At 43.2% G+C, this 61119-nt stretch overlaps 3 protein-coding genes across 3 annotated transcripts in view; 1 reads left to right on the top strand and 2 right to left on the bottom strand.

Annotated features, from left to right (window-relative positions):
• LOC311505741 (synapse differentiation-inducing gene protein 1-like) overlaps positions 1-3760 on the bottom strand; it is a 5956-nt gene extending 2196 nt beyond the window's left edge. Inside the window, exon 1 of the mRNA XM_084569470.1 lies at positions 3244-3760. Within this exon, the coding sequence (XP_084425596.1) occupies positions 3244-3741 (498 nt within the window). The 5' untranslated portion in view covers positions 3742-3760. The remainder of the gene's footprint in view (positions 1-3243) is intronic.
• Positions 3761-22258: 18498 nt separating this feature from the next.
• On the bottom strand, positions 22259-38544 carry LOC311505643 (RAS guanyl-releasing protein 1-like). The gene is made up of 17 exons (XM_084569317.1): positions 38387-38544; positions 37604-37779; positions 32271-32378; positions 30669-30729; positions 30455-30586; positions 29615-29768; positions 29286-29459; positions 28339-28455; positions 27957-28232; positions 27468-27548; positions 25982-26086; positions 25674-25783; positions 25196-25340; positions 25058-25094; positions 24548-24679; positions 23540-23865; positions 22259-23455 (listed from the first exon to the last, which is right to left on the bottom strand). The coding sequence occupies exons 1-17, from the start codon at positions 38515-38517 to the stop codon at positions 23321-23323; spliced, it is 2400 nt and encodes a 799-aa protein (XP_084425443.1). The 5' UTR covers positions 38518-38544; the 3' UTR covers positions 22259-23320.
• A 2771-nt stretch (positions 38545-41315) lies between these two features.
• exd1 (exonuclease 3'-5' domain containing 1) lies at positions 41316-45282 on the top strand. Its single transcript, XM_084569439.1, has 11 exons — positions 41316-41684; positions 41813-41881; positions 41972-42005; positions 42089-42165; positions 42248-42324; positions 42849-42935; positions 43046-43150; positions 43235-43315; positions 43416-43559; positions 43636-43827; positions 44254-45282. Exons 1-11 carry the CDS (start codon positions 41555-41557, stop codon positions 44827-44829), a joined length of 1572 nt encoding a protein of 523 aa, XP_084425565.1. The 5' UTR covers positions 41316-41554; the 3' UTR covers positions 44830-45282.
• The last annotated feature ends 15837 nt before the right edge of the window (positions 45283-61119 follow it).

The raw sequence follows: 61119 nt of genomic DNA on the forward strand, positions 1-61119 counted from the left end.
GTTTGTCTAAATAAACAGCCCCCATAAGGAGCAGGTTTCATTTGTTAGTCTTGCTTCCTTCAGGGATCGATCAAAGAGGGAAGAGGAAAGCACAAAACAGAAATCAATATGTAAGGCAGGAATTGAACTAACCATTGTAGAAGGTCATTAAGGAACAGTCAGGGAGGTGAGCATACTGAACACAGGCAGACACATTTTTGCACATGTTGTACACAATGTTCTCTTCAGAGCTTCTAAACTGATCCACATTTACCTTGAGCTAAGAAACCTTATTTAGATGTTAAAGGTAAGTGAAGCATGGGAGCGCTACTATCACAGCAGTTTACATACAGCTACCTTTGCCAAGAAAAGATTATGTAGCTCCCTGTTATCTGCTTTATGAACACTGTCCACCTGGACAGCCTGGTGCGATCCATCAAAACAGCAGCTGGTCGTAACTGCGTAATCTGACATCACATGAATAAACTGGTGGGCACAAACAGCAGTAATCTCCCTTTATCTTTGTAGCAAGACCTGATAACAGATCTGAGTGACTGGGGCATTCACTCCTCCTGACAGTCTCCCTGACACTGAGTCCGGTCGGCTGGGGACGCACTCCCAGTCTGGTCAGTATAACTGATGGGGCTCCACCGGGGCACAGTGCCTGTAACAACCCTGTCACAGCTCTCTCCGAGGCCTCGTTAGCGTTCGGAGGAGACAGTCGACTCAACACCGGGCGCACACAGACCCGTTCACCTTGCTACTATGGGCATTCACAGCGGTATCATGCACAGGGTTAGTTTGATACTTGGTTTTTGTTTCTACTCTGTCACACGAATGTCAAACATATACCGAGGAAGACTAGCTGTGGAATTTCCTTTTGTTGTTTCTGCTTGTTCACTATGAATAGCGCATCATGTAACTGCGAAGGGAAAATGAGTAAACAAAAGACACAAACCAGACAGACTATTGCTGCCTTCAAATGATACCCATGTGTCTGTTGTTACGGCATGAGTGTATACAAAGCACTTGGCGATCAAGTGGTATCATTAGCTGTAATGAGGCGTACACACAGGAACAGACTAGAAAGTCAGCGAGTTGTAGCAGTGATACCCAAAACAAACACTTTGGCGACAGGAAGTGGGCACCAAGTTGAACTATTCTCAAATTTGAGGTGACACAATTTGAGACGACAGCCAGTGGGAGAGACTGATGCCTTTGATTGACGGATGACGCAAACACAGAGTTCCCCAGATATTTTCACCACAAGGAAACACTGTACACAACTTTGGTTCCTATCACCAGATTCACCATGTAGAAACCCAGACGATCTTTTACCCTTTATTGTATTTTCAAACAGAGACTGGTGAGTACTAGACAAGTACAGCCAGGCATAGTTTGTATCAGAATATGAAGCTGGTGACACACCATTTGGATTTCATGATGGGGCCGTGTTTCACCCGGTACAGAGGAAATAAATACCTCTGTACGCAGTCGGATAGTCCTACAACCAATCAGAGCCACTTTGTTGTCAACAAATCCAATCCAACTGCGCTCAGAGGATGTGTATAACTACGTCCTGGTGCTCTTCTGTCCATCACGGCATAAAGCCTTCCAAAACGATTTGACTGCCCCAGCAGATCTTTGGTAGGGCACAATAAACTCCTAGCTCCAGGCTTCCACCACAACGTTTTGTGGATGTGGAAAGCTTGGGCTTGCTTCCAGGCTAGGTGACTATAAGAAGGTCCAGCTCTGTCCATACACTTGCAATATTCTAATGTCCTGCTTGTTTGACTATCAAACATTTGGGGGTGGGAGATATACAAAAGGGTCACCTAGGTAACCGGAGCCTGGAACGTCCACTAGTTACTGACTATCAGCTACAAAGCAATGGGGATCAGCAAATAGCTTTATATGTGGACAGGGCATAAGTTAACACCTCTGCTAGGCAACTGTTGGCGTCTAGAAACACCAAGAACAAAATTTAAAAAGATATCTACCAAGTAATGTAACTGGATAATAATAGGTAGAAGCCATTGGGACCATCAACATCTGCCATTTCTGAAAAGGTAAACTCTCCACTCACAAGGTTGTGAGTATCACATATGGAGGCCATTCATTTGGACTTTTCTTGCGAACACTGTTGACACGACCCCATTTGAAGGCAGCATTTATCCTGTAGATTTAGCTCCGCTCTGGTTTTCTTATTTTTTAGTCCCCACAGCTCTGAACTCTCTCTCACTGTTGTATTTGCTGCTGTAGAAAGCTGCTTTGCATCAACCCACTAGTGGCATTTGTGAGTTCTTAACACACACACATACACAGAAGCCCACAGTAGGGGAGGGTATGAAAACGCAGGTGCTGAGCAAAAAATCTCATATTCCGGCTGGAAGCTCGACTTTTCATCTGAGCGCTGTTCATCAGTTTCATTTGCTCTTTTGAATTGACATGGAATAACTTTAGCTCCGGGCTCACCTGCTCCGACAGTCATGAATCAGCAGAGTCGCGCTTAATACCCTCAAAGCACAACGTTACTTATGGCATTAATGGCAGTCGCTGCCGTGTCTCTATCTATCTGCCAGGCCTCCGAGTGACAGGAGTTGGCGCGATCATCAGCCCAGTTAGGGTGCTATACTTCTTCCTCTGCCAGCTCAGAGCCCTGGGTATTTCTCAAGCATCTCAGGGTGAAATTAGATTTTCACCACTTCTGACTTTGCTCTTTTCTTGCCGTCGCCATTATGGGTTATAGTCATGCTCTTAGAAAAACAATAGCTTGGTTAGATAAAATCACATGTGTCATTTTCTTCGAGCGTAATTATAAAATAAAAGCTCACAATTACCCTGCGCCACGTTTGAAAGACTCTGGCAGATTGACCGCTCAGAGTGAGAAACGAGCATGAATCACACTGGCAGTCTATTGGAACAGTAAATGAAATAATAAGCATCACTACAGTATGCGCAGCATGACTCATTTGCTGCTGAAAGATGGCCCTGACGGCTACAAGTAAATGTTAAAACGCCTTTAATTTCAAGAAGCAACTCAATATTCTAATTACTTTGTCAAACACAGCCAAACGACTCTTACTTGAATCAATTTGCTCTTTAACATGTGTGGTTAGAGTAATTATTCCCAGATAACTTCTAGCAAGACAAGAATTTGCCAACAAATATACATTGCCTTAGAGCAAATAAAACTCAACTTAATCACTATGCGCTATCTCTGCAGACGACATATTTATATTTAGCTCTGGTGTGACCTCTGACCTCATATTCAGGACCTTGCTCCTCCTCCACCTCGTACGACACCGTCTGGATCTTCACGTCCTTCTCTCCTTGCGTGCTGTCCGCGATATCCGTGGACACTCCGTCCGACACAGTGTCCTTGCACTCTGTGAAAGTGGTCTCAAAGCTCTCGCTCTTCGAGTCCTTGCTGTGAAGGCTGACGTCGTCCTTGCACAGGATGAAGTTGGGCCTGTAAAAGGCCTCCACCGCTAGATGGAGAGACGTCGCGTCCAAGTACTGCTGGGTCTTGTGCTTTCCGCTGGTCCCGGTGTAGTAGTAGCCAATCAGGCTGTCCTGGTAAGGCTGGCTCGGGTAGTCGCACTGGTAGCCCTGGTAGTCGTTGGGGACCGCGTGTCTGCTGTTTTTGTCCAGCAGGGGGTTTTGGAGCTCGCTGAGGCTCTCCATGATAGTAGGGGGTCTGCAAACGTCAAGTGGATCAAAGGATGGAGTCCAAAGAAGGTCCAGTAGCTGTAAAAACATGTCAAAAAGAGATCCAATAAAATTCATGGCGGATTCTTAGAAATGTACACTTATTCAAAGTGTTGTATAGTCGGTCTAGAAATCAAGCCTTTCAGTAATAACGTGCCTTTGTGTGCAAGAACTGAGTGAAAGAAATATTTCATCTTGTTTGGCAATCAGCATTCCTCTCACAAGCTCTCTCCACTCCGAGCCGTAAAATCACCATCTGCTGTATGTTCAACTGTTGCATCTCACACCCACAGGTTCACATAAACATGTAGGGGAAAAATTATCTTCCGCATGTCATGCCAAGCTGCATGGAAGTTGCGTCACTGAATATCACAATGCATACTGATTTGAGGGGTCTGCAAAGTGGCCCCCTCAACTCTTTCTGAATGTTTTTAAATGGAGCTGAGGAGTGGGATGAATGGGGTAAAAATCTAAATGAAAAAATGAATGGATATACGTAAAATAATAATAATACTGATAATTAAAAGCCCAGACAGGAGTTACACCCCCTGTTTCAGCGCCAACAGTCGGTCTAAGTGGTCCGTCAAATTAACCTGCCAACCCATGGCCAATGATGAAATAATATAATAGCCACTAAGGCAGCTGCATTATATTGTGAAATTAGCAGAACATAGCAAATCTTTTTTAAAAATAAAAATAAATCTTGAACCAAGAAACAAGCCCCAGGGTAGAAATAGGCAAGAAAAATATTGTGAATTTCCACTGATTAGAATAAAATGTATGGCAGGGTTTGATTTATGAGGTTTGCGAGGCGCCTGAGTGGCACACAATGACATGTAGACAAAAATAGTTTGGGCAAAATATGAAGAATAAAACGTCATGTCACATTGTGCAATGGCATAACTACAGTCTTCAGAACAGTACCAATGGCTTTGACTCTGTCTCAACAAAGAACAATAAACACCCTGAGGAGGCTATGTTTTTAACAGTGCAATCGATTTGATCCATTGTTTCCTGCATATGCAGAGGTTTCCCTGCGTTCAGAGAATACATGCAGACCTCTGGAGCCTTTTGGCCCCCATGAAAGCAAAAAAGCTCATGCAGCCACAGCAGCTTTCACAGTTATTTGCGGTGGAGAAGCATGAATAATGTGGGCCAGTGGCTGAATCTGTGCCCACTCCCACACGCTCACATACGCGCAAGACTCAGCCTTGGTATCTTCTGTGTCCATTCTCACATGCTTCTGAGGCTGGGCCACTCTCCAGATAACAAGGAATTCCATTACACACTACATTAGACAACAAAAACCACGTCCACGAATAATTCATCTGACTCTGGAGGAAGTGCGCTTGTGTGTGCTCAGACTTCACGATTATTAATGAGCACGAGCACACACTGCCTCTCTACCTTCTCTTTCTTTGTCTGTTTAGTCTTGTTTATCCATATATCTTTCTTTCCCTCTGTCTTAGACACACAAACGCACCATTTTCCACATTCTGGTGACATCATACATGTTTTTACTTGACATAAAATTGCAAAACTTAATTTTCGCAATTTTATGTGGCTGCTCCTGAGGAAACGAAATCTCCTATTGAATAACATCTTAAGAATCATTTTGGACCACTGGAAGCTAAACATCTCCTACAATAACATACCTGTAGTAGAAAATCCTCCCGAAGGTTTGTTCAGCATCGTTCCTCGGCGTAACTGAGTCGATGGAGACAGACGGACTGACCCACCTTCTTACTTATCACTTTTGGGAAAGGTGCCATCGCAGCAGAACATATGGCATCCGTGTGAAAGCAGGTCATTCCGTGTCTGTGGGAATGGACTTTGCCCGCTGAGCTCTCCTTGCCATGGCACTGCCGCCGCTGCGTCTGGCAGGTAGATTTTACGCGCGGTATCTCGCTGAGGCTCTGGCTCCGAACAACTCCGACAGAGGCTGAGCTGACTCCAGCCAAATGATTGGCTGTTGTGCGAGGCGCTCTGCAAACTCTATTACCGACCACGGATTTGACATTTCCAAACTCCGTTTGCCTTGCTTGCTTGGGCGTCTTCTTCCATTCAGCGCCTCATGTGCTGGCTGGGGTTTTTCTTTTTCTTAAATCTTTTTTTTTTTTTGAACGCCCACCCAGCGGTTCTATTTTGTCTCGTTGCGTAAGCAGAGTTTTGACACCTGAGCTCGCCACTGAAATATGTTTAAGATTATCAACAGTCACCATTCGGCATTTACTCGTATGCTATCCGGAAATAATGGGACTAAAACTGACAACTAAACTGTAAGCTGTTAAAGTGTGATTCCTCCCCACTGAGAACGCCCACTGAATGTAGGAAACACTCAACAAAGACACCTCAGAGATCATTTTTCGTGCAGCTCTCCTTCTGCTGCGCGAATTTTAGGATTCCCCTTCTTCCTCCCATGAGCTTTTATTACTTGTTTCAGAAAATGTGCCCACTGAACTTAATTTCTCATGTCCTCAGTGATGTGCACGGCTCTGTAGCAGTTCAAATATAGCCCAGGAAAAAGCCACTGTTGCACATTTATATTTGATTAATATTTTAGACAAATCCCATGCATTTATTATGAGCCTGCCAATTTGGATGTGCCTTTAACCCCACTCTGCTAAGCGGCTTATGATTACATGCTGCAATTTATCATTGTAAACACAGTTTACATAACATTAATATAGATGTGTTGCCCATGCAAGCAAAATGGGTGACATAATAGATTACACACAGAAGAATTAAGCCCAATTTATTTGGATTCTGCTGGGGGGGGGGGGGAAATGATGGAAGAGGGACGGCGTTTGCAGGGACACAGCCTGTGGTTTCGACTCATGTAAAGCGCACTAAAAACAGCATTTATCAAAGGTTGTGATGTTCTGCCAAAACTAAAAGACTGATATACGGCCTCGGAACAGTGGACACATATCTTATTCAGAAGGAGCACTCTGTTCCACAGGCTCATAAAAATGTCTGGAGTTAATAATGTGCAAGCCCAGGCTCTGTCACTTTCACTGGGAGATGCATTAAGGTGCTGATGGACACTTTATGGGGGAAACATGGGGCTGCATTTATAAGACTGGGCGCCCGTGAAGCCGCGTCTCTCCCAGAGTCACCTTGTGTTCACATACACGAGGCGACGTGGCATAACGGCCCAGCCGTCTCCGTGATGGATACCACTCCCTCAGGAGACGAGTATATTAGAAGAGGGGGCGATGAGGGGGAAGCGGAACCTGTAACCGTTTATCCTTTTTTCTCTCCATCTTCCTCTTTCTCCATTTGCCTTTATAGCAGAAATTACAGAGGAATGTTTTCTAATAAAGATCTGTTTCAGAACGAGGGAAAAAACCCACGGACCGATTCAAATCCGCCAAACTGTGAGGCACAACCAGCAAAGCTCGGTGGTGCCACATTAAGGATAGTTTACGAGAGGACAGGATTTCTCCTCAGACCATGCTTTTGCCAGCCTTCTGTAGATGGACTGTGAATATTTATGTTTCTCACTGTGCTTCTTCTGCTCCATTTTCCATTCTAAATTTAGGCACTATGTCACAACATGGCAGATGCACTATTTGTCAAGCAGCTTTTCCTCCGAGTCTTCTAATTTCAAGAAACAAAGAGGCTGTCAAAGCTGTATATGCAGGTATGCATGTGCTATTAAGTGAGGGGAAAAAAGACAACGACGCTAAAGCTGATTACGTCTTTACGGTTTTGTATTGATTTTCCTCCACTTCTACTTGATATCGCAGCCAACTCCCACACCATGGACCTTCCCAAGGCCCATTAACCAGCTTTAATCATTTAAACACTTTTGGGAATTAATCAGCCTAATCCGATTGGCAGAGAAAGTATCAAACCACTTAATTTGATCTGGCCTAGACGGCTTTTGCAAAGAAAAGAGGGGGGAGGTTTAAGCAGCTTTTCCCACATGGCTGCTCCGTGTATTATTTCCTGTTTGATTAAACACTTTGGCAGCGTGTATGCCAATAGAGCACCTCCGACCCTTGAATCAGCTCACGGGACTGATATGGAGGGAAAATGCACCATTAAATTGAAATTACATATTGACACATTTGTGTATTTACAGCGCTTTTTTAGACCAAAAACAGTCGGGCGGTTATTATACGTAGTTACTTTCACCCTGTAAAGTATTTTCTGCCGCTAGTATTCATTGCAGACATCAGGTGCTCTGTGAGGAGCTCATCCATTTGGCCAAAGAGGTCAGTTTGCAGAGAACAGTGGGACTTCAGTTCCCGCAGCGCCAGGTTCAGGTGCAGGAGCAGGAGGACGCTCAGCATACTGAGAAAGGTTTTGGCAGGAATAGATGCTGGAGCTCCTTTCAAGACCTGGAGGCACACTGCAAGCCTCAGACTGAAAGCTCGCACCAGAACAGAAAGCCACGGCTGAATACCGGCTCACCTCCACCACTTGACTCAGGCTACAATGAGCTGGCCTGTTAGGAAAAGACAGTAAGCCTGCATAAATGCAAAGTAGTGATGAATAAGAGAGTGGGTGGGAGAATAAATAACAGATCCAGCTCACATTCAGACGGTGGCTATTTCTTTCAAAGGAGCGAAGCGAGCTTAAGAGAACTGTCTGTTTATCATAACGTGTTTCAATCAGACATCCACAGAATTCATTTCTCCACAGAATTAATTTCTGCGGCCTATATCACGGAACTTTGCTTCAGTTGTTTGTTAAGGTCTTAGTAAGTCCAGGCAGTGCAGAGCTTTAAGGGAAATGGATTTATTGGTATCTTACGTCTCGAGAAAATGAAAAGGAGCTTGACTCCTACAGTAGCCTGTCATAATGAAAAACATAATAGTCGGTGAATGCCAACATTATGAGAAGCAATTTCATTAAAGCGTTCGAAAGTTGCGCAGTATGTGACTTCTCAAGGTCCCTCTACAAATGTTCAATCAGAATATTAACAGTATGTGGCTGGAAGTTGGCCCACGTGTCTCTGTGCCAGTGCTGGGAGGATGGATGCGCCGGGAGTCCCCAAGGGACCAACGGAGGCTTTTGCCTTTGCAATTATCTAACGCGCAAATGCAATATGTGTCGAATTAGCTGAAAGCGCTCCATCAGGAGGGGAAAGGTCAGAGTTTGTCATCGGCAATTTCCAACAGAAAATACCACTTTCTGGCTCTGCCCTTCACCTGTAGGAGCACGTCCCTTTAGCGGTGCATGAAAAATGCAAAGCGTGCAAACTTGGGGGAGATACCGCTCTGGAGTCGCAGTTAACGTCAGTCATAGCTGGACTTCCTCCCACAGAAGGAAAGTGAACGAGGACAGTGGGGAGTTTCTCATCTTCACAGATCGCTGGCAGTGGTACTGTAGCCCACCGCTCCACTCCGTGGGGAGACTGTGTGCAGATTAATGGCATTCTCCGTGGCGAGATTTGAAAACTTCCATTAATGGAACACCAATGATAATTTATTTGGACAGCCGAGCTGCTTCTCTGTGAATAATGAAGTGGCCTCGGGATCATTAATATGATGGATTCCCTCTAATGTAGTGATGCTGTGCCAGAAGTCCTAGCGGTAAAAGAAAAGCAGAAATTACATAGCTGTTTTTGCATTATGGATTCCATGCTTTGGTACTGACACCGTCTCTCCCTTTAAAGGGATTTAAGTTTTTTTTAAGGAATAATACCTCAGAGGATTACCATTTTGAAACATTATCAGCCCTAATGAGCAACACACTGTTAATCCTGTGGAGTGGGTTTTCAGGTATGCCAGGAGATGAGTCAGCCAGGCATGACAGCGCGCTGTGTGACGTGCCAGAGATGTGGTTTTATTCACACTCTATCCCATCAGTCTTAAAAGAAGAACTACAAATTACATGTGTGCACAACCATGCGCATCCATCCCCGATGTGTCATGGGACCAGGCTGCATATGTCACCAAGAGTTTTCCACTTTAAGATTTTCCATTAAACCTATTAAAGCAGTGGATTTAACATTATGTCTTCAATATGCTTCAGAGCAAAACAGTGCTCAGATGAAGACAGATTTCCCCCGTCTGTCAGTCTTTGTGAGACCGCTGCTGCGGAAGGGTTATAAATAGGTAATCGTTTAGGAGCCGTTGCAGGTTAAGGGAAGGGAGCTCGCTGAGGGCCGGGGTGACTCATCGCCCTGTCTGCTTGCATCTTGTCAGTTACCTGGTGCTTGCACCTGTCACTGCACCCCCAGCCACCGCCTCTAAATCACCGACCCAAAAACAGGACCAGGAACCTGTTGGCGGGTTCATCACTGAAGCCTTTAAACAAACATGTATTAAAGGGGCTGTATTTTGTAATTACAGTGGATGAAATCATTCCGTGTGGTGTGAAACAACTTTATTGTTCTGGTTCACCCTCACCGCTTTTACAGAGTTGTATATGGCCACTGTAGGCAGCTATTTACAGCAGCAAAAGCTGTAAACCCCGGTTTGAACAATACCGGCACCAAACAGCACAGTTCTGGTTGGTCGATACAGTGAAGCATCTAGAGATGAAAAGACCTGAAAAGACATTTCTGCCAGGAGGTGGTGGAGACTAAAAAAGAGCAAAAAGGAGGGCGACTTAAACTCATGAGGTGAATGCAACAAATTATATGCGTTGTAAACTGTTAGGTTAGCTTCCAAGCCACATTGCAATGTCACAAAAATCCAATCCCTTAGTGAATTCACCATCTGTGCAAATAAGGAAGTCTCAGAAACACTTCATTGGTTCATTAGTTTCTGTCGTGCACAGAATCATTTGGTGCACTGCGAACAATAAAACAAAAATGCTGATGTAAAGATTGTCTTAGATTGCTTGGAAGTTTTCAGCCATCTAATGTGCCTCACAAAAACTGTAAAACTAATTGTTTCATTTCATTGAAGCCTGCATTATGCATGCACAGTAAAACTCCTCCCCTGCTCCCTCCCTTGATTTGAATCAATAGCCGAACATTCCCTAATGTTCCTCCTTAATGTTCCTCTCTCTGCGCTGTAATTTCAGGTGGGTTTATTATCTGAGCCCTGGCGGGCTGCTGTGGGTGCCCTTATTTAAAAAGCTATTTTCGGCGCATGCTGTCACACCGGCTGATGCTGTGACTAATAAACAATATAACCCTGGGATTCCTGTGGGTGTCAAAAGGTCAGGAGGAAGTGCTTGTTTGTGACTTCTGTCCTCCCTTTTATTTTCAAAAGCCTCTAATGGACCCACCGGAGATGTGTGTCTTGTTTCCCCAGTGAAGGACCGATGTGGACATAATTACAGCCTGTCACAAAATCTATGATGCTCTGCCACGCGATTGTTTTCTGTATCAGTGACATCTGAGAACTGCTCCATGGGATATTTGTTGACTCGGACAGCCTTTTAAGAGAATCGATGCTCACATGTGTAACCCAAGGGAGCGGAGAAATCATCGTGGTCCTCGGTGAAGGAAGATGAATTTCTGTAACTGCTCATCCATTGGAGCAGCCTGGTCCAAGGCTCTTTAAATGACCGGTTTCCTTCACTATATCACTTTGGTCATCAATCTCCAAACAGCCGTCTGCTGGAATAGAGTAATAGCTTGAAAAGCAAAGTAGCAGATGAGGACGTCGGTGATATTGTTAATCCCAAAATTGCGTTATGTCATGAAAGAAATATTCTCATGCTTTTTAATTAGGAGAGTAATAGTTAATCTAATGTAATGCCATGAAACAGGAAACAATATTAACATGACACTAAAGCATTTGTTGAAAAATGAGAAAATAAAATGCCTTTGTGACTGTTGAAAGCTCCTTCATGAGCTGATAGGACTATGGATGATACTCGACAACATGTCTGCGCCATAATTGACATTGCTTTCTCTTGTAAGGCTGAATAATAGATGCCTTGCGATGCATAATTCATTGAAATGCAGTATTTTTGGCTTTTCCTCCTCCTCTGTTCAAGGCCGGAGTTGTCACAGCCACTGTCTGTGTTGTTTATTCCCGTCATCGAGAGAAAGAGGTTATCCGCGGGATGCAATGAGAACATCACGACCACACTTGGAACAATCAGAACAAGCTGAACCACTGATGAAGTGTTTCTCAATTATTATTTTTTTTTCCCTCTTTGTCCAAATTCTCATCTGAACATAATAAATATAAGCTCGCACCCGCTGAACATATTTATTAAGGCTCATGGAAATCTAACTGTGATTCTAGAGATGCTGGACTCTAAAGTTAAGTCAGTTTAACACAGGGGACTGCTGGAAGTATACATATTTTATTGGCATATCCATATTTTATTGAAGCGCTCATTATGCTGAGTGATGGCTCGAGTGATGGAGATTTAATCAGGTCCTCTTTAATCTCTCATTCATTTCGTAATGACCTATTTTTCTCTTGACATTGAGCCAGAGGTGGGTGCGCCGTTCCACTGTGGCAATGCGAACTGTTCAGAGAGAAAGTCTCACGTAAATGTCCGCTTGGTCGAGCGAGCAATAAAAACATATATGGATGTGTTTATTGCTGGCTGGAAAAGCCAAAGACTTCCCTTTCGTTTCAAGGACTGCACCTAAATAGAGATGACTGGCTGCCTTGGTGCAGGAGGGCAGGCTTTCTTAGTTTTCATTTGCTCAATCAGTGACGTATTGCTGGTTAAAACTGTTCAGTAAACCATCTGTTTTGTGCTTTTTCAATTACACACCACACAGCTTGCATACTTTAGCTGCTTTAATATTCAAGCTTATGTTCCACTGGAGCGTATTTGAGCTAAGGACAGCTAATGGCGGCATGCTAACATGCCACATTTTAGCAGTTGTGATGTCTTACTATGTTCACTATCTCTGTGAGCTGTCCTGTGTGTTTAGTGCTTCTTGCTTGCATGATAGCATGCTAGCTAGCATGCAAACAAGCAGTTCTAAACGCACAGGACAGCCGAGGCTCGTGGGAATGTGTTTAAGTGCACGTCAAGCACTATGGTGAATTATTGCAATTCATCTTTGCTTGCACAAATCTTTGTGCCAGTTTATCTAGTAAAGTTTTCCCAAGAGGGGAAAACGGTGACCTCCGTTGCACCTAAGGTCACGGGATCAATGACGATATTAGGAATCATCCTCTGGGTAGACCTGGATGTTGGTATTAAATATCATGGCAATACATTTTAGGATATTTAGCCTACACCAAAGCGGTGGACTTAAAAATTAAGTAGTTGGCAAAATCAGTCAAAATGTGTAAACCTCCACTTCATCCCTTTCGCAATCCGGTAATCTTCCCGACTGACTTGTACAGCCAACATAACATGGCCTGGTGTTGTGTTTACACTGCATGTGCTGTAAAGCGATTAGCCAGAGTTAAACATTACGCAACCGAAAGCCATCAGCGTGACAAATTGAGTGGCTTCCTCCTACAAAGTGTGTGTTTCTGTGGTACTCTATATAAGGGATGATAGTTTCTTAAAATAGGTTGACAAAGTGACACCCCAGGTAACCATGGTTACCAAGTGCAGGAAAAGGAAAAGAGAGAGAGAGAGAGAGAGGGTGAACCTGTCGAGGAAACACTTGGGTTATTTGGGTTAGTTCAGCTAATTCACAGGAGACGCCTCTATTCTTATCCCTGGGTATTTTTATACATTTCCTATATTCCATCATCATGGTGTATGTGTGTGTGTGTGTGTGCTTAGATTAAAGTTGGGGCCAATAAACCGTTGCAGATTGTTATGGCAGAGAGTGTTAATATTAAAGTTAAAGCTACTAAAGATTTCTCTTACTGCAGGTTTGCTCGCCAAGTTGTGCCGGTATGCGAGAGACAGGAAGTCACAGAGGTCGACGTGCACTCGAGGCGCACACTTTCCTTGGCAGTGATTGGCTTTTTTGACCAACTGTCGTTTGCTTTGGCAAAAAAAAAAAAAAGGAGATATGATAATTCTGTCTGTGGCTTTTAACAAATAGATGGGACTAATATTATATTTTGCAGGATGTCTTGAAAATGGTGCTGTCCATGTGTGATTACACCGCCATCCAAGCAACGACTGATCTGAAAACAAGAATGTGAGATGACAAAAACATTTAGAAAAATCTACATACATTAGATATGTTTTTTTGGACATCTCCTAAAGGAATTCTGTATAAACAGCAGAATCTTGATAGATCTTGGTATTTTGTAAAGAGTAATATCAACATAGTTTTACATTTGGTATTTCGATGTACTGTATTTAATGATGTACATTGTACATTTTTAAAAGTGACAAGCCAGTGGTGTCTTCAAGGTCACCAAGCAGTGGCTGCTTGGTGACCTTGTTTTTGCTCATTATTTCTGTTGTTTCTTCTCTCCTGGTCCACCTCCCACTTCAGTTTCCAGCAGGAACTCTTTAAAGTAATTGCAACACAAGTCCACGGTATAACATCCTAAATATAGTAATATTATAATAATATGGTATATGCTAATACTGTGTAGCATGCCGGAGAAATTTCATCAAGCCACAACAAAAGTACTAAAGGTTGGTAGATACAAGTGAGGAATAACTCTACTGCTGGCCACGTGTACCTACATGCACTAACTTTAGGCATCAAAACACCCAAAACTTTGGAATATGTCCCTGAGTTTTTGCAACCGTTCACTGGTTCCCCAAGGACTTGAGAGTTTGAGGTTTTCTGACATGCCAGGAGAGACGGTTCCTGGCAATATGATGTATAAACGAAGAGCTCTGGCAGCACAGGGTCTGAGCTGTCTGCTCACATTATGAGCAGACAGCTCCTCTCATGCAGCTGACGAGGTATGGGGTAGGTCATGAGTCATATTTCTGGACCTTGCGGGTCGACCGAAAGAGTAGACCTTGGTAACCGTGCTTATTAAATTGCAGCAGAATACAAAATACGTGACAGACCACCAGTGCAGGTAGGCCTCTGTATTTTCTGCTGAACCTATTTTAATCATAAAGGAAAAGATGACTCTGAAGGATGTGACAATGCTAATGGTCACTCCCTGGGGACACCTGCAGGGAGAACTGCATCACATCGCATTAGTCCGAACAGTTGGTTGCTCCCTTGTGGGCTGGCTGCTCGCAGATGGTGGAGAGTTGTGTGTGATGTGTTTAACTTTTCTCAAGTTGACCCAAATTAACTTGTGCTCATTGCACCGCTGACTCCAGAGATCAGCTAAGCGATCCTTGAAGAAAAACAGGAGCCATGCAGTGTGGTACTGCAGATATAATCTCTCAGAGTATTACCAGTGACTGTTTTGACATGTGCACCGGTATCCCTGTTTTGATGCTCATCCCAGTTTTGGTCCTATTACACCGATCAGGCATAACATTATGACCACTGACAGAAGAAGTAAATAACTTTGACCATCTTGTGACAATAAAATGTTCTGCTGGGAAACTTTTGGACCTGGCATTTTTCGTGTGGATGTTACTTAGACATGTACCACCCATCTAGACCAGACCAGGCACCCCCACCCCATAGCAATGACACTCCTTGATGGCAGCAGCCATCCCCAGCAGGATGCAACCTGACACAGGCACACACACAAAAAACAGTTTAGGAACAACTCATAAAAACAGGAAAAACAGCACAAGGTGTTGACCTGGCCTCCAAATTCACTAGATCCAAAACTGATCAAGTATCTGTGGGATGATCCACAGATGCCCCTCCCCTCAACCCATAGGACCCAAAGGACCCCACTAACAACATTCTGTTGCCAGACACCACAGGACACCCTCAGAAGGCCCATGTCCATTCTCTGATGAGTCACAACTGTTTGGAGGCACAAGGGAGACCTACACAATATTAGGAAGGTAGTCATAATATGATATGACTGATTGGTGCATACGTACTAACAATAGCTTAGCAACGCCAACACCGCAAACCACATTCGGTAGGCAGATCAGATCCAGATCAGATTCACTTCTTTGGTTTTGATGTTTGGTGACGAAATAACCTTTTTTTTTTTTTACTTAAAAACTTTCCCCACGCCAGTGGCCTGATAAGTGGTGGCAGCGGTTTGCACCGTTGCCTCACATCAAAGACGATTCTGGGCCTTTGTGTGGGTACTTGCTATGTGCCTGTGAGTTTTTTTTTTGTTTTTTTTTGTTTTTTTCTGCTGCTGCTCTGCCTGCATGCATGTTAGCTAATTGGTGGTTCTAAATTGGCTGCGCTTGAGAGTGTGAGTGGTTGTTTGTCTCTCTGTGTTCGCCATGTGATGCCCTGCCTCTTGCCCAGTGCCAGCTGGGGAAAGCATCCAGCCCGCCTGTGACCTTTCCACAGGATAAGAGGTTATAGATAATGCATGGATGGAGCCTGATAACGAAACTGCCGACAATTCATCACCCAAAGACCACACTCTTGTGTCTTCATATCTCCAGAAGTGAGTGATAGCTGCTGTTGTTTGTGTGTCCGTTATGTGACTTCGCTGAAGCCGCACTGCCTCAGGTAGTCGGCAGCAGTCATAGACCAGGATAAATGCGACGGTATCTCAAATGTGTCTCCCACAACCAGCCACTGGGCTTATGCAGGTTTGTGAGATAGAGATAGAGGTTTGCATGAAAAAGAAGATACTTAAAACACATGATCATGACTATGAGGTTATGTAAACGCACCTAGGGATTGTTTGGTAGAAATTAATTTATCTACGACACTTAAGGACATGCTAAACAATGAGCTTGACAATACCTAAAGGGAATGTTTCTTCAATGCATTTTGTCAATACATACCCACACACAATGAATGAATCACTCTTTAGTTCTTTGAAATCACCACAGACCCTCTTTCTACCCTTTGTGCTGTTTCAAGGCCACAGAATAAAACAAAAGCAGCTTTTTTTTCTTGCTGAATTACAATTATGAGTTTATTTCATCCTGAAGTGACAACACAGCTTCTCCTTTCCACTTTTTCCTACAGAGTTTCTGACCTTCAAAGAGAATATAGAGAAGACATGAGGAAGTAGCGACAGAACCATCTCTACTCCTGACCTTTAAGAGATGTATTGCCTTTGAGCAGTAAGTGATATCAATGGTTTTGTGCCTTTATGATGTGCGAGGGACTTATGTCACTGTATCCTCGGGGCCTTTGAGGCGAACTGTGCTGTGTGCTTGTCCTCATGCGCGCTGGAGAAAGCAACAGAGGGTGGTCGACTAGCAGCGACCAACGGGCTCCTTAACAACCTGCTGGCCTTCATTAAGGTCCTGTGGCTATTTCAGCCAGCCGTGATGAAGAGGTGTGTGCGACTGACGGTGTGAGTAAACGGACAGCCTCACACTCTCTCTGTGTTGTCGCTGCAGCAACAAACAACTTACAATTTGCATTCCTGTGGCACAGTGAAGCTCCATTTAACAAATGGCCGCATCTCTTGCGAAGCGATGTGTGTTTCTAAAGCAGCCTTGCCTGAAATCTGAAACTAATTTGGTTTGATTATACATGTGCCAATGTGAATATCACGGGTTCAGTGAGGTTCCAGGGTTGAAATGTTAAATCAAAAGCCTGAAAATATCGCCTTCCCCCAAACTAGTATCTAATTAGAGAATTAATCAATCAGGGGAAAGCAGCAGAACATGATATGCAGCCTGCTGCCAGTGTGTATCCTTTCTCCAACAGCTGAATCCAATTTGTATTTTCACTTCTTAAAGGGATGCATTCAATGGGCATGGAGCGGTTATTGCAAATGATTCATTTTATGTGCAATCAAACTGTGCCGGATGTATTAATGTAAAAAAAAACAAAAACAGTGCTCCAGTTATTAAATTTGTTCCTCTGGTTTTTATTTTATGTCTACATCTATGAAATTTGCAATGAATCTGCTCCGCCCGGAATGCACATATTGGCACAAACTATGATTGTTTGGAGATGCACTGTGCAAACACACTGTATATGAGCTGGAATATGCAAACAGGGCGCAGCAGATGTAGAGGTCTTGCCTCGAGGAAAAACAATATAGTCCTGCCAGTGCAAGAAGAATATGAAAAGAGAAATTAATTTGAAGTTAATGGTCTCTGTGTTATTGGGAGTGTGTGACTGCAATAATGGCACTCAGTGAGATTACATATAACTAATGCAAAGTCACCAAAGACATCGTCGTGTACAATTATAGCCATGCCAGAGCTGTGGGATGGCAATGCCGATTTGTCGGTCGGCATTGGAGGTTTCTCCATTGGGGCGATCGGGCAATGAATCAGCAAAGAGAGAAAGAACGGGTTTAGTTTGGCCAGCTGTCAGTGACTGTCACTGTTGTGGACACTTTGTCCTCTTGCGTCTGAATGTGGAGTGATCTCGGGCTGCAAATCACCCATATCACTCTGACAGACACTCATACCTAATTTCTTCTTTTTCAAACTGTTGCACCGTTGCAGTGCAATTTCATGGTTCCTTGGAGGGCTTGCTCTAATGTGTTTTTGTCATAAATAACCTCCTTTGTCTTGATCGCTGGGCTCGCCAGTTAACTAGCCATCAAGATGTTCCTGCGTAATGCAAAGGGCGAGTCTGAATGCACTGCCAGACGGAGCCAGTCAGGAACATTCCTCATTTCAGTGAGAGGGCCATTGATTATTTTGCTGCTTTGAAAGGGGGACGACGGTGATTCAGTATAATGTAATTTGAATTGTGAGTTATCTAATTGCACGTATTGTGTAATAAATGCAGTGGCTGAATAGCAAATGTTGCAATGCACTGTGCGTCACCAACCCCACAGCCGTATGTTTCACCAAAAATGAAATGTATGTGACGCTCTGAGTCTGATGATTGTGATTATTTTTCAGTAATAGAAAAGTAGTTTTCCTTAGGTTAGAAGCTGCTGAACTGATAAGTGGCAGCCATCTAGTGGTGACTGGTGGTATTACTACTTGAAATGAACAGCAAACAACAATCAGACCTTGCATTAACATCTGACCTGGGTAATCTAATTGTAAGTGGACATTAAAACCTGTCTCCATATGTGTCCCCATCCAGCATTTGAGACCCAATCTCAGTTCTATGCTCTTTATGCAAATAAACACTGGGATCTATTGCGGTGCAGTAGAATATTATTACAGTGGCAATTCATTAGAGACAGCAGCTGCTGCGTGTGTCATAACTTGGGGAGATGACACATGTTTTGGGACAAGCAGTTCCAAGTGTCTCTCACTCACTTTAAGCGCACGCGTCATTTGTTTATTAATCTCCATGTTACTCCATGTAATGTTAGTTATTTTAGGGACCTTCACAAAACTCAGATCGTAACTCAGATCATTAAAACTTCCATATTCATCATCATTTCACTGTGCTGTTTCAAGCAGTCACAGAAAAATCTGGAAATTAAGGTAAATAAAGACACCGGTCATTAGCAAATATGTAATTTAACTCCACACGGCTCCTGACTCATCAGCTTAATCACATCAATAATTAACCACCTTAGCCAACACCGTTAGCAATTGCTATTAAGCTTACTTGCTAAACTACAGATAATTAACAACATAAACATGTTAGCATGCTAACATTAGCTAACTGTCCCTGAATACAGGCTCACAGAGCTGCTAGCGTGGCTATTCTCTTACTGTGTTAAGTTTTCTGCACGTGTCTTAATACAAGTAAAAATATCTGGACTTAAATTGTTTTTGAATATCACTCCAACGTGTAAAAGCTGTATTATTGTATGTATTATTAATGCATATGAAAAACAATGGGAAGGATATGTATAAGTGGATTCCCTTTTAAGAATTCTGCCAAATACAGCCTGTTCATAATATCAAAACAAAGTGGTACAGTCTTATTTCAGTGATCTGTACTGCATGTTCTGTTTTTGTATTAATAAGCAGCAGCTGTGGTTCCTGTTAAGCGGATGGGGGCACTGCTCTGTGAAAACAGAAGGAAATGTTGAATTTTGTGGGTTCAGAGACAGACGACTGCTTGATTTGCTCTATGTTACTCACCTTCGCAAGGGATTCTCACTGGGGGAAACGCACTCTCCTCCTCGCTCTGTACCTGCTCCCTTGCTGCAGCCATGCTCTGCTTCATTTTCCTTGATCTTAGCACTGGGTTGTATTTGAGGGTCCTGCTGACTGGGAAGGCGTTCTGGTTGCACCAGCACTGCAGCACTTTTTTCTTTCTTTCTTTCAGCTCGCTCCTATCAGTGTTTTCCTCTCTTTTATATCGCCATTAAATCTGCCTCTTCTGTTTGCAGTATTGGCTCTGCTTGACACGATATTGCGATTTGCAGCGCGGTATGAAATATGCTAACAATCTGCTCTTCAGTTCCACTCAGTGCGGGCCATTATGAAGCATTTATTTCAATGCTTTAGAGCTGCTTTATTTTTAGTTTATTCATTCAACACTTTCCACTGAAGCACACCTTCAGGAGCAATAACAGGGAACAGAAAATCTATCATATATCATTCTGACAGCTGCACTGGTGAACTGTGTATTAACATAAATCTCACATTACCTAAACAACATGTAACTCCAAGCCGTGTCTTGTTTCTCTTGTTCTTGTAATGTGCGTTATTGATAACGTGACTAACAAGTTGCAGGGATGCACTGAACGCACAAAACCGCCGAAACCAAGGACGCGTTTGTGGCTTTTAAATGCATCATTCTGTTTGTGTGCTTCTTTGCTTCCTGCCAAAAATATATGCGAGAGCCGAAGCATTGTCTGGTATGCCAGCAAGATGAATAATATGAAGCCACTTCACTGGATATTTGCAGGATATGAATTTCTGCACCCATAGATTGCTTTATGTGTGCGTGCACGACTTTATTATGTGGAGCTAGAAAGGTAAACTGATGTTTCATTGTGGGTGCTTGCACAGCCAACACTGTAGCCCACACATTCATTACCCATGTATTAGCTTCAGACTTCGCCTCTTCTCTTTCACTATCCAACATTCGCCCGGGCCCTGATAAGTGGATTAGTTTGTATTATGAAGCTGAGTCTACGTGATTGTTAAAGGCCAAAATGTGACAATGTGGCTGAGCAGTGGTGCTTTCCCCTTCTCTTGTTACACTCCTCCGCTATCATCAAGGTTAATTAAAAAAATTCACCACAGCTTCCATTTTCGAGCCTCCTCCGGAAGGTTTCGGCGCGTCTTTCTCCCTTTTTCTGTCCCGCACCTTCTGCACAGTTTCTCTCTCTGCCTCTTCCACGAGCGTCCTTTGGCCATCATTAGAACTTAATGAACTCAAGTTTAATAATCAAGGGAATTAGTGGAGTTGAGTTCGGCTGTGGTATCCTACAGGCACCGCGTCGGTGGCTCTGCTGTGTTGTGCTCTCATTGTGTTCTCTGTGTCCCACTCCTGCTATCACGGGGACGTAATGGGTTGTTCCACATCTTCTTCTAATTAGTTTTGGAGTGTGTTCATTAGACTTAGCAGATTTAGTTAACTTATGGGCATCTCACAATGGCCCAGTTCCCCCAAGTGCACTGATGTCTGGGTGATAAATCATCTCTGTCTGCCTGCTGTAATTAGGCTGACTTTTGAAGTGCTATATTTTGCTCCCAATGTATGGAGTTGTGCTCTGTATCATTTAGCCTACATATGTGTGCCTGGTAATCTCCTTCAGGCTTAAATGCACTTCAATTAATTATGTTTACATTCTCTATTGGCTTTCGAAATGGATTCTGGTTCTGGTGTGATATATTTATCTTTATGATGACTACTTTAGCATGTCAGGGTAAATGAATTTCTCTTCTCCAGCCTGTGTAACAGCCTAGATGGGGGGGAAAAAAGTGCCTTTGCGAGGGCATCTTTCCCCCTGAGTTTAACACATGTTCCTTCCGTCACTTTCTCTCAGCCAGGCATGATATTGGAAATTATCCAGCATTAGCGTGCGTGCAGCCTGGAAGACTTGGGGTGTTACTACCCAGCAGCTGGGTGTCACATTCAAATAAAAGTAAATTAGCTGTCAGCGGCGTTAGGCTTGGGAGCTGCTGCCGCCTTGCCTCAGAGACTGTCCTTTTTTCACAGGCTCTCTTTGCCCGCTGTCAAGCCATTGCAAGGCAACAAGTCGTTACGGCTGCAAGAAATGAAGACGCACAACATGATTTAAGTCAAATGGCTCTCCTTTTTTTCCTGTTAGGGCCATAGAAATGCACGCACGGAATCACAACAATAAATAAAAATCACCTCCTGTTCGCAGAGCGCCTTGGCGAAAATGTTATGGATTAGGTTTGGATCTCCAACAGCAGACAGTTGCCCTCTCATTATCTACAGGCCAGCATGTGCTGTGGAGTTGGACTCATTACCTGCAGGAAAGCTCCAGGGACAAGCCAGACTGGCACACAGTCTCCAGACAACAGGGTGACACAGCCTGTCTTTAAAGGCGTATCTCTCACAAATCCATAATTCCACCAGTCTGCAGATACTCACATGTGCTGCTGATGTACAAGACTGCCTTCATCAGAACATAATCCAAACGTGCAACGGATGTGTCCAAATTAAATTAAACTGTAGAATATTAAAAAATTATCTGATTGCGTTTTCCCCCCCTGTTTTTATTTGACATGAATAATCTCAGACAATCAGCCATCTTATTGGAGTGCAACACAGGTCTGGAAACTGAAAGTCAACAATCATTAGAAAGAAGCTGAAGCCTTATTACGACGATTCTTTGCTGCCCCCCAGTGGTGACATTCAGCACAACACACGGGACACGGTTTAATATACAGTTGAATGTACATTATTTATTAGAACTACCAGAAAACAATACTGGGAGAAGAGGAACCTTGACATGACTCAGATGGCACCTTATATATTTTATATTTACAGTGCATAACACACATTACAAACACATGTGTCTTGACTTCACAGTACAACACCGCCGCAAGGGACAACACAATAATAATGGCTGCACAGTAAAAAGTAATAATAATCAAAATAGTAAAAAAAAAAAAAGTATCAATATGAAGCCAATACACACAAAAAAAGCATAAATAATTCAATAAGAGTACCACCATGCTGTACAAAATGTTTAGTTATCTCACTCATGGCGTGATCTGTGTAGTGTTTCCGACAATAAATATCAACAGGAGCAATTGAAATGAGAAGGGACAGTGATACAAGCAGTTTATGTATGTCTGAGCTCCCCACTGATCATTCTGCTGCTATAATCAGTGGGCTCTGGACATTAATAGTGATTAATAATGATGTGGATAACTCAGTTGTCATACACTTTCTTCTTTTTTTTTTTTGAAAACTGCTTTGCTGCTGCATACATCCCGCTGCAGCCTCTGATTCCCGTTTTATGTTTAACATAAATAGCTAAGCTCGTTAACTGATCAGAAATTGATCAAACGCATTCCACTCTAAAATACTGCGCGCCTTCATTCACTGATTTCACTTGCAATTACGTCGACAAAATGAGGAATGCTCGTGTTAATGGTCACAACAGGTAAGGGTCCGGTTCTGGTCACTTCTATATAACACTATAGCCTTTTTTACAATCTTCATACTGTTAAGTCATTTTGATATGTTTTATTTATTTATTTATTTTACACCATGTGTACTGAAGCTGCTCTCAAAAAATACCCTTCCTCATTATTGGCAGCACATGGATTTCTGTTGTGCACCACGAGCATTTTAACAGCTTGTGTCAACTTATCCAGCTTTACATATTATACTGATAAAATACTTGCACTTTTCATGACCAATAAATTAAGATTTATGCATGCTGCCATAAGAGGGCAGCAGCAGACTCCTCAGAGAAGGTTCATAGAGTTTATGAGCCTAAGAAGAGGAGTCCTCCTCCACAGGGTGGAGAGCGTGCCTCTTCAGCAATGTCGTTAGTATCTCCACCTCCCTCTCTGTCTCTCTGAGCCTTCTACGTAGTGTCTCGTTGGTTCTTTGGAGCCTCTGGTTGTCCTGAGAAAGAAACAATAGATTTACGTGATTGCACAGAAGATGTGGTGCATTGGAGTGCAGCGTAGCGCTGGTTCCGATACTCACAAATTCCAGAGCTTCGTAGCTGGGTTTGCTCTCCTCTTCTTGCTCTTTAGACTTCTGCAGAATAGACGCTCTGTTTTCCCACTTGGCACAGTGTCGGTGCTTTCTCTGGGGCACCGGGCTGGGACAGAAGGGGGGAGCGGGCAGCGCCGGGACCAAGAGAGACGGCTGAATGCGGAAGGCCTCGACGGTGGCGGAGGAGAGCTGGGGTCCATCTGTCTGGGTGCAGCTATTTACTTTCCGAGGCTTCAGACGGGTGGTGACAGGGGAGTCTGGGCTCCAGTCTTTGCCGTCATCGGGCGGATAAGGGAAAGGACATTCCTCTGAACCTGGAGAGATGGACATCATTAGCAGTCATTTAAAACGAGACAAATGGAAAATACAGAATGCTAAACATGTCCATGCCTTGTAACACTACCAGAAGAATAACCACAAAACAAACTGACTCATTTGTAAAAACACAAAAGATAAATAAATCATATCACAATAGTACGTCAGAGAGACTAATTTCACGAGTGGCTGTGTTAGAATAGCCCACATGTTTTTATGTTATGTCTTAGTATCTCTCCATATTAAGTAAAATCGAAAGTTCTTCTGTTCTGTAAATAGTAGTTTTCTTGCAGCAGGTGGGCAGCTCCGCAGTGACAGTAAGTGAAACGGTTCCTAGTGACAGCTGGAGGGAAACTACCTTCACAGCAGACCCTGCAGTCAAGGGTTGTTTTCGTTCAGCTGCGGCAAACTGAAGTGAAATCACGTAAATTCTGACTTTTATTGTTTTCTGTAAGAGTGGCTGGCTGTGATTACAGGAAACAGTGCGGCTCAGCATGTGTCTGCCAGCAGATGGCACATGTCACAGAAATTTGGAGAGAATTATTGACTGCATGCTTCAGACAAGACTGTGTGCAAATGTGGGAACATACAATATGTTAAAAAAAAAAAGTTTATTTGCTGAGACAGTGCAGAGATTACTACTGAGTGGGGCCGCAAATGAACCCCATCAACTCAACCCACCCTCTGAGGTGCCCATAGGGACCGGTGTGGAGCTCGGCGTCGGGCTGTCAGTGGCGTTGGTCATTCTGGTGTTCTTCTTGCACTCGAACGCCACCTGGTCCTTGCACAGCTTGTGGCAGTTCATCCCGCAGTCTGCACGGGCCAAAAAGAGCACACAACATGTCACGGCAGGAACCAGCCGACAAACTGACGTCTCCACACTTCTCTTTGAACACTCGTCTGATCTGCAAATGCAGCTCTCAGACCTTTGCATGCTTACTGTCAGCCAAACAAATAGTTCTCAGATCTTCGAAAGGACGGGGGAGGGGGAATACTGTGGTTCTGGGTGCAGACTTTTTTTTTTTTTCGTGTGCTGCAAAGTTCAGCTCGCAGTATGCATCTCGCAAAACCACACTCCGTTTCACCTGCTCCCCGCAAAAGCACTACCACTCCTTGTTTTCTATGACACCGAGTGACATTTGGTCAAAGATAGACATGTCAAAGTTAAACAAGTGAGAGTGCAGTAATTACCCTTGCATCTGTAGCCTTGTTTGATGACTCCCCACAACTGTGACAGTAAATGTGGAAGAAAAACGCCGTTAACATCAAGGAATATCAGCAAGCAGACCTTTATATTTCTGACACCGTCATTTTTGTGTGTTTGCTTACAAATCCTGAGCAGTTGTCACAGAAAGTGGGCTTCATATACGTGGTCTCCTGGAAGTTGTGGACAAAGCCGAGGCCCAGTTTGGAGCAGATGACACTGGCTCGCATGAAATAAGCTGTGATCTCCTCTCTGCTCACGAGGCCTTCCCTGCACACCCACAACAAACATACAGTATAGCCTACATGTAGTTCAACAGAGTAAACAGTGAATGACACTCTTGCAACAAGCCTATTAATAGACATTTTCAGATGTTATTTTAGTACATTGTTATTGACTTATTAAAGGATGGCACCCACTCATCTGAACCATGTGTTAAATACTCTACACCTCTCTGCATTCAGCAGCAGCTCTATGGTTAATTCGTGTAGCTATTTTATGTTTCCTGTTGCTACACTCGTCACTACAAATACCGCTTTTGCTTCCTCTCCTCTGCAGTCACAAATGAGCTCTGAGCCGGTGCGTGACCCGTCAAATACTCACTTCTCTTTGTCCATGACACAGAAGGAGAAAGGAAAGCTAGCAGCAATTTTCTCAAAGTCCTCTTGAGAAATGAAGCCGTTCTCATCGTGATCATAGTTCTTAAACACGGACTGCGAAAGACAAGAAGCAAACACCATTCTTTTTTTTTTTGACTATTACCAGAGAACAAAAGACCAAAGAGCCGGCTAACAAATTGGCAGCATGCAGTTGAATCGTTGAAGTAGATCATGGATAATACATATTATGATTATATAACTGCACATAACAGTATGTGTGAGGAGGCTACACTTGAACAAGGAAACACGTACGTCCACCATTCTCTGCACATGTTTGCTGATGGTTCGGGGGTCAGGTTTAGGAGCCACTCCTGATGCCCAGTCCACAAACACAGGAGGTCTAGAGGGGGTGGCTGGCTGATAGAAAATGAACAGGTCATTAAAAACAATCCTGAGGATAAACATGAGAACTACACAACCTGCTGAGCATGGTGTACAGATAATAAAACAGGGTGAAAACATTGGAAACTGGTCGACCATCAGCTGCTGAAAATCAAGATATGAAGATCGATTTTGCCTCTTTTAAAGCTCTTTCCTTCATTCCTAAAGAGCAAGCTGAAATGGCAAGTTGACGACAACATTGGTGTCGGTGGCGAACTGTAGATGGTCTTTTACAATCTTTAGGACAAACTCTGACTTTCTTGACTTACAAAATTATCTTTTAAATTGACAAAGATCATAAGCGTAATTAATGGCATGAGTCAGATTTATTCTTCTATTGACACTGATTACTGTACACCATACCGTCTGATGGTGGACAACCAGAAGACTGTAGTTTTCACATACAGTCCCAGAGTCCCAATTAGCCTTTTAACAGCCATAGCCTACCGGTATTTGGCCTTTTATATGGATTAATCTACTGAGATATTATGCAAAAAAAACCAAGCTAGCAGTTTTCCCCAGTTTCCAGCATTACTTGCGTTAATAGCTTGCTTTAATAGTTTTGTCACTCAGCTAGTTGTCAGGCTAGCTGCTACAGTCTTCAAGCTAAGCTAATCGCCTCTTATTCAGTTCACTGAGGAGAAGAATCTACTTTCAAAGACAAGTAGAAATTATGTTTTTTAGTTTTCATTTTGCTAATTTTGAGGAGTTATTTGAGAATCTAGCTGACATTTTCACAAGTTTGAGCCATAGACTGTAAAAAAAGAGGATGACAGCTCCTCAAAAGTGAATCCAGATCGTGTTAAGCTCCCCCTAGTGGCTGGCTGAAATATAGGTCATAAAATAGGATGTGACATCATGATGATGGCAGTTGCCATTGACAACTGCTCCGTGAAGCCATATAGGAAAGTGAGAGTAGGACACATAGTAGGAATGTCACAATAACTGTTTGTAAGAAACCTACTAAATGAGTAGTTGGGCTGTAAACCTCAAGGATCTGAGGGCTCTTTGCAGTTTTTTTCAGTAAGATAAACTTTTGTGATATTATAAATGAATTAATGTAATTAACTAGCTAGCTAAAGCAACACTGTAGCATAACCTCTGTGGGGAGAAACGTCAGTAGTTAGGATTTACAAAGTCTGAGTCTATAATGGTGCTGCTTTAAAATAAAAAAGTACAATGTGGTCAAAAAGAGGAAGTAGAGACGTGTCGGACATTTGTTCTATGGTTTGAGCTAAGGTAAAGACTGCCTTAAGCTGCCTTAAGCCTCATATTTATTAGAGCGAACAATGAAGTCAATATGCACTTCCTAAAACATCAAACCATTATTTTAAGTGTCTCTGTTTCTATCACTCACAGGTGCTTTGCAGTTCTTTGGTTCCCGTGCATAAGACAGTTCATAAATCTCATCCTCAGAGTAGTAAAGGTCCAAGGACAGCTGTAGGAGAACAGAGAACACATATCAGCACATGGGAGGTAAACAGACAGAGAACGAGCTCTCCGCAGATTTCTCCTTGAAACATGTTTTGATGATGGCAGATTTAGGCTGCAGGCTAACTATTATCTCTTCACGGGCATTCTGTCATTCAAGTACGATTAAAACACTGCACACAGATAACACAACAATACAGCAATCTGAACTCACTCTCATTCACATTCAGCCTGTCACCCACACACTCATAGATCATAGACTCTCATCACACCCACACGAGCGCAGACAATCCACATGCTGTAACACACTCATTTGCATCTGTGTATGCGTTCAGCACAAGTTGGTGAATCACACAAAGCAACACAGCAATTGGAAAAGAATGGATGTACAAAGTTCTGCTGAAAGGTCCGCTACCGTCAGCAGATGAACTAGGTCCTTGTTTGCATCCAGCTTCGGTGGGATCTGCTGGAGCTGGATCAGGTCGTTAATATGGCTGTAGAGGGCCTGGAGTTTCTGGACATTCACCTTGTTGTCCTCCACATAGTCCGACATGGCCTCATTGACTGAAATCAAGTCCTTGAGGTGGACGCCAAGGATGGGGATTTTAAAACCTGTGCACCTGTTGTAAGCTTGCCTATAGTTGTCGTAGTTTCTGCAGGAGGACAGCAGGTCTGTCATCTCGTTCAGTACCTGAGGAGTGAACATTTTTATTTTTTTTGTAAATAGCTTGAGAATGTTTTACAGCAATTCTTGACCCTTGAATGAACTGCATCTCATGTGGTTAGTTAACCTTTACCTTGGAGACCTCGCTGGGCACATGTGAAGTGGTGTCTTTCAGTCTGGAAATCGAGCTGTGACATAGCCCCCCCACAACCGCCATTAGTGTGTTGTAGTTGTGCATAACGTGTAGATTCTGGTGGACACACGTTAGAAAAGAAAACACACACATGTCAGCCCATTCCCGCTCACACACATGAACACGCACAATTAAACTTGTTCCAGGTAGCCCTGGTTATGTAATCTGCAACACTGCCCGTTACATAAGCCACTTATATTGTTGGCTTTTTTTCTTACTGCGCTCTGATATCTCACTCGTTTTTGGAGGAGCTTTTCCCTCTCCTTTCAGTTCTCTAACTCGTGCTGTCACTGGAGCGTTATGGTGTGAAATTCGTTTCCACACCCATGAGTTTTGAGGTAGACAACAGTGAGCAGCAGTAGCAGACGGGTGCATTAGTGTTACAGTACAGGAGAGGTCCTCCAGAGTACGAGCTTGCCTAACGGCACCCTGAAGCCAGTGTATCACTTCTCGGCAGGCTGCGTGCAGCTTCACATTGGAGTGGTTTTAACAAGCAAGATCTGATCTGTGACTACACACAGCCATTTCTCCTGTTTCCACTTCCACCGACTCCTCAGTGTTTAAGTGTGTTCCTCTTGGCGACTCCATTAGCTTGCATTCAGTTCAGTATTTTTGTGTTGGTAAAAATCTTTGGAGATGCTAAAAGCCTGCAGTAGAGCTCTTGAGAATCATTACCAACTCCCTGTGAATATGCATTATGCGACTGCAAATTATGTTGCATCTCTGGTGCTGTGCAGTAGTCACACTGTCCTTCATTAGATAAGGTATGCAAACAATAAGTAGGTACGTGGAGGCAAGAAATGAGGAAATGTGTCTAATACAGTTTTAAGTTTAACTTAGGAAACAGAAACCTTAAGAGTATATTTGGGAGCTGATTTAACCACTACCTGTGCCACGTGGATAAACTTTGTGAAAACCTCAGCTCTCAGCTGAGCGGTTGGCCGGCTCAACACCATCAGCTGAACCCACTGGGAGATACCATTACACAGGGCAATGGAACGCTCCATCACAGGGATGTCCTTCATGCAGCAGCTGCGAATGTAATTCTGGTAGTCTCCAAACTGGCAGAGAGCAGAGAAATGAGCATAAAACCGCTGCACGGAAACTGCGAGGCATTTCCCCTTAAGGAGGAAATACCTAACTGGTTTTAAGTTAACATATTAAACACTTCAAAAGATAGCCTACACACGTTTGAAATTTCTGTGTGCACACTCACTGATATTCTGCAAAAGGATTTAAATTCCAGGAAGGTGAGATGCTCAGCCAACTCAATGGGCTCCAGGTGATCAAAAAGAAGAGAAACCTTCCTCTTTTTACTGCTGTTAGCTTTGATCTTCTGGCTGGCCTTCCACGACCGGTCTCGTTCATTTCTAGAGAAAAAAGCAATGAAATATACTGTGACTGCCTCAAAAAGAGGTTCCAAACTTCGTGGTTTGGAAAAATGAATCTTTAGATTTAAATATATCTGTCCTAATGTCCATTTTGAGTGTTACTTTAAGTTGCAGTTTTGATGCAAACAGTTCTAGGGATAAAACGGAAAGAAAAAGCCACATAGTAGATCAAATCTGACACAGATGCAGCTATAAATTACACAACATTATGGATTTTAACAAGCCTGGAACAGTTAGTTGATCACTTGGTTAGTTGAAAAATATCAAGCAACAATTAAAAAAATAATTCCTATTATTTAAGTCAACAATTCAGTTGTTTGTTCGCTTTTCAAATGTGAGATATCCATTTCCTGTTTTTTTTATCACACAAGGGAAAGGAAGTCGGAATGGATATTCTACAGACCAAACAATGAACTGATTCATTTTGGACAGATTCATCTATAACGGAAATTACAGCTAGCCACAGTCTCAGTCTGATTATTAAAATAGTCTGCTTCAACTTTAAAGTTACTTTCGCACCCAAGTGCATAACCAAAGTTCTACTGTTCTCAGTTCAGTTCTGCATTCCCGATTCTCGATCGTGACTGATTTCAGTATTTTTCACGGCTGAGCGTCGTGCAGGCCTAATGTCTCAGTTGGCCAGCTGGTCAGAGATTAACACTTACATCCATTTGGTCTCTAGGAGAGAGCAAAGATGCTCCTGTCCCTGCTCTCTGATCAGATCCCGGAACTCATCCAGGCTGTCTGACAAGCTGCGGTCCGACCGGAACATCACCCAGAATTCCTGGATCCAGTGCCTGGAGGTCAGAGACGATACTGGTGTAACTGCCGCACAAAACTCAAGATATAAGTCATGTATTGAAAATGTATTTAACTGACCTGATGAGGTAACATATCCTCTGGCACTGTGTTGGCTGCTCATTGTCCATTGCTGTTTTGAATGTAGGAACCACAGTTAAGGAGCTGATAGCGTCGACTAAACATGAATATTAACCTCCTTAAAGTCTGTTTTAATGAAATTAAATGCTGGGAACCGTGTCAGGACGTGTTCTGCAGCACTTTCGTATAGCCAAAAACAATCTCCTGATCTTCAAAACTTGTCAAGACAGGTATATTTTGAGTAAATATTGAACATATGGTTGATATGGCTGCAGGAGCATATCTCCTCCAAACAACTCATTAATAAAACTACAGCAACTAAACTAAAAGGCAAACACAAGTGACATTTGGTAATGTGGGAGGAGGCGACTGCATGAAGCAGAACTCTGATGAGCATCACGGAGTGAATCACTCTGGCATACAGAGGTAAGTGGATAACAAAATGTAAAAAGAAAATACACAATCAGTTACTCAAATACTGCAGAACAACTGTTAATGTGCATTGTTCGCTGGTGGCAGGACTGTTTTAATCAGCACTGTCAGCCTACAACTATATTATTCATTCTGAGGTCACCCTGGCCTCCGTTCTGCACATGTTGCTCATGAAAACACTGCCCTGTAAATTATATATACGGTATACACAGAACATTTCTTTCCCAAACAATGGAGTTGATATAAACACACTGACAGTGTCGTTCTCAATTGGCAGAAATCAGCTTCAAGTGATGCACACAAAAAGGCTAATTGCGTCACGGCAGCAGAAGACCTGCCCACGCAATCCCAAGCCAGACTGTGGTGAAGATTGGTAATGGCCCCTGTGTCTCTTCCCTGATGTTAAACCGCACGCTGAATGTATTTGATGCATCCTTTTGGGTCGTCAGCTCAGAACGAGAGGGTTAAAAATAGCAGAGGGGCCATTCTGCCATGTGCTCGCTGACGTGGGTTTGTGTGAGCAGGGGCCTCTTTAAGCAGTGGAGGGTCTGTGTTTATATATAGCTGAAGAGGACTTGTATGTGAAAGAGGCAGAGGTAATTAACACCTGAAACCCCAAGGCTGCTCGGCGGGCCAGTAAGCTCCTCTGAGGGGCTTTGTGACGCCACTGCTGTTTCCTGAATGGAAGCCTAGATTATAGGCCCTCTACTGAGGTCACAAGACATTACAGAAAAACATGCTTTTTTTAGGTGTGAAGTGGGGAGAATGAAAGGATCTGAATCAAACATGTTGAGAGAGACCCAATACAGAATGGTAATAGACTCGATGTTGTTGAATGCATGAGATACAGCGCTCAGAGTGAAGGAAAGGTACACAGTGGAACCAAAAATAGTTAAATGATGTATGATGTATGTAAAAGGTCTACAGAGACGGAGAGCAAGAGTAAACACAAACTGCCACTTGCCTATCACATTTTACACTGACAGCTGCATTGTGAGCCAAGTACGAGCTTGACTGTGCGTTGCTGTTGACAACCAAAGCTGCACACAGCAGAGCTGCTGATCAGATCCCATGTTACGTTGGCTACTGAAAAATTGGCCTCGGCATTGTTTGAACCGTCTGACAGTGCTGCAAAAGCAGTTACAGGTTTTTCATGGACTGTTGAAGGATATAGGGTGAGGAGTTTGTCCAGCAGATCGCTGGAGGAGATGAGGAGACGGTGCATGGTCAGGGTGATGTTCAGCAGGTGGCTGCTCCCCCGTACACAGCCATCTGCATCTGCAAAGCAAAATGCACACACTTGAATTTACGCTACTCGCTGCAAAGCGGAGGGAAAGTACACGGTAACGCGTCATCCACTTAAAATAAACTTTGCATCACTGAGTTAAAATTGACCTTGTCTGTGTTTCACCAAAGGAGAATCTGCTACAACACATCATGCTGGTGCAATAATGTGCATTTGTTGCAAGGTGAATCGTGTTTGGTGCATGTTTTATGGACACATTTTCTACATTAAACAACAACCAACACATGTTTTAGTTTTAGCTTTTTAGTAGTTTAGTCAAACTGCAATGACGCCTTATATAATTTCCAAAAAAGCATCAACTATAGGCCTAATAATGTCAGTGATCAGCCCTTTCTGATTATCAGTTAATTATAAATGTGAGTCATGTTTTAAGGAACAAATCACTACCTCCATGTAAATATTTGCTGACATAATATCAAGTAATTTAAATCTATTTAAGATGAGGGATTACATTTTATGCACTACAGTAGTCTGTAGGTGAATGAACAGATATTGAAGGCAACTGTTAGAATAAATTAACCTTCATTTGGACCTTAGTGAAAAGGATTTTTGGACTAGTTGCCATGATTTACAGACCACAGATAAAATAAAAAATAACAAATGTCCCTGGATAAAGTGTTTAGCTGGGCTCGATGTGAGTCCAAGTTTGATTGAATTTTCAGATTTTGCATTGAGATAAGGACAAGTTTTTTTGGGGGGTTTTTTTCGTTTTTGTTTTTTTAGCAGAACAAACCTCAACGGTTACCTTGAAAACCATAACACAGATATTTCCATCAGTGGACGCAGCAGGGTTAGGTTAACTGAGAGAAACACCAACTGATTCACACACTGTAATGCGTTTAGTCATACTATCCACAGACCCCATAACAGAAGATTTACCTTTTCCTCTGAGTGTGTGAACCTCTGCAGCTCTCTTGTCTCACTACCTTTTTCACTTCCTTTTTCCTTTTGTGTATCTAACTTCCTCTCTTTGTGACCAGACCACCTTTCTTTGTCTTGGTCGTCTGACTCTGCCTTACGACTAGCATCTTGAAACCCACACAGGGAGAAAATATCTTGCCAGCCACTTAGTACTTTTAGACCACATGCGTACAAAACATTATATAACATCACGACCTTTAATTGCAGAAAATGCATTTTCCAGCCCACTTTAACAAAGCCGGCATGCCACTTAACTGCGGAACTTCACATCACTGCAACATGCAGGGAAATTGTGGCTGACATAAAGAGGAAGAGCATTTACTTGCAGCATTGAAAATCTGATTTATACAGCGTCAGGCATTTTAGACTGATTACATCTTTCTCTCCCCCACACTGTCTGTAGAGAACTGTTTCCCTTTAAGCTCACCAGGATCCTGACACCATCAAGGACATCAGGCGTCTGAGGTCCCACTTTTAAACAATATCACCTTGGAAATACCTCGGACGCCATGGCAACCTGTTTTCTAATCTTTGTTATCTGTAAGCAACTTGCCACTCCTGCAGCTGACTAATCCAGCACTCATATCCTGCAAGAGGTGTGTTTCTGTTTGTAACACACACACACAGCCGCTGCCATCTAAACCCAGTAAATGTCAATGACCGCACCAGTCAAGTCATTAGGAGAGTAAAAGAGACAAGTGAAACAATGTCTGTTTTTTAAAATGGTCTAAAGATGGTGAACCTTTGGAGCAGTTAAGGCGTGTGTGTATATATATATATACAAAGCCATTCCCACTTCTCCTTTGTAGTTATGATCTTGTGTTAATATAATTATCAGTTGTGAATCAGCCAAAGTCAGACGTTTGGAAAATGCACAACAGGAAATCATGACATCAGGTAAACAATTGCTCCATCCTTTTTTTCACAACTTTCCAACCACTAACCCTCCCTGCGCAGGGTTAATTGCAAGAGGAAATCCCCTCTGGACCGTCTGTCAGTGACTGGAAAATGAGGAAAGCTGCCGCCCGGTACACTGGAAATGCACGATACTGAGTGCTGATAAACACTGCCAATAGCACGCAGGGACAGGCCTACTTTTAAGGTTATCTCAGACATTCATCAGCCGCTCCAAACCTACACGTCACTTTTCCTTGTTTTGACAGAGGCTATCAGATTGGATGGTCCTTTTGTTTTAGAGGAATCCAAGTCACATGCAGGAACGATAGCTATCGCTCTGTAGTCTGTGCAAAAAGCTCCATAAACATGAACTCAGCGCAACTGTATGCATAACACTGTTGGGATTCAAACTTTAAAGCAGTGATTCCCTACAAGGAGTACGAAAATAAATAAAGTAGTTAGCAAGAGACAAAAATAGATAACAGATAAAAAGAATACAGAATTGTAACTAAGTAGCAAGTGAAATTGACTACTGAAAGTGATGAACAAACAAAATGGTTTGAAATAGTTGTCTCAATAGAAAGAATATATTGTTAAAATTCCTAAAAGAAATGGGTGTCCTAAAATGGGTGGCCTTGTAAATTAAGTTATCTTACCGTAATGATATAAATGGTTAATATAGTTAGCTTAAACGGTGTAAATTGTTAGCTAAGTGTAGCTAATGGCTAAATGTTTGAAATAGCTAAATCTAATTGGTAAATGGTTACACTAGTTAGCTTAAAAACTGTTAGATAAACGTATCGGATACACGTTAGCTTAGTTAGCTAAAGGTAATGAATAAATGGTTAAAATAGCTAGCTTAAACGGTTTAAATTGTATGCTTAAAGTAATGCAGAAAAGTTTAAAGAAGTTGGTTTAAATTAGGCTAATGGCTAATTGTAAGAACATGCCATTTTAAATTAGGATATATTGCTAGTGTTTTTGGCTAAAAGAAATGGCAGGCATTATAACAGTTTAAATAACCATTTAAGCACATACCTAATGGTTAAATGGTTAAAATAGCTTAAATAGTTTAAATTGTGAGCTTAAAGTAATGGATAAGTGTTTAAAGAAGTTGATTTAAAGTAGGCTAAAGGCTAATTGTAAAAAAAAAAAAGTTCGCTACAGACATAAATTTAATGGTTGCAACACACAGTCTCGAATACAGACAGCTGGAATCAATGTTGCCAGGTACAGCTGACGGTTTCCAGTCCAAAAGCTGTTCAAAGACCACCCAAAGTATTAGATCAATTTTTGGTTTCACCACACCGATCGTTCACTCTAGTGTAGCCTATCATAAATAGCAATGCAATCGAAGCACTGAAATAGCAACAAACTGCAGCAGCCAACCACCACAGCTACTCACATCTAGCTAGCCGTTTGGTAAAGCCATGTGGTCCACCAATAGGTCTATGGAGCGCTTCTCTACTCTTTAGAAACCAAAACACCGTTTGTCATGTGAAGACAGATTAATGACAATACAATATCAGAAAAACAAGGGTAATTAGACTCGCTGGACTTCTTGAAGATGTTTCGCTACTTATTAGAGTAGGTGAAGCCCATCTGAAACTTCCATGACTAGGGTCAAACGTTTTCAGGAATCCCAACAAGTCTAGTTGTCCTCGTTTCAGCTTAGTTCTTTTACACCATAACGTGGATGACTGAGAACCTTCAAAGATATATCATGCACTTTGGGGCAAGTGCTAGGAGTATGAGAGCATATAAAGGACAATTGCAGAATACAGGAACCATTTGCCATCATAAGTATAAGGTATCTGGCTGTTAGAGACCCAAGCCTATGTTCCTAATAAAAACCCCACCTTCAAGGGCAAAAGATTTTCAAGAAACCCAACAAGTCACGTTGCCCTCTTTTCAGCTTTGTTCTTTTTTTTTTTTTGATGACTGACAAAACAAGCATCTTCCTCTTTGCACAAGCAGAACGAATTCAGTGCACTCATGCATGCACACATACGCTATCTAAGAAGGAACAAATGCACTTATTGCATTCAAAACAAAACAACAAAACAGGCTGAGAGCTTTCTGTGAGAGTTGGGAGCATGTTTAATGTAGAGTTTGATGTCTTACAGATTCCACAAAGGCAAGAAAATTTTAACACACATTAAATGTAACTTCCATTTTTTTTAAAAAAAAGAAGCAGCACCACCCAATGCAGTGTGGTCTAGAGAGAGTGATGATGACAACCATCACCACCACTATTGATCCACACCTCATACTGCTCTGCATTTCAAAGGTTGGTCAGCATCTGAGGACTACTGTTCGGGGAGCTGACCTTTCAGCTCAGCCAGGCTTGAAGCTGCCATCAGGTAATCCTTCAAATAGCTCTTACGTGCACTCTCACATTTGAAAAGGTGGCAGGCCTCGTGGACCTCAGGGGTTCACCTGTGATGTGGGCCAGCACTGCGCTCACGTAAATCGGGAGATGCCATTCAAGGAAAACCCCAGTCATAACAGATTGTCCTGACAGATGGATATCATCTTGTACATGCGCGTATGGATCTCATGTTTTGCATAGTGACACTGAAATTATTTTTAAACGTGTTCAGAGCACTACATGATATTGTACCACAGAGGTTTGTTCTGTCTTCTTCTGATTAATTCTGTTCTGAATCAGAAAGGAGAGGCAGGCTGTCATTAGTACCTCTCTACAGATAAATGTGGTTATGGGATGTCATTTTATGTGCAGCCCATTGTAACACTTCTCCACTGCTCTTGCTGCATTTGCGTAACCAGGCAACGGCAATTTGAAAGCTTGTCTCTTCAGAGACGCAATCACCATAACTCTGAGAGCACTCCAGTCAACTTGATGAAGCCAGTGATCTTTGCTTGATTGATCCATCTACAACCAATACAACCTATGCTGTGCTTTTTCCCCCTTTTAAATAAACCCTGTATGTATCTTGTGTCCAGTGAAATATCCATACACTAAATAGAGTGTAGCTACAAACAAGAGCAATTTGAAAATTAGCAATCATCAAATACTCTTCACCTTTCACATGAGGCTAGAACACAAAATCAGACCGGCAGGCATCATTCTTCAAACACGAAAACAAATGCACGTTCAAATCCAAAGCAAGAGGCCTGTCCAGACTTGTTGAGATGCAGCTTAATTGCCAAGAAATGTGGGAAAACAAATACTCCTTCTAGCTACAAAAGCATACAATCTCACTCAGGTTCAACTACTCCAGATATGCCAAAGAACGGTAAAACGTCACAGTTACACAAGCGTGAACCAGAAACAAGATTGTGGCCCCACTGTTCACTTCACAGCAGGATTTCACTTTGTGAATCTCAGTCTCGAGGCAGGTCAGCGTGGACTTACCGAAGGACTGCAGGCAGGACTGGATGAGCTCCTCCCAGCTGGCCCCCTTGGTGAGGTGTCCCAGAGGCATCATCGATTTACCCAGGGCGGTCTGGGCCGGGCTGAGCTTGTGGAACCGGTGAGGACGGCCAGGAGGAGAAACTCTAGACCTGGAGATGCATCCTGGAGTCACTCTCCTTGAGAAACACCACAAAGAAGAGTGAGGGGGAGGAGGGACAGGAGTACAGACTTGCTGTAATGAAAGTGTGCTTCTCTCTGTTTTCTATAAAGATAATGTGTAGCCTATAGCCCATGAGTGTACATTGCGTTTTATGAGACCACAGATTATTAGGCTACACATATTAAAATGTGTAGTGGTCACAATACATTAAGCTATTGTTTGCATTTAAGAAACCCCGTGGGATATTACTTTTCATTGTTCTCATTTCCTTCCTTTAACTTGGGGAAATACCGGTTGATTGCGGACATCCAGTTTAAACTATTAAGTGATCAGCAAACAGGAATGAATTCGCCTTGTGCAGTTTAAGTGTAGCAGGTCAGAAAGTAAGAATCCAGGTAAACGAACCCGAGCGCCTTATTTGTGCGTAAAAATAATACCAAGCATCAGTTAAACGCGAGACACAGCTTTGGCGGCACAAATAAATCAACACGTGTTTATCTCCCGTTTTAAAAAAAACACTGTTCGTCTATGGTACCTGTGTTGCGGATAGGTGCGTACACTTTCAGCGCGCAAACAACACCAGAAACTCCCCACTAAAAGCCCAAGAAGATGATCAGACTTACGCGTCGTCTTTTCCCTTTTCGTCCGCTATACTTTCGTTTTGGTTCTCTTTTGACTGACATCCCATGGCGAGGTACTGGGCGACGAGCGGCTGAACTAGGCTGTCCATCTGCGTTCTCCTCGATGGGAGCATTGCATCGCTCTGCTCGGCTCGGTGCGCCTCCGCGGTCTCAGCAGCATTGTGCTGACTCGTCAGTGAACATTACACAATTAAGATTCACCCAGCTTGTCTGCGAGTGGGCGGCCGAGCTGCTGTCGGGCTTGTCACTCTCTCAGAGTGGGCTCTGCACTTCACAAGTCATTATTACTTGCGTCAAAAGTCGTGTTCTTACTTTTTTTTTTATATAATAAATATAATTTTAATCAAGGTCTTACATAGGTCCCTGAAGTTTCTAGCAAGGTAACAAAATTAGAGGCAGTTAATCCATTTTTTTTTAATACTGTAGGCCTATTAAGGATTACTAACTTAATCACAGATTTTAGTTTCCAGGCTCCACGCCTACAGGTTTCTGTCTCATATCAAACTCACACAAAATCTGTCTCTCCTGGGGGTCCCCTGACTTAAATAGCTTATATTCTGGAAAATCTATGCGATGTAATTCCCCCTTTTGGTTTACTGAAACATGTTGTTTGTTCAGCCTGAAGATCAGGAAAGGGTGGATCTTCCTTTACAGATAACGGTTCTTGCAGGTTCTGCTTACATTAGGGATAAAGTCATTGTGCAGCAGGAGGCCCACAGGAGATGTTTCCTGGAGTCTTTCAGCTGCTTTAAGACGTCTGCTCAGTCTTATCACGTTCATGTAGACATTATGGCAGTGAATCACAAGCACGCTTTACATTTTACGGATGATTTATAGGATTTAAACAATATGAACTTTGGAACGTCACCGTGATTTAACACATGACATGTTTGGTTCAATCATTCCTCGAGAAAGAAATACGCTTTTACACTCCTGTCAATGTCTAACCTCGAGTTGAGAGCCTCTATAGGTTCATAGCAGTAGTTTATAGCTTCATATACATTATGTCGTGACAGATAATCAAATGTTCAAACCAGAAACACATTTAATCACAGCTTTTCTGTGATCATATGCACCCGATTTATGCAAAAAAAAAGAAAAAAAAGACTTGTGAATTTAGCTCTTTGCGTTTCCCCTTTTATTACTTGCGTGAACATAAGCTCAGCATGACCAACACGCACTATAAGACAAAAGAATACATACAAACTGGGATAAAAGCTGAGACAGATGTGCATCCTGGGCCCCAGAACATCCTCCCTCTGATTTGGTGCCTCCACGTGTGCTGTCGATACAGATTAACAACAGTCTGAGTTGGTGCGTTTCCATGGGCAGAGGGAAGTCATGAGAATGTGTGTATTAGCGGCTGGCTACTTGTGATAAGATAGTGAGTCTGGATACTTTTCTGTGTGGCTGCTGCTGTCAGGCCAGCCGGTGACGCCTTAAGCCTGCCCCCATGTGGCTAAAGGCACATCTAAATCTCATTTCCTCAGGTCATTTTTGTCACGATGTTGATCCCAGTTTTACTTGTGGAAATACACTGCTCAAAAACATCACACTATATAGAAGTGTAAAGAAAGAGACTAGCAGGACACACTGCATTAATGTCCAGAATTTACACCGGTAAATACAACCAGCCTTTAACCAACAGCAAACAAAATCCTGATAACAACCTCACACATCAGATTCATTCTGCTTAATGTCATTCCTTATTTTATATTTGTCTGGTTTCCGACAAAGTGGAAGTAAAGGAGTTTTTGCTAAATAAATATCAAGTTATAGTTCAGTCACATACTGGGGCCACATTTTAGCCCTGTAGTTATGCGTTATAGGCTGACAAAGTGATATATACATGAACACTTAATGTAACACTAATCAAAATGAATGGCTGTTTGATGCAGATATTCAAGAGAAGGGAGTGTTCCTAGTAGCTCATTATTTGAGATATGGTCACCCCCTGGTGGATACATTAGGCTAGTTTATATGCAACAGGGAGTGTGTTGGCAATTTTGTAGGTATTGTGAACAAGCTACACTAGCATTTATATGAATACGTCAATTACTCAGTGTTGCATTAATATGAATAGTAGTAAAGATGGTGACTGACAGTTGGTTTTATAAATATGAAGCCTTCATGGACTTAATAATGTTAAGAACAAAGAACTAAATACTCTCTGGGCTTTCAATACAGAGAGCGGCCAGGGTCAGCACTGTGTCAATGCTAAAGGATAAATATATCATTCCAGAAAGTTTGTTTATAGCACACTTTCTGTTTTGTGACACCTTTATTCTTGGTGAAAATGCAAAAAGGTGAGACTTCACTCCTTTTTGTAGACTATATTAGACCAGGTCTAGATAAAAAAACAAAACAAACAAACAAAAAAAAACACTATATGCCAACTCATATAGACTAAATTATCCCAAGCAGGCTAAATTTTGTTTGTGAAACCTTTATTTTATTGTGAAAACACAAAGAAGGAAGATGACAGCTTTTTTATACACCTATTTTATATTTTATACAGTCTATGAATGACACTCACTACACCAAACCAGACCAATTGAATGACCTGACCCTGTATTCAGGATCAAAACCTGACACTTTGACTCTTTTATACTCAAAAACATCCACAGTTTACATCTGAATTAAAACATTTACTTAAATAACGGATGTGGCTACTTCCTGCAACTAATGCCTACAACAGACGCATTCAGTGCCTCTGCCGTGATTTATCTTCATACCGCTGGGTGGCACTAAAGTCACAAATCTTCAAATTCTTCACACGTTAGCTTTACACAAAACATTGCTAATATGTTGACGTTCTAAACACAAGTGTTTGTCATATTAGGTGCTGCCTATAACATACATTTTAACACCGTTTGCGGTTTTATAGCAATAACTCTGATCCCAGTCGTGTTCACCGGGGAAAAGGAAGACTCTACAAGTAACGAAGAGCGTTTGAACGCAACATTAAATTCGTTATTTGAGTTTATTACGACACTGGCAACGCACTAACGGCAACTAGCTAACTGTAGCTAAGTGTCAAGTTGTTGACCTAGATTCTCCCTGTGTTTTAAAAGCGTTGGTACTCGAATATTTCTAAGCAGACAGCTTCATTGTTTTAACTGCTTGAAACAACTCCCACCTGACTTCACAATGGTTGCGGACGACATCCAGTTTATGTCTATATTCAAGGGAAAACGTATCAAACTGACCCTGAAGACTTCCTCACACTTTGGGGTCGTCCAGCGGATCAATCCCAACAAAACGCTGGTTCTGGCGGACGGTTAGTAAAACGTATTGGTCGTTTTTATCATGTTTATTCTTTAATTTTCCAGTGGCATGACACTGTCGAGAGCTTATTAACTGGTTTTGTCCAGCGGCATCGCTAACTGTGTGTAACGTTTGTTTCAGTTGTTTGTTGCACTAATGGCTACAGGTATCCTGGAACAAAGTTGTTCTTTGGCCATGAGATCGTGAATGGTGAGTCCACTCGTGAACATCAAGACTGGCCTTTTAGAATGACTCTTGGTGTTAGTTAAGGTATCTAACATGTATTTATTACATCAACAGTGGAATTAATCAATGAAGCAAACCGTGACTCTGGGTAAGTGAGCTGTAAACAACTGACAACAACAATGCGCAGCAGGCTGTGTCTTAGAAATCAACTTTTAAATATGCCTTGCGCAGAAATGTTCAGCACCTCAAACCACAAGAGCAGTTGAAAGTAGCGAAGTTTCAGCCATACAGGAAGTCCCTCACATGGGGTGAGTAGTTTTTCACCTATTTCACTACACTGAAGTGAAAAACAGCTACACGCCGACTCTTTCTTAACCTTTTTTTTGGCAGATAATAATGATGAAGATGAAGAAGAGTACATCAACTTTGAGGTCATCGATGAGTTCCATGAGAAGTTCGGACCTGCTGTGAGTTGATTCCTCTGGATTCCTGCTACATTAATTAATCACTTCTATGCCTTTATTATACACCGATCAGGCGTAACATAATGACCACCTTCCCAATATTGTGTAGGCCTTCAAAACAGTTGTGACTCATCATTGACTGGACGTGGTCCTTCTGAGGGTGTCCTGTGGTGTCTGGAAACAGAATGTTGTTAGTGGGGGGTCTTTGGGTTGAGGGGAGGATGTATTTTGATTTGTGTGTGCGCCCGTGTCAGGCTGCATCCTGCTGGGGATGGCTGTTGCTATCAAGGAGTGTTGTGCCCATGGGGTGCCTGGTCTGGTCTGGTCTGGTCTAGGTGGGTGGTACATGTCTAAGTAACATCCACACAAATGTTAAGTCCAAAAGTTTCCCAACAGAACATTGCATTGTCACAAGATGGGCAATGTTACTTACTTCTCCTGTCAGTGGTTTTAATGTTGTGGCCGATCGGTGTATAATTTACATAATATATAATATGCAATTCTCAGTCTCGGGTGTTGTCCTTTAGGTGATGCACATTAAGAAACAGCATGTGATCGGTGTGGGAGCTGAAGGAGTGGAGGTGTTTAAGAATGGAAGACTGTGTTGGCTGCAGGTGAGAAGTTTTATTTTTTTTTGGATCCTCCCTTCCATCCTCTGCTGCTTTGCTTTCCTTTCTCTTCTCATCACAAGAATGACAAAATAAGTAACATTTTGTTCATCTAGATTGCCACAAAGTACAAGGTGTACCTCTTCGATCTGCTGTTACTTGGAGGCCGAGGATTTAAGAATGGTCTCTCCATGATCCTGGAAAGTAAGCACATATTAAAGGTGAGTAGTATGAAAACATTATAAATCCTATTCTGATGATTATAATTACCACAATTTATGTACTGATTTTTACATTCGGCACAGGTCATTCATGACTGCAGAGCCATTGCTGGATGTTTGATTGCTCAGTTTGGGGTAAAGCTAACCAACGTCTTTGACACTCAGGTACATGTACAGTGGTTAACATCCCTCAACTTTGTTTATTATTTCTCTTCTGTAAATTTAGTTGAGATGTTATTTTCTATTTTTATTTTATTGTTTTAAGGTGGCAGATGTCATGTGCTTCTACTCAGAGACCGGTGGATTCCTTCCTAACAGAGTGAGCACCTTCCAGGAGGTGGTGAGCCTCCATCTGAAGGTGCCTTCCTCTCAGCTCTCATCTCTTCAGATGAAGTCACAGCTAACCAAGGTACAGCACGCCGTCCCAGGTGGGTTTTATATACTGGATATATGGACGTGATGAAATAAAAGGTGCGTTTTTACAGGAGGAAAGGGAGATGTGGTACATGCGGCCTTGTCCTGTACACCTGCTGAAGGTGATGGCTCTCTCAGTGATCCACCTACAGCCTCTTAGACTGGTGCTGCTGGACACTCTCATGACTGACTACATGGTTCTGGTGGATTCCTACCTCAACAACAGCCACTACCAACCTGATGAACTGGAGTATGTCGACATGGTGCGTAATTCAGAAACAAAAGTCTTTGCTTTGTTATAAAGTCCGTCAGTATGAAAGAAACAAGTGTAAATGTAGAATACAAATTCTTGCACCATTTGTCTTTGGTGGATATAAAAAGGCCATTGTCTATATTATGTTGAAAATCTTGTTTTCTATTTTGAAACTTTTCATCATCTGCAGTATCTCTGATCAGATTTAGTTGACAACTGTGTTTCTCCACAGGTCTTAAGCCATTTAATTCGCTCACAAAGATTTTTCAGATTTAAGCTGCTTTGGTAAATTGCTTTCATTGAGCTCACTGAAGTAGTCAAACTGGTTTGTTTTGCTTTACTCTTCAGTATTGAATTTACCTGCTATGTGGTGTCAGTAATTCAGAAGCATCCAAGTTGATAGGTAAACCTCCCATTTACCTGCCTGCATCCACAGGAAAGCGGGCTGGAGTTGCCTGCAGAGCTCAGGAAGCTGGACCAAATGCGCTGTGAGCGGCAGGAGGCGGCTGCCGGCCTCTATCCCGTCACAGAGCGAGGTCTGCTGGATCGCTTCAACCCTAAACCTCAGTCGTCGTCCCTGACCTCGCCTCCTGCAGAGGACCACAGCAAGACACAGACAGACCCCTTAAAACCTGTGATTCCAGCCACTGTGTCAGACCTTGAGAATCAAACATCTGCCACCAGTCCTCTATCTGAAGCTGTGGGCAGAGGGTGCACGGATGTGCTGATGGGTTTAATGGGTAGAGGAAGGCCCTTACCTTCTGTAGGAAGAGGCTTCCTGCTCCAGATACCACCACCTCAGATCCCCAAAGAGAGCAATGGGGACTTCAAAACTCCAGCTAGGATGGAGATGGCTCCTTCATGTGCCACCCAAGACACAATGCCCCAGCCTGGCCGCCATGATATGGACCTATCCGAGGACATTTGTGGTCTGAAAGAAGGACCGTTTACATCTACTCCTCAGCACATGTCATCTTCACTGACCCACTCATTTAGGTCTTTCAGATATTGAAGGAAGCCTAGAGGGACATGCCTTACTAATGTTGGCTGTTTTAGCCCTTACAATTTCCTAGAGTGACCAGTAGATGGCAGGAAATAGTCTGTTATTGCAAAGGTTTATTTGATGTGTGTTGTTTGGGAAAAGTCATGTTTGAAAAAAAATATTTCGTTATCTGGACTTTGGTTTCCTGAAGTTTTCTTAAATGCTCAGTGTTTGCATTGTTAATGCTAAAAGATTCTTTCATTTATGTCGTTTTGTTGTTATTGTTTTACCTTTTACCTTGTTCTACCTTTTGTTTTGATTAAGTGGTACCTGATTGCACTGTTAAGAGTAGCATCTATATTATTTAAAAAGGAATTGCCACTGCACACTGTTGGATAAAAATAACAAAAATAATAGTGTACATCGTTTTTATTGTACAGATTGTTCACCGTGTATGTCACAGTGTATCGTTGTGCCAGGATATAATGGTTTTGGCTGGTGGAGCACAAGCTACAACCAAGAACAGCACCACATGCCCATTAAATCATACCGGACTAAGTTTAGCATGATTGATTGCCTGTACAGCTTGGCTTCTGTGTTGAAGCTAATTGATTGTGAAAGGCAGAGACGGGCATTGATGGATCTTCTGTTAATTGAGCAAAAACATTGCTAGGCTGACACTTCTTTTGATTACTCCTCACCAAAAACAAAACAAAACAAAAAAAAAGATTTGGCACAGGCTGTACAGTGATACCGACTCTGCAGTTTCAGTCTTTGCTGCGGTTCAGATTTAGTTGATCACAGGTGGCCAGCACCTGCCCTGTCCTACAAAAAGCCGATCTTATCCAATTAATTTGCTGCTTTAGGTCTCATGCAGATTTTACACAGAGGCACCACGCGGTCATTTTTGCTTGGATCATCAGAGGTGGTGCTTGAGATCAAAACAAGGCATGGGCACCACAGCAGGGCAGTGCTGCAACCCGCAGCGCAAATGGGCCCCCCTGAGTTAGTCACATCTTATTGCTGTGGTTATCTTCATGCAGAGCCTTGGGCCCTTTCCAGAGCTTTCTAATTGAAAGCACGAAACAGATAATGTAGGATTTTAATTAACTGGGAGGCAGCCCGGCACAAAGCCTTGCATCTCTCTTAGCAACGAGCCCCTCCTCGGCTTCTGCTGAACACAAACAGGGTGGATCCTACCCATATGCCTCCTTTAACCCTTCGAGACGCCGTTGTTTCTCAGTCAGTATGTGGGAGGGTTCAGCAGGGAACAAAAAGGTTTAACACATCTTAAAGCTGCTTCACTTGGTGCTATCTTTGAGCTGCTGCACTTAAATCTTACAAAAGTTAATGCTATCCCACCGCAAGAGCACAGGGGATTCATTACACACCGCAATCCTGTTTGGGAGCAGAACGGGAGCTTGTTTTATATATCTGCGTCACTCGGCAGCGAACTTGTCAAGGGGGGGGGGGGGGGGGGGGGGGGTGATACGTGGGGGGGTACAGGTCTCTGTGGGGCCATGGAGGACAGGCCCCTGTCATTGACAACCAGATTGGAGCTCTTATTTTAGAGGACCTTGCATTTCCTCTCCGTCACAATAATGCCTTATGTGCAGCACTTCCTGTTTCTCAGGCTTGGGAGGAAGGAACTGCGCGCTTGTCACACGGTAGTCACCGTTTCCTCCTCCCTCCCTGCGCTCCCCCTGCCCCCAAACTTCAGACAGTGTTATGTCCTTCAGAGGGGAAAGATGACTGCACCTTCAGCATCACAGCAGGATGCGGCCGGGCTATTTTTAGGCCTTAGTCGGAAAGGTAGCACACAGACATAAACACAAACTTTAGGATGTCCAGCTGTGTTGATTTAGCATCCGAAAATGGCGGTTCGACCAATTATTGTTTTGACTGAGCAGTGGGAAGACGAAGACTTAAGGTAAACAATGATTAGCACTTTTAAAAATCTAACCAGCTAATGACGGCCAAGAAGAGGTGTCCATTTCTGAGTCATTATTTAAACCTATAGTGTCCACTGGTAAGAAAACCACCCAAACACGTGCCACACTGCATTATTGATCACCTGAGCTTGTGACAGCACCCAAAACAAAGGTGTCCCTCCTACCCTGCCACCTTGCAGCTCCAAAGCGACACGGTGTACAGAACAGACCAATGATCCTAGGTAACCCTCCCTCCCCTTGATCAGTGTTAGGCTACAGATTTCTTCATAATTAATAGGCTTTCATTAATTATTAAAAACGGAGAGATAATTTACTCAAAAACCACTCCCTTCAAACGGCACCTTGTTAGATAATTGTCATGTGTTTGCGCTCTTAAGCACATCATTAAAATTCATTGCTGACTCTGCTGGCTAAGTGCACGCTCAGATCACGGTGCATTTCTTCGACGGTGCTGAAGAAAGCTGACAGAGAGTTCGCACCACTGAGTCGTCAATAACCGGCTTGTTTGTGAGCTTTTTAAATTTATTCTCCTCGCTGAGTCCCGCCGACGGAGACAGTTTTCAGACTTATTTCCTCCGGGGCTCGCCTTAGGTGGCAAACTTGGCCTGAAGCAACTTGTTTGATTGGCTTGTTGAAAGAACTTGATCTGCTTGTCTTACCTGGGTAGTGCGGTACAAAAAAACGGGAATGATGGGCAGTATTCAGCAGTCTTAACTGTGCCACAACAAATTAGAAGTATGTCAACAAAATAATCTCAATTTCATTATTCATGTAACCACCATGTAATCCTATTGTATTTATAGGAGGGGTGGAATAGAATCAGATATCAGGTTCCACTGTGCCACTGAACCGTATCCCTGCAGTCAATCCTCCATCTGTTAGGAAAAACCCATTGTTGAATCCAGCTCAGCTCAGCCCACCCGCCCCACCGCCACCTCCTCTCCCCCTTTCTTTTTCTCACATTACAAAATGACCCTCTTTTGCTCTCCCCAGGTCATATTCAAAGGGAGAGTTAATATTTAACGTGAGAAAGGCCGGCCTATCCAGATGGCCTCTCAAGTACAGCAAAAATGAGAACAAAACACAGCATCAATATTTCAGCCGACTTCAGTGGCGGCATGCATGTATCCCAGCAGTCAGGAAACCTTGCTCAGGAAGACCCCTCCGTACGCACGCATTCGTTCAAACACAGATGCAGGCGTACAATACACATCTTTATGAACTGCTGTGCCATGTTTACTCAGGCTGCGTGGAGCATCGGGACCCGGAGGGCCTCTCCTAGGGAATCAGCCATATTGTGACCTTCAGCTGGAACAGACAAGCGCAGGCAGAGGATGATTGGCAGGTTGATGCAGAGAAAGCTCGACTCAGGAATGTCAGCCTTCAGCTGGCCTGAATGGACACTTCCATCAGGGCACCGCTTTGTCCAGGTTGAGGTATTCTAGTAATGAATCCACTGCTATGAATACTCATTCTCCAGTCATGTTTCCCAGATGATGATCCTAATAAGATTTGTAATGAATCCCCTGAAGCAATTGGTTTTTAAGATCCCAAGAGGATGTTTGCCAATGATTTTGGCGAAGGAGTTTTTCAGTCAGTTCCTAAAGTATTGTAGTAACTATTGGATGGTTTGCTATGAAATATTCATACTTCATTCATGCTTCCCAGAGGATGATCCTCATAACTTTGGTGACAACGTTTCTCTGGTAGCACCACATTGTTCAGACCTTTGGTTTTGAATGAAATGTCTTTAAAACAATTGGTTGTATCGCTACGAAATTTGCTAAATTGATATTCAGTGTCACAAAATGATATACAGTATAGATCAATGGCTTAGCAGATGAATGAGTATTCTAATCAGTCCACCACTTTGGTCGAGTGCGAAGTACTTCAGTAACTATTGGATGGATTGCTATGACATGTTTACACTTCATTCATGCTTCCCAGAGGATGATCCTCATAACTTTGGTGACAACTTTCCTCTGGTAGCACCACAATGTTCAGACCTTTGGTTTTGAATGAAATATCTTTTAAGACAACTGGTTGCATCATTACAAAACTTATATTCAGTTTCACAAGAGGATATATACCAATGGCTTGGTAGATGAATGGCTCTTTATATCAGTCCACCACTTTGGTCCAGTCTGAAGTACTTCAGTAATCATTTCTATTGATTTCTATGAAATGTTTACGCTTCATTCATGCTTCCCAGAGGATGAATATGAATAACTTCGGTGATAACTTTCCTCTGGCAGCACCACAAGCTTCCAACCTTCTTTTCTGAATGAGTATCTTCACTACTGTTGGCTGCCTTTTAACACAATTTGCTAAATTGATACCAATGATTTGTCTTCTTGTTAGAAAAGAAGTTTGTCTTTCTGACCGCTATTTTGGGAGACGACTGGATTTGACTACAGATGCCTGGCATGGCTACAGTCGCCACGGCTCAGTAACTGCACTTTCATTCACAGGAGATAATAATAAAACGAGGAGTAGGATGTTAATGATGTCTACGATGGATATGTGTCAGTGACAAGCATGCAAATAAATGAAGCAAGCCCTCCATTGTGCCTCTAAGCTTCCAGATATAATGCTGGTTTTAGGTCGGAATCTATGGTATCATCAGTATGATCGTTTGAACATATTTAAAAAGTGTGTCAGTGCAGCACCATAACACAATCTCACAAAGCTTTGAGACAAAGGCAGCTGTTGTTTAAAGGAAAAGGTGTTTATTCACCGTAACTCCTGGTAGTTATTAGAATTTTGGCAACCCTCTCAGCTACAAATGTCTTTGATTAAGAAGATGGCCTATTAGGTTTTGGCAAGTTTATCATAATTAAAGCCTGCATTGTGAAATGTGTGTGTGTGTGTGTGTGTGTGTGTGTGTGTGTGTGTGTGCTCACAGATGAGGGGTGATTGTAGTCACAGGGAGGGCCTGGAAGAAGAAGGGGTGGAGAGAGCTCCCTGTGGCTGCCTGAATTGGTGCCCGATGGTTTGGCCTGGCAGCTGCCGCCTGAGCTTGGCACGCTGACAGCCCAGCGCCGCGGCGTTGCGTTGTCAGGGCCAACCAGCCGACAGCCAGGGAGGTGGCAACACCAGGCGCACCAAACACAAACTCTTTCACCATCGCAGGCTTTGTCTTCCAACCGGCGTGCCCTGCTCGTGTTGCTTGTTATGGCAATATCACCGGATTAGTATGAGATTAAGTTGGCTAATTACAAAGGACAAATTATTCTTGTGTCATCGGGGAAAACGTAAATGCCGCACGAAGCCGGTATGACATTTAGCTGTAATGAAAAATGTGGTGTTTATGTATTTTAAGCAGCTGTGGGTTTGAAAGCAGTCATTAGTGACTTTCACTCTGCTCCTGCTTCTCCTAAGATTAGTTGAAGTAAAGTAAATGTCCGAGGGATTCACTTAAGTTAAATTTAATTTAAAGTGCTTTGTCAAGATGTGGAAAACTCCTAAATGGTAAATTAAATGTGATGCACAAAGCAGTGCCATCTGTTTCAACATCTGCTATAATAAAAAAGAAAAAAAATGCTTTGTCAGCCATTTGCATTTTACGGATTTACAGAACTCTAAGCCTGAAACGATGATGTTTTTTTTTTTCCATGGGTAAGGCGTACGCAGTAGAAAACAGTAAATCTGAATTCATCTTCAATGTAAGGCAACATTTAAACTGAAATGGCTTTTTTTAGTGTCAGATATCCAGCTATTTCATGCCTGTAGTAAAGACATACTGAATGTGTCATCATGTATCTGCTGCAGCCTGCTAAAGGTGTTTATTGAGTCTTTGACCACCCTTGTGTCGCGGAGGGAGACACTGGTGGGATTTGGGCAGATTCTGGGCCTGGTAAGGCTTGCCAGGGCCGGCTGGGTCTGCCTTGGCCCAGATGCCACGGCTTCTGTCCAGGCATGGCACTGGGATATCTGTGGGGCCCGAGCACACCAGCTGCTATCTCCGTGTCGCAGACAGCTGTATCTGAATATTCATACAAAGTGCAGATTAATTTGTGTTTGTTTGGCCCCACATGGTGTGCCGTCAAACAGACCTGATTGTGACTTGCCCCTAAGAAGGTGTAGGTGTAAAAGGCAGGCTACCTGCCTTGGAGTGGGAGGTGAGGATATAGGGGTTGAGGGTTGGTCCATACAGCAACAAAATGACTGAGTTGTCATTCTATGGCACTCATATTAATTTTGGCGGTTGTTATGGCATGCTTGCTGATTATTTAAGTTTAAGCCCATCTTTTTTTTTTTTTTAATGTCTTTTCTGCTTCTTTCTTTCCACGCCTCAGCTTGTGCCCGGTCCAGCTTCTCCCCTGGCTGATGCCATTCATGTCAGGCCAGAAGGAGACGAGGAGCAAAGGCTCGCCCACGCATTCACATTCAAAGCGACGGCCCTCGTACCGAGCCGTGGCTTAATCAACCTTGGCCTTCTCCGAGATGTGTTTTGGAGCGAGTTTCAGTGGGTGTTTGGTCGAACGTCAATGGGACCGGTGAATGTGCATTAGTGAGTGTTTTGAGACTGAAGTTCTATAAAGTGAGCAGATGGTCTTTACTTCCCCGCCTGAAAAAGCGGAGGGAACCAGTGGGCACACAGGGGGAGATTTGTGGGTAAACTGTTTTACCTCCCCTCTCTTTGTTTTGTAATGAGGAAGGCAAAATGGTTGCTAACTGCTGACGGACAATGGCTCGGCCCTAATGAGAGCAAAGTGTTGTGGTGCTGCTGGTATAATGAGGATGGGGGGGGGGAGCTAAGTTTTGGAACCATCTGAAGATATCAAGCCAGATGTGGTTACATTTTATTTCTTAAATTATTGATCAGCATGTTCTAATTTACCAGCGATAGGAATTCAATTAATGAAAATGTGAATTAGAGCACTTAATGTAATCTATGTTAACCTATATGTAGGAAATACAGTGTATGCAAAATGAAACTGAGTATCTTGTCACTGCAGTGACACTACTGTATGTTAATCTATCACAGTTTACTATGTGTATAGTTTAATTGCTCCTACAGGTGTGTTGCAGCTCTTATCTGCTGTCTGACCCTTCGTTGATCCTAGGAACTTGTTGGGCTGACACAATAATACCAGCTGTAAAAAACCTGCAGGTTGCGGAAGCCATGATTCTTTCCAAAGAGGATCTCCTTGGCAGCCATGTTTGTCTGGTAGGTCCCGTGGTGATTTATGGAGTTTGTGTGTGTTCCTGCTCTCTTCTAACCGACATCTTTCACTCCCCCACAGCTGGACCTTTTGGTTATCTCCAAGCACCGAAAGTTGATTAGTTCATTAAATAAACAGCCATATATTTGTTCTTCTGCCGTGCCAAAGATCTGTTCTATGCCAATTTGACTGTGTTCGGGAAAACTTAATTATCCTTTCAGTCTGTGTTGCATTACATCATTCCACTGTAATCACTTTGTAACAATCTCTGATAATGAGCTGGATTTTGCCTCTAGAACATGATGAACTATTGGTTGATTACAGAGTGGGTTGTGAGCAGAATGCAGCCCCCTCATCAGCAACAAGTGATTGCTGCCCCGGAGCCTGGGCAGAGTCAAACTTGATGGTGGTGATTGCCCTTGCAGAGTGGGTGCCACACTGAAGCAGCTCACTTATAAACAACAGGGGCAGTAAATCCTGCATCTTTGTGTATTTTTAACTAACTAATGGGTTAGCAAATCAAAGGGAGTTCAGTGAAATATGTCTGGGAGTGTGCGCACGTCCGAATGAGACAAATATGACAAAACATTTAATAAGACAGGAAAACTTTTTAAATTTAAATTATAAAGGTATTTTACTTCCTCCATGAGAAGTTTGGGCTTCCTAGACTCTAGGGGTCACTTTTTTTTATTTCCCTTATGTAAAAAAAAATACTTTATGTTGTGTAAATAAAGATAAGGACCACATGCTATTTCTTCTTTTCAAATTTATGGTTGCAGAGTGTGGGTGTAACAGAGCTCACAGAGCCCTAAAAGGAGACATTTATGCAGAGGCTTACAGTTTCCCATCAAGCCTGTGCCTTTGCTCTCAGTGGCAGCAGGGCCAGAGCACTTTCCTGTCATTATGAGGGCTCCAGAGGAAAAGGAGAAGCAAAATGGTTTCCAGGTTTTACTTTAATCTGCGGAGGGAGGGGTGATAGGAGGTGGGGGCTCGGCCGCAGGTAGTTTTGTCAACTGCATAGAGGCACTGGGCTGTGGGAAACCAGGATAAATGAGGAGGCAATGTGGGTCACAGTGACACGACGTGACACAGAAGAAGCTCTGCTCTGGCTGGTCCTGGTCACACATGTAAATACAACAAACAAACACATACACATGTTTGACAAAAAATAAATAAATAACATGATCTGCACACATTCCCACTAGAGTAGCATACTTCACCCCTGAGATTATCAGTCATATATCCGTCTTTCATGCATTTTTCTCGGGTTGTCAGCCAGAGTCAACCATTAGAACAATACACATTGTGAGGTCTTGACAGGGAAAAAGTCTTGCAATTCTGTGAGTTATACCAGGGGATGATACCCATACAGGGGGGAAATGGGTGTAGATTAGGAAGGAAAATGACACAATTTCCAAATTTAATTGTGTCACAGACAAAACTACAGCACAGTTTCAACAGGCTTCATGTCAGCAACGCTACATCATCAGCTCTTTAATTTTTTTCATTTTTAAATTTCTGGTGTCCTATTATTTAGAAAGATGATATCACACAGTAGTACGTAATTTCTAAAAGCCTTATATTTAAGCTTCAGTTTAGCATACTCAGCAGGCAAGGTGGACTCTCACATTGTCCCCTGTCCAGCCTTATTGTCTGAGGAGGAGCCATGTTGTCTACAGAGGGTCCCATTCTTCTTTGTGCCCTGATAGGTTTACCAGCAGCAGAACACACTCGGGAGACACTCTCTCCCATAGGACAAACAGGAACCTGCCTCAATGTGGCCCCCGATGCTTATCTGTTTCTGCCATGACTGCTGTCTGTGTCGTGGAAATGAAAAATCACTGATGGTATTTTGACAGTTAAGACCACCTGCATGGCTATCTGATGCCAACATAAATATATATACATATATATGTGTGCATAGAGAGAGAGACATGAGAGCAGTTTGTCGTAATCAGCTCTTATTGACTTCTTGCTGAGATTTAGATTAATGGAGTTATACCGCTATTGCGTCTGTAAGCTACTGGCAGGCAGTTAGCTTAGCTTAGCATGAAAACTGAAAACAGAGCAACCAAAAGCCTGTCCAAAATCTGCCTAACGCCTGCTTGTTTGTTACCCTGTTATGTAACAGGAGATGTCTCCAAGCTCTTTTAACACTAAACAGTTAACATGTTGTATCATACTTTTCTATACCTAAAGGGCTAGTGAGTGAAATGTTAGCGGTGAGTTTGTAGATTCTAACCATCAACTGCATAAAGATGGATTCCTGAAGAGCAGTTTTGAGGCACGGTGTGGTGACTCCGGTTGTCGCCATCTTGGCTCTGTCTGACTCTGTCATTACAAAAGGAGAGAGATCCAAACCGTTGTTTTTTTACCAGGCTGTAAATGCAACACAATGCAACAATATTTCTGTAAAGTAAAGCTGGATGCTTTTGTACGGTCAATGGGTCTGACTTGCATTTGGAGCCAGCCCCAAGTGGCCATTAATGGAACTGCAGTTTTTCGCACGTCGCATTAGCTTGATTTTTTATTATTTTTTTCCCCACTGATTTCAACCAGCGGAGTACCGTTTCCTTCGCGTAACATGAACTCTTTTGCAAGAATGCATGTGAACATATTGGTTAAAACTATTTTTAAAACACGTGAACATCTGCGTATACCGTTTTCTGGTGATTTTCTTTCTCAATCATTACACATTACATTATATTCTCTATCTTGATTTTGCATCTGCAGCGCTTCAAATATCTGGCCAGATCTGAGGCTTACAAAACATCCACACATCACACACTTGGGATGTCCAGAGAGCTCGGAGCCAAGCTAGCAGCGCCATTTCATTTGAATCTGTTTGTTCCTCAGACGGACACACCTGCCGCAAAAGGAGTGAAAAGGAGCCAACGGATGTGTTTTGGGCATCCAGTGTTATCCAGCATCACACAAACCATTGCCTGCTTTAATGTTGTCATGCTGCCATCTTCCCCTGCAGAATCCAGGGTGCCATGGTAACAGCTATTTAAGGTGATTGACGATGGGACAAAATGGGGCTGGCAGGAGGTGGCAGAGGGTGGCCATCTTCTCTTCTCCCACAAGACTCACACTGGACAATCCAGTCTTTAAAATAAGACCCCAGAGAATAAACAAATAATAAAAAATAATGAAATATAAATTAGTCAACTTCCATGCCAAGATTTCTTGGTATTTTCTATATTTACTCTGACAGCAGTGAGTGACAGGGTTTATGGAAGACTCAAATTAAGGATGTTGGAATTAAATAGTATGTGTTGCAGACTGCTAGCCAAAGAAGACAACTTTAACCAAGATTTTATCAAAATGAACAACAGTTACAGATAAAACAGCGCCTAGAAAAACAAACGTGAAAGTACAAGTAAATTAGAAAAGAGCCAAGACACACTGCAATAAAATTACAGCACGTCAATAGTTTCAGTGATGAGCTTCAATTTGTAGACTTTTTCATGTCCCCAGTGAGTTAACCTATCCTGAGAAGGAGAAATACAGATGCAGAGCTTTACAGATGCACTCATTCCAAAAGAATGAACAGATGCTGCATGCCAGCATTTGTTCTTGTACAAAACCTGAAGCACTCCTGTGATGCACTGTGGCATAATTTAAAGCAAACATGTTAAGCTTTGCATAAACAATCAAAGTCAGAGAACAATCCTCTCTCCTATAAGGCAGGAACTTCCCTCCGATTTCCGCTGCAGTTGCAGGAATACTGTTGTTTTACTGAGGGGGAAGTTGTTTTCGTATTCAATTGCAGTAATTTTTCATGCCCCTGATGACTGCCAGAGTCCATTTCCCTTGCCTTGCGAAATTTCCTCATCAAAGCAACTTTGCAAAACAGTTACTTATTTGGCTTTATATCAAAAGCCGTGTGAAGTTCCACTGGTATCGAGGGCTAATCTCAAGGTTGTGTGCTTGACTCACTCGGTTCCCAGCGTAGTTCAGCCTGGCATGATGTCGCATTGAGCGACCCAGCTGCGAGCAGGACCTCATGTATGACCTGCCCTCGTTGTCCAGGGGGGAATGGCTATTGGCATAGTTTGGGTTGGGGGGTTCCCATGTCACAGCAAAGGCCATGCTGATGTTGTGGGCATGCTTCACAGCATGTTTTCATTTTTGCTCCTCCGACTAGCCTCTTGACTCTTCAGAGACCTTTAATTCCTGGTCCCACTCTGCTCACTGTCAATCTTTGCTTCCCCGTGGGTCACTTCCATCCATGGGAACATTGGTTGTGACAGTAGATTCCCCAGGGAGGATGGCACAGAGCAGATCTTGACAGAAAGGCATAGTTTTGTCGCTCAAAAAAATGCCCTACTGCAGCCAAACTGAGGTGGTTTGAGGTTACGGAGAGCTATTTCATGAGGAGTCGACTTTCAGGCAGCCTGCAGCTCCCTGCTTTGACAAGGCCACTCGCTCCTTGAGACCTCAGGAGTAGAAGGATGTGTCACCCCTCCCGTGGAAAGGTCACCGCTGCGGGACCTTGATGATATAGGTGAGAGCACGGGGGTTGATTAAGGGCCAGGATGTGCGTTCGACATCCTCTGATGTTCAGGAATTGCCTCATTAAAGAGGGTCATGCTGATGGTCAATAGGAATCAGCCTGCGGAATAAACAGGGGTGGCTCCTCCAGCGATTTCAAATAAACACACATTTCATTTACTCAACATGGAAATGGTGTTCACAAATATGTACATGTCTTAATTTTGTGCCATTTCCCGTGGACAGGGCCAAAATAAAATGTGCACAGGTCCTCATTCACTTTCAGGGGGGAAAAGCCCATAGTTTCTCGATGCATACTCTCCACCTCTCATTGTACTGTATGTCACAGAAAGTGATAAATATGAAAATGCCATGCAACTGAAGTAGCGTTAAGCATTCTGAGTAAAGCGTAAAATTAGAAAATTCCTTCCAGTTAGCCCACAGCTGAGCGCTCTGGATAATATTTATCTTTAATAGCCTGAATTGCAGCAATTAGAGAGGCTATTAACATATTTGCTCAACGTATGGTTCAATGCTGGGGCCACATCAGGGCCCCGGTGTTGTTGCCATTTTTTTTTCTCCCCTTTCCTGGCTCCCCCCTTTCTCATGTCTGACAAATCGTTTCCAGCTAATTTATGATGGACAAACTGGCGGGAGAACAATACCTCATGGACGTAACACGGCGCAAGCTCTACCACATGTCCCAGAGAGGAGCGAGGTGCTTGCAGGAAGCACTTGCTGAGATAACAAGATAGTAAGGAAAGCAGGGCCACCGAAAGGCCATGCGGAGGGGACTGCGGAGAGGAGGAGGAGAAGGGGGGCTGACCATGGAGATAAATGTCAGCGGTGAGGGATTTGTTTTAGGCTAACTATTAAAAATCACATGCAAAAAGTTCTACACACATCCTCAATTTGTGTCTTTTTGGTTATAATAAGAGTAAAGTAAAAAAGAGGTTATAGCATTTACTATTTTGCAGAAGATATTGTTTCACTTATCATCTGACTCTGTGACGTCATAGCAGCTAAAGCCTTTGCCAGGACAAACACTGTATATCTCCGCTGACATGATCGGGCGGCTATAGGCTACGACAGCTGCATCCAAGCTACTGTAGGAGCCGCATCCACGTGGGTATTTAAATAAACAGCCACGCAGTTTTCACAGACTCCGACGCGCGCACACGCCACGCTCAGCCTTCCCTCCCGGTGACAACAAACATCAGATAAAGCAGTTTAGATGCGCATCTGCAGAGATTGATTATATGTATTTAGCCTGGATAATCATTTCTGGTTCTCATGTGCACTGCAATTACAGATGGCACCTGTGTCTGGCCCACCTGCAGTCATTACTGCGAATGCCAAGCGGCCATTTAACTATAATTATATCAACAAGGGGGGAAGGAAACATTCAGCGGGACAGCTCAATAACTTTACGATTAAAAATGCCGCTGCGTTTTTCATGAAGAAGGGAAAAGCACTGCCTCAGTCAGTAGAATTCCCGGAATAATGAGTGACCAGTGCACGAAAACATTCAAAAGCCTTTACCCCCCTGAGGCGGATCAGTGTTTAAACCTTGCCAGCTGGGTTAAGGTTGAGCAATACAGGTGACACGGAGGACAGCAGGATCAAGGTTATCAGTCAGGCTAATTGATGAGCCTACTTGTTTTCCCCGTGCACAAGTATAGGCTAGAAGAGGAAAAGGAAGGCGGTCTTCAAGGCTGCCATGTTTGTGTTGTGAGGACAGAGGTGAGAGGTCGGGCTGCGCTTTGAGTTTTCAGCCCGTTCGCCTGTTCGCCAGCGAGCTCCTGGGTGGCGAAGGGTGAGTTCCTTCTCTGCGCCGTCATTCTGGTGGGAAAAGGAGAGATGAGGAAGTGGCAAGCCCTCTTTAAGATCAATGAATGCGGTGGAAAAAGGAGTGGCCCGGGGTATCCAATAGGGGCCGGGCCACAGGGAGCTGCGGGGTGATAACTAAACAAGGAAACCACCTGATGTGAGCAGGGTCAGATAAATGCTCGGCTCTCCGCAAAGGCAGGTGCTTCCTGAGTCCTGCTCTCTCAATCAGTCGAAGCCTCGCTGCCCTCCTCACTCTTTTTCTGTTGTCTCAATCCGCCGCTGCAGAGTTTTGCTGAAAGAATAAGCCACAACATGATAGCATGATCTGAGATCAACCCACAGTTTCACCCAGGAGTCAAAAGCAAACATTGTGGGGCACTAAAAGGCAGAGTGCACTGAGATTCAGTGAAGTGATGTTGATCATAGAGGCAGTAAAGATAAGACCAGCTTGCTGTTAGTCACTAGGATAGCATAATGTGGATAATGGTGAGCAATTTTAACAGGGGTCTGTGCCTGCAGATAAAGGACATTTATATTTGAAAGGGACAGTCGGGTGAATTCTGCACAATCTCTGTGTTTCTAGTTACACCTAGACAACCTGCATAGGCTGAGAATACTTCTGCAAAATCCGAGCCCACCTCTCCTCCTGCTCTTCCCCCGTCTCTTTCTTTCTTTCTTTTTCGCTTTGCTGGTTGGTCTGGGATTGTTTTGTGCTGTCCAATGAGGAAGGAAGTCGGTGTGAGAAAGTGCCTGTTTTTTTGGGACCAACAGGAATTGGCCTCATCACAAGCGGTTCCTTTTTTTGCCGCTGGAACAATGCACTGGCGTCACACCCCTCAACTGGACCTCGGCATTTCACATGGAAAAATGTTCCCAGAATTCCGCTCCCAGGCTCGGGGTAAGGCCGAGGATGGGGTGAGGGTGAGAGGGCGGGAGGTGGAGGGCGAAGGCTAATGGCTGTTAGCGGAGCGGGTGACACAAAGTGACCAGTGGACACTTGTCACCACCGCGACCAGGGACCACTTTCAAATCGTGGCACATTGACACAAGCACATTAATCCTTCAAGTCTTCTTTTCGTTTCACTTCCAATGCAAAGCTTGAAACATCTCCACGAAGGGTCCTTAAACTCTTCATGGTCAATCACACAAACATCCAGTTCAAGGTTTATCTCTTCCAAAGAAGCCTAAGAGCATAAATCACAAGATGACTTCCTCCATAAATCCCACCTGAGGGAACCGTGTAGCATCGGCCTAGCACGCAGACGACCATGCAAATGAAAGGTTCAGCGGGCAGCATTATGGGACGGGTCAGCTGAATGCTCCTTGGGGGTTGCATAAGCTTCTAACAGCACCGGGTTTGTTAATTACTGTGAGAGGGTACACACTGCTGCTCTCTCAGAGCCTTATCAGCTCCAAGCATTTTATGGCTAAATTCACTGTATACATTGCAGCAAATAAAATAATATAGCGTACACACAGATAAAATCTTTTCATTTAATTAATCTCAGGAAGAAGAAAAAAAAGAGTAATTTGTTGTTGTTATTTGGTCGCTTCTGGAAAATACTCATACTGACCAGTGGTAGATTGTGCATTTTAGATGAAGATTAAGACAATCCTCTAAGAACAGAATAGACATAAAAAAAATCTGTGTCACGTGGTTGGCATCACACTGTTTTGTTCAAAAATAAACAAATTACTGTACAAATGTGCTAGGTCTGCAGTCTATCAGAGGCATACATCACCGTGGCTAATAAATCACTGCTGAGCGTATGAGAACACAAACTCGGAACGGAAAGATTAATTCGCGGGGCACAGTAAATGATTCATCTAAATCCATAAGAAATGCAGCAGCACTGAAAAAACACACACACAAATCCATATGTGTGTGTCCCAGAAAGACATCGTTCAGCTGCCACGCCATTAGACGACGAAGAGGAATCGCTAGTTTTGCAAAAGCATCGTGTGCGTTTTTTCCACATAAGGAAGAAACCGGCTCTTTAAAATACAACCAATGCACAGTGATGCATTTTCAAAATTAGGCTCCAGCACAAGTATGACATCTATCCTATGAGTGCAGTCTGGAAGGCACACAGCTCTTGAGATATGTCAAATATTGGACAGCGACATGAAAATTGCCTATGAGAGAGTAAGAACTGGGGCACCTTGGGACTCGTGGGGTCAAGTTGGAACAACACTCCACAGCCATTAGGCCTGGCAGCTAGGGAGCTCCTGCAGGGCCGACTTCAGAAATGAGGCCGAATGCATCGCTGCCACAGCCCATTAGTTCGGGCCTGTGAGAACATATTCATCACCGCAGACATGAAGACCTTCTGCACAGCCTCATCAGTGAACATCAATGAGCCTTTACTGGACAAACAGGCTACACACCACCATTCTCCCACTGAGAGAATCAATCACACGGCAACCAGTCAGCCTCTGCTGTCTCATTGTGAGGCAGGGCGAGCATGGGCCGAGGCCTAAATGATGTCAAACATGGCATGGCGCCCGCTAAAGGAACACAAATTGGACATGTAAATGTGTGCATCTACTATCTGCGCGGTGCACTGCTGCTAATATCAAGGCCAGGCCTTAAGTTGACTGGGACAACAATCACTTTGCACAAAAGGGCTCGCATCTGTTGTTTGTCCTGCAGAGTGGAGATGGGTTTGTGTGTATGTACACAGTCAGCAGTTATGAGGTCATCTTCAGTTCAGCGGACTAAATGGAATCCAAACAAAAGGTCACATTTCACTCTGACGACTGACGATGATTTTCGGTTGACCAGCATATACCTATCAGTCATAACATTACGACCGCCTGGTCATAATCACTGGTCAAGTGAATGACATTGATTGTCTTGGTTTTATGGCGTC

The sequence above is a fragment of the Chelon labrosus genome (assembly GCF_963514085.1).
Source record: "Chelon labrosus genome assembly, chromosome: 20".
NCBI classification, from domain to species: Eukaryota; Metazoa; Chordata; class Actinopteri; order Mugiliformes; family Mugilidae; genus Chelon; species Chelon labrosus.

Coding starts and splice junctions, on each gene's coding strand:
- exd1 (XM_084569439.1), top strand. CDS start 41,555: ATGGTTGCGGACGACATCCAGTTTATGTCTATATTCAAGGGAAAACGT. Junction 41,882..41,971: donor TGGCCATGAGATCGTGAATG/GTGAGTCCACTC, acceptor TTACATCAACAG/TGGAATTAATCAATGAAGCA. Junction 42,166..42,247: donor CAGGAAGTCCCTCACATGGG/GTGAGTAGTTTT, acceptor TTTTTTTGGCAG/ATAATAATGATGAAGATGAA.
- LOC311505643 (XM_084569317.1), bottom strand. CDS start 38,517: ATGCTCCCATCGAGGAGAACGCAGATGGACAGCCTAGTTCAGCCGCTC. Junction 37,780..38,386: donor GAAAAGGGAAAAGACGACGC/GTAAGTCTGATC, acceptor GTGTTTCTCAAG/GAGAGTGACTCCAGGATGCA. Junction 23,456..23,539: donor GCTACGAAGCTCTGGAATTT/GTGAGTATCGGA, acceptor TTTCTTTCTCAG/GACAACCAGAGGCTCCAAAG.